The 72,089-nt window shown below is 38.6% G+C and overlaps 1 protein-coding gene across 4 annotated transcripts; it reads left to right on the top strand.

The window, feature by feature from the left end:
• The first annotated feature begins 19,049 nt into the window (after nt 1–19,049).
• On the top strand, nt 19,050–71,759 carry dyl (dusky-like). 4 transcript variants are annotated; one of them, XM_043414049.1, is made up of 6 exons: nt 19,050–19,150; nt 50,676–50,760; nt 64,179–64,960; nt 65,368–65,685; nt 66,932–67,253; nt 69,390–71,759. In XM_043414049.1, exons 2-6 carry the CDS (start codon nt 50,692–50,694, stop codon nt 69,798–69,800), a joined length of 1,902 nt encoding a protein of 633 aa, XP_043269984.1. In that variant the 5' UTR covers nt 19,050–19,150; nt 50,676–50,691; the 3' UTR covers nt 69,801–71,759. The 4 variants fall into 4 exon arrangements, with proteins under 4 accessions (XP_043269984.1, XP_043269985.1, XP_043269983.1 ...); XM_043414050.1 differs by lacking the exon at nt 19,050–19,150 and adding an exon at nt 27,871–27,881; XM_043414048.1 differs by lacking the exon at nt 19,050–19,150 and adding an exon at nt 35,092–35,301.
• Nucleotides 71,760–72,089: the final 330 nt, after the last annotated feature.

Below are 72,089 nucleotides of genomic sequence, written 5' to 3'. Positions count from 1 at the left end.
AAAGAGATAAACAAAATTATAAATATCTCGCGCAAAAACCCACCTCGGACTGTGAAAATTTGTATGAGTTTCTTTTATATTATAATCGAACATTCTGCCAAGTTTGGTATTTGTCTGTCCATCAATTCTATTTCCTGCGTCACTTCCTCAAACTAATGTGGATTTTTTCTCGAAAAATTACATCAAATACGACGATAATTTGATGATAAACAGTTGGGAATAATTCATTGGTTCCGTGCATAAGTGTATGGTGCCCCTCCACGTTTTCCCCTCGACGGCTAGATCCCACACAACCTTAAGAAGATGGATCAATCGGTATACCGCAACCACGAGTGCGAGTGAGATAGCTGCAAATTTCGAAATCGAAATTCTTTGACACAGTTTGACCGATTAAAAAAAGGCTCTGTCAGTCGATTTTTGCCATCGTTCTGCGTAGGCTAACAGAGCCTTTTTTTAATCGGTCAAACGGTGTCGAAGAATTTTGATTTCGAAAATTCCAAGTGAGGTTAGTCCATACTCTTAAGGTCGATGGGTGACGGCTACGTGATTTTTGCAGCAACTATATTTTTCGAAAATTTCATAAGACGAAACTTGCTTGAAAACAATAATTTTATTATTTTAGAAACATAATTGGTAAAGAACCAACATTTTTATACAATTTTATTGTTAAAAAAACGTTTGAAGAGTTCATTTTGACTAGCGTGGTGCAGCAACTGCCGCTGCTGTTGATGTCACGCTGTCAATTTTGTTTACAAATTTTATAGGTTATGAAGTGAGTTTACTGTCCAAAGTAGTATTGCCGTGGAGGAAAATGATAAAATGAACGATCAAAAAGTTTACCGGGATAAAAATCGTCGTTTTGTAAAAATTTACAAAAAAACGTGGCGAAGCTAACGAACGACAAAATATGACCAAAAGGTCGAACTGACGTCACGGGTGGGGGTCAAAACAACGAACGACAAAATAGCGAACAGGGCATTCAGTATATCTATATATGCATATATAGATATACAGAAAGCCTGTTCGCTATTTTGATCGTTCGCTGTTTTGACCCCCACCCGACGTCACATGCGAACGTATATTGAATGCAGCGTTGTCAAACGTTACTGATCCATTTATCGTGTAATCCGAACGGTTTCTCATCAGATATTTTTTCATATTTCAGCCGATTTTCAATGGTAAGCTTTAAAAACTAAAATACTCGTGTATTCTTGAATATCCACGAAATACAACGATCGATTTTTTTTTTCGAAATCTTGGATGTAACTAACGAAAAAATTGAATAACTTTTGACGTGTGTACGGCTTTCATATGCCGGAGTGATAAGTGTCAGAGAACAGTCGATATTCAATAATTAATTTGCTGCTAAACCACACGGTAACTAGCGTCGAAATTTTGCAAATCTGTCCAGTACGCGTTCATTTTTGCCTACCAAAAATATCATCGAGTAATCACGGATAGCGAATATTCACCCATCTACCTTAACGAGCTCGAATAATCGATTGCTCGCATCTTGCTAATTGACGTGCGAGTTTTCACTAAGAAAAAATAACAACGAACAAAAAAGTTTAGTCATACAAATTCACGTTTAAATAGTACGCTTTTATTGCACGAATCCCCTCGCAAATACCGCAGAAATCTGTTTCCCTAGACGATTCATCCGGACACAAAAGATCGCTGTAAGCACAAACGTAAGTAGACAAGCAAAAAGGCTCAGCAGCAGAACGCTTATTAAGTGGTATCCATCATCCCGGGGCTCCAACTCTTTTTCTCTGCAGTTCGATACAAAAGTGAAGAGAGGAGAATGGCCAGAGAGAACGTTTATTATCCACCACTGTCTGGCTACTGTCTGACCAAGCGAGTCAGTAGTACCTCCTGCGATTCTCCCGACTAACTTGAGTCTGGGAGCTCGTTATTTCAACTCGGTAGGCGAGCACGTTAAAATCCCGCTAAACATAATCCATATAAACATGCAAACGATCCGGCGCTGCGCATTTATCTCTCGCGTACAATTCTCCTCAACACCTGTGGCTGCTTTATCACCAAACGATAAACCATCCGACCATTATAAACTATCTCGAATGTTGGCAACGATTAATCGAGCTCAGATGAAAAACTTTTTGTGAACAACAAAACGTAATAATAGTTTTCTATATGCAAACCTGTTATGAGCCTTTTCATTGTCAATATGAAGTCCTTATACATGAGCCAGTTATTCCAAGCGCTTTCCAACTTCTTTCTTGCCTTTGCTGCACAGCTTTACGACGTGTTATACTGCCGCTTATTTTTATGGTACATTTACTTCTCATCATTTTCTACACGGAATACAAAATTAACTCCTCTAATTCACAATTCAATGTAAATTATATTTGTTTAAAAAGATTTTGCATGATTTATCTTCGCATTGATGATAACCCCTGCGAAAAATCCATCAATTTTTTATATTTTCCTCCCAATTTTATTGTTGGGAACATCCGCAGAAAAAGAAACGACCGAACTAAGCCCCGGTCGATCGCGTTCGACTCTACAACTCTCATTATCTGTACTTTTTACCTCTGGATCGGGGTCGATTTCGGCCTCGTCAATATTTCTCTCTGAAATCATTCCCAAAGAGATGAAGAGACTCGTCTCAACTCTTCGTTAATTAATAACGAGAAGAACTATGATCATGCTAGTTAAATGATATTCCATTTTTATTTAAAGCTGAGTTAACGAAGGGTCACTTGAATACTTGAAAACTCCGAAATCGAGGAAAACATTTTTTTTCGATATTCATTTGTGGTCGACATTCGCGTGTCCTTTGAATCAAATGGTAGAATGTTCCGTGTCCGTTCTCCAATCCTCTGAATACTCGAGCACGTTTTTTTTGTCCAAATTTGAAATGATAAGAAAACGGTCGCACGGATTTCAATATTCGAATGGAGATTCAATTGTCTCTGACTTTCCATTTAATACTCTCGTACGTACTCACCTGCTCGCACTCGTATACTCACGGGCGTTTGCGTGATATCGTGTGTGGGCAAGGTGCCCGAACGGAGGAAACTCGTAGAGTGGTCGAACGCGATGCGAAGAGAAAGAGAAAAGGAGGGAGAGAAGCCGAAGAACGCAGATTGCTAGAGGCGCTGTTCCGGTGACCTACTCTACGATTATCACTCACTATAGTTAGTAGACGTGTACGAGGAAGCACCGCGACGTGGGTATCTCTGTATAGCGAAGACAGCTTGTTATCCTCTCTTCAATACACACCACGTACTATATCCAGATAGGAATATAAAAATATGTGGATAAACATACAAACACGGATGAATAAACACCGCGTTGAACGAGTGAAATTCTTCTTCCAGGCAAAGGGGCGTAACTTATTAACTCGAATTAACGTCGCTGGATTCACACGACCTTTTAATATGTGTAAAAATAAACATGGATGTGTGTGAATCGTCCAGGGAAATGGACGTAGTTTCAAACGTTTTCCAGACCGAAGTACCGAAGCTCATTTTTTAAAAAATTCTTTACCAAAGTTTCAAAAGAGGATTGGTGTCGACGGCGAAGCGTATGAGAATGTCGGGTAACTGCGCGACCAACTTGAGGAAGTTGCACAAAAATCATTTATATTATGCGTAACTACAAAATTCGCTGGTTTCCATTTTCTCATATTTTGTGGCTACGAGATCGGATGAGATTTATCTCGAGAGGGAAAATAATCGTTAAATACTCCAGAACAAAATATACTGAATGATGATTTATCGTGATCCTCTGCCACGATTCTGTACAGCCTTTGAGGTCCATAGGAAAAGTTTGGGACAGTTGCGGACTGTACAATTAAAAGCTGTGCCATGTATTCGATTTTTTTCCTCATTTATTGTCCCTACGCGTATGTTCCCAACGGTAACGCTGGGAAATTCGCTCGAATATAAACACCGACGTGCAGTTTTCCGGAGCGGAGGGAAATTTTCCAATATGCATTTTTCAGTGGCGGTGAAGATACGATATTATTTCACAAGCCGTTTTTTTACATAACCAGGGTCACTGCGCGCGCTTGTCTTTAATTGTTTTAACACTTTTTAAATAAAAATATTACTCAGGACTATCTTTTCGAATAGTTCATTGCAAAAATCACGGTACCTACGGTCGAATAGTAATTGCGTAAGATCACTCTTACTAAATTACTCCATCGCTTCACTCTTATGTCGCTAAATAAATTTATCTGACACGATCGCGATCGAGATCGCGATCGAATGTGTTGCAATTGTTTCCTCCTTTTTCCTACGATCTAAAATATGCACATGAACGAACTCCGAGCACAACATCGACAACCAATCAAAGTACGTCTATAGCAGCTTCAAAAATAACTCGCACTTCGAGATTTCGTGACAATTCTTCTTTTACGTAAGGATTCCATGTCGACCGAGGTCAATTTTTCGAATAAATGTTCTGGAATATTTCTCCGTGTTCATAAAACTTTACGGATTTTATGGGAGGCAAACCTATCTTACAAATGAATGAATTTAAGGAGGGTGGCTACGTTCGTCAAATTGATAAGAAATTCATCAAATTTGGTGATAATGTTCTTCAACATCAAGTGCGAAGACACGATTTTTTTCAAAATTCTCTTCTGCTTAGTTATCGAGTAATTACGCATTAAAGCAGATTTCTTATGCCCGGCATGTATACCTATATATATGGAAACGCTATGCTTATACACGTGAACTTTAGTGATCAATTACTCGATAACTGTACAGAAGAAAAATCTTAAAAAATTTGTATTGTTAAATTTAACTCTAAAGAATACGTTCACCAAATTTTATTAAATTCTTATCATTTTGAAATTTTTCATGTATTTAACATGGTTTAGCATGGCAACATTGTATCGTCCCTAGCCACCCTCCTTAAATATCTTCCGATTGCAATTATAATAACTGGCGATAAAAGGAGAGGCAATCGTTTCGTAGGAGTTTCCGTGCGTGCTCGAGGTGTGTACGGATTCAAAAATTGGACATTGACATCGAAGATATCTTCAGTGTCTCTGATTCATCGAAATATTTTCATAAAACGATATTAAGGTAGATCATGCCTGAAAGATCGTATTTTATGGGTGTTTAAATTCGATCGGTTTTTATTCCCTAATTAAAAATATAATTACTTTAAATTAATGTCAGAGTTATTAATTCGACATTTGTTGAAAAATTTTTTCAACTTATCTCATGGCGAATGAAATTACAAGCCATTAATTAACCGGAGACCCATCAGTGAGTGAACCCGAAATTTCATTCGTCCCCTCGAGAAATGGATCAAGAAAAAAGTATTAATAAAAAGACGGAAGGCTATGACAGGAACGGCCCAAGCCAAGAAAAAACAAAATGCTGAAATGAGCAAACGTGAGGTTACGAATGCTCATGTTACCAATTTCGTTCAATCTTTAACGTAATATATCCTTAATACTAGTAAGAAAATCGTCTCGAATTTTTTCCCAGACCTTCGTTATACACTTCATTGTTACTGTGTACTTTTTCATAAACTTCGTAAGAAGCGTTCATTCGGTATATGGAAAGATGAACGATTTTTTACGCATAGTCTATAACCCTGTGTATTTTTCTTCATATTTAAGCACGTTTATCTCAATAACGAATAAAACGAACCTTTTAAAATTTGATATGCGTGTCAGTCGATTACCCATTTAAACTCTGTGTAAATCTCAAAACTTTTTTAAGAAAATCGTTTCGTGCATGAACTACCTTAATCAATTAAAATTTGTGTGTTCGTTGCTTGGAATGAGCAAGAAAAAATATGACGAAAGTAACCCTGTCACGCGATAATTTGAAATTGAAAAAAATAAGAATTTCCATTTTTATGTGATTGGAAAGTTTCACGTTATTAATTAGCGAAATAACTCGAAATACAGCTATGAGAAAAACAAATATTCTATATATCTTTCACTCGAAGTTTGATTCCCCAATTTTTGTGCCTTTGAAGTTATGCGAAGAAAATGGACGGTTTTAGCATAGTGGAATAGGGTTAAATGGCTCTCATAGAAAGGAGAGCCATGCGCAAGCATACGAAAGGTGAGTGCCTGACTCCCAGGACAGCCTTGACCCAGTGAGCAAGATGGGGCCTCAACACACGTGCATCATTGCTTAGCAATGGGCCGAACATACGAAAGTGGGAGCCGATATATCGGAAGAGATTTTTTCAAGGTCTTAACTTGGATCCCAAAGAATCGTCGCTCATGAAAAGGCTCTGCATCTTAATTCCTATTTTCTCTTTTCATTCGTACGTACATTATCCACCTCTTGCCGGCTCCTCTTTAGTCTCTCTTTTCCACGTAATGGAGAAAGCGGAGTGACGCAATTGGTTCTATGACTCGTTCAACAACGCGTTGCGAACTGTAACGATTTTTTTGTCACTGACATCCACGAAGAAAGCATTTCGCAGGTCTGCCGTGACTTCTCCTCCGGTCTTATTTCTCTCAGAGATAATTAAATTTATGGAGTAAAGTATCGAGACGAGATGTGCTCGAAAAAAGTACGTCGGTAATACTAACTTAAAGATGCTCACGCGAATCTAATGGAAATCGAAAATTCAAACATTCAACAAGAGTTGAATTTGGAAATATGCTGAAAATGTACACCGTGCTTCTATTCCCGGAATTATTATACGATCTATACCGTCTAGTTGTCGAGAAAATAATTCACGAAAATCACATTTTTTGAAGGGTTATACACAGGTTCTCATGGCAGACACACTTCTTGTGCGACCATTTTAATTTAATGAAATAGGATCCTCCCAACTTTAAAGAGCCAAAAACGAGAATAAGAAAATACAACGTTGTTAGACATCAATGATGTCTTGAGAAAGTCTTGTTACCGGTGCAAATGATTTGGGAATGAAAAAAAAAAAAACACTTATTTGAGATTAGCGAGTAATAACGATATAAACGGTGGAAGGTTTGACAACGCCATGAGCCAGCTGGTTTAAAATACAGTAGTGGTTTATAATAAAATATGAATAGAAAATAATGGCTGTCACGTTTTGCTTGACGATTTAACTACGAAAGTATTTTAGAGGCTATCACTATATTAAAAATTTATTAATCTCAATAAATAAGTTACACATAATTTTAATGATTGTGAAAATAAATTTTAATCGTTTTTGTCATCACGAAAAGAGCAAAAAAGTTCAGTTGCTTTTTTTAATCACAAGTAACGCATAATCTTTCCCAAAATTCGAAAAAAGAACGTCAAGTAACTGCTGGTAATACTGTTCTTACGTAATCACTGTAATGATTGTTACGCTTAATAAAAAATTACTATTCTGCCAGTTTCAGTAGAATAGTTCCCGAAGAACAAATCTCTTTCCATTTGATTAAATATAATCAAAGCTGAACTTTTTAATTTTCATATAAATGCACACTTCTGATTAATGACACACGAATTACTGATATACATTAGGCACATGCAAGTTCGTTGGTCGAGGATAATGAAAGGGTTATACTTTTACTCGACGAGGCTGAGGGCGAATCGAATTAAGATGATTTCATTAGACACCCCATTCGTAAGAGATTACTTCCGTCGTGTGTGATCTCTTCACGAAACAGCTCAATAATGATTCTCGCCCACATTAGTTCAAGGGCGTGTAACAAAACGAGGAAACGTCTATTTCCATCTCTGAGCTCTTTCTTTCCTACATTTGAAATTAAATTTTTTCATTCTAATACACTTTCAGTAATAAATAAATTAGAGTGGCTGATTGAAAAAAAAAAAAAAAAACAATGAAAGAATTTTATGGAGTTACGAACGTGATTCTCATTTGTATTTTAATCGCGGAAGGGTTGGTGAAAATTTTGGGGCATTGTTTCAAAATCCTCGTTTTTCATGTTTCCAGTCCTGGGCCAATGTCATCGAAGTTTAACGTTTCAATTTTTTTCAATGATTAAAAGCGATGCTCGCGTTATTGCAAGTTTCTTTTACGAATAATCCCTGTAAATATCTTCCTTCTCGATGAACATACATAGGAAATTTCATAATTTATGTTGATAGAAAATGTTCCACGATCGTCATGCTCTCTGTACCGGAAGTCGCGGAGAATAGAGGTGAGAAATGCTCTCCGTAATTTTCTCAAGCATAAACAGGAGTGAACGGAAAAAGGCTGTTACTAAAAAAAGTACAGAAAAAATGAAAAAAAAAAATAAGACGTTCCGTCGATTTCGCGCACGAGAAATTCAAACACACGCGGTGTGTGGCTCCTGCAGCTTGCTTTTTTTAATCATCGTCTCTCATATCCTCGGAACCGCGACGATTCTTTCGAAGTCAGCAAACTCAATTAACCGGCTGTACTGACTTAACGGAACGTCGAGAGGTCTGGCACGATGACGATGACGGCGTCTGAAGGGGGAGAAAAAAACGGAGTCAACTGTAGCCTCGTGAAACTGACTGTGCACTCTGTCGAATACAACATTCGACATTATTTTTCATTGGCGGCCGGGTCCGGAGTGAGACCACTAAAATATGGGCCGATAGAGCGCGGTTTCGATCGGTTTCGATGCACCTGCAAAGCCTGTTTCAAGGAAAACTTTTTCCTCTGGTCGCCGGCTTTTTTCAAGAGCTTTAAAAACATCGAAAAAAATGGAGAGTTGTCTCGCGTACTGGCGCCGATGAGACCAAAAGCTCCTTTGATCGAACCATCGCTAATTGAGTGCAGCATTAATTATAAAAATAGCTAATTAATTGGATTAAACTCGAAAAAAAAGAAATTTTTTTCTCCTCTGCTCCAGCGCGCATATCGAAAAACTGCGAAGATTTATGACCTCGAGTCGCGTCTTATCTCGTCATTATCATCGTAATTATCCTCGCTACACTACCCGTCTTCACCATCGTCTTAGCCTCAACGATTTAACACTCATACACTCGATATTCGTCGGCTCTTATGATGTAGTACGTATTGTAGATTATTGTATATATCGCGACTAGGACGATTCGATCGTCGGGTAATATCGTGAGAGAGGCATTTCCTTTACGAGCAGAGGGAAACTTGTGGTGGCCAGAGGTATGGACCTTGCGAACGGTCAAAGTCGTGGCCTACTTCACTTCCTGCCTTCGAGAAACTTTCTCCTCGCGGCCGAGAGGCACACAAACATAAGCCACACATACAAGCCTCCCAAAGTCTCCGTTTTATCTCTCGTGCGATTCACGAGCCTCTCGTGGCTGTTCCAACAGAACGAATAGTCTCCACGTACAAAAAAACAAGTCTTATTATATGTGCACGTATTTGAATTGTGGGCAGTTCCCTAGCGCGGAACACGCGATTTTAACCGCCGCAGTTATTACGATTTTTCATTAGCGTTAAGAGCACAATACGGAAAAAACAAAATTATTGCTCTTTGCGCTCGTTGCAGTCGGGAAATTCCTCGAATTTGCGAAAAACGTTGAGTTTTCTATATACATTCTTGTATCGCAACAAGACTTTTATGCCTCAATCTTTTGATCCTTCTCGCAGCGACCCAGTTCCGGTGCGGATTAGAGTTTGTAAAAAATCGCAAAATATTTTATGACCGGGAGTATTAGCGTTGTGTATTCTGTATGGGATGCACGAATTTGAGAGTGTTCTTGTACACGATAAATCAGCCGAGCCGTTGTTCGGACCGTTCACCATTTTAGCGCAGTTTCGAAAACTTTCACCTGCGGGAACGAGAGAGTAGGATTTTTCAAAATTCCATTCGAGAGGACCTTTCGACGAAAGGAAAACAAATAACAACGAGAACAATTTGACACGTGAGGCACTGCAGTTATGGAAAAAAGAAATGAATTTGTTCAACTTTACTGTCCTACGGATGTTGGATATTGGGAACGGGTTGTGAAACGAGAAAAAATTGGTCGAGCCGAGCAATGGGCTCGAATTATTTGTTGCAATTTTCGAGGTGGCTCGTTTTTTTTGCACAGGTATTATTATCCGAGCTCGGAGTGCATCCGAGCCCAAGCCCGCCTAGAAATTTGTTAGGGTTCACCTGTTCATGATGAGGTCATGATCAGGTTTTGAAACGGGCAATCCTATTGTTAAAAGCCTGATGTGGCCGCTATAAGGTTTTCCACAATAATTTCCAAAACAGCCTAATCTAAAATGGCCCTGATCGGGTTCGCCTAGATAAGGCCTTTTTGACCGTTATCTCATTCAGGTCCTGCTCAGGCTCGACTTAATCACGCCATATGTGGAAATCCTTATGAGATTCCAGCTGGAATCTACCACAATACTGCCTTGACAGTACTTGTTCTATTAGGTCCTTCCAAGGCTTGCCTTATGATTGGCACACACGCGTATTCGAATAGATGGTGAATAAGTTATATTCCATTCGTGTTTTGTACGAGCTCCGAGTGACAAGTTTCCAAGTGATTTTCAAAGTGAGTTTCCATATATTTGATGAAGTTTTATTCTATTCGTATTTTATAAAAGATCCGAGTGACAAGTTTTCAACTGAAATCAAACAATAAAAAAATTGTATCTGAACATAAGTTGAAATGAATCGAGATGACCAACGTCGGTATAAGGCGCGTATGCGTATGCGAAGATATCGCTCTATGCGTAAATTTACAAAAGGTATGTACAATTTTAAAGTGATTTGCATTAATTATATGAACGAATTAGAATTGTTGACATTATACAAACGAGCAAAAATTGTGTTCAGAGAATTATTGATACAAATTTGTGATTTTTCTCTTAGAAATTCTAAAATTGTGCCAATCTTAGCACACCAATCATTTTATTTTATTGTTCAATATTTCACAGATTTACATAGCCCGAAAAAATTCGCCAGCAACGAGAAGAAATCCGTAAGCGTCAAAGATTTTGATCAAGCTGTTGGCAGAGTCATCAACAATGCCAAGGATTGGAACGGAAATCGGGCTATACGCTAAAAAAATGCCCAATAAACGCGTATTTTTAAGAATATAAAATTATACTCTTTATCCACACGTTCCTCAAATTTGACAGTTTATAAAACATAATTATTAAATTATAGGTTACACATGTCAGAATATTCAAAAAAAGACTTATAATTTACATGATTGATTTAATAAAGATTAATAAAATAACGATGTCTTCTAGAAGTCTATGTGCACGAGATTTTCATGTAGGACAACCTGACAGTAGCCTAGTCGAAAACCCTGATCACCGCCCGGTCAGATAACCTGATCAGGGTCTGTAAACGAACGTCAACCGACCCGGACCAGGGCGCCTTATTCGGGCCTGACCAAGCAACCTGGTCACGGCCATTTGTTTCAGGGCGTAACATTTTGGAACAGGGCGTCATCAGGTGGCCTTACAAGCGCCCTACCAAGGCAGCATGGCAGCCTGACAATACCCTGAGGAGGTACCTAGGAAACTTTCTAGGCGGGAGGATGAAGCAATGATGCTGAAAAATGTTTGTCGGTGAATGAGAGAGTTTTACTCACCCAGGCTGGCCAATCGGTCACATTTCGCGGTCAATTTTCATCGCCCAAAATGTTGTTCTGGTTTTCGAACGGGGAGTTTTATATCGGAGCGTATCATACAGTTTGTGTGTGTATATATATTCTTTTTTTTAAAAGTAACAATAATCGCGTATATCCGTGGCGAGAGGTCAGTGGAACAGCGACGAATGAAATTGACTCGTTGGAAGCTGCGCTCACGCGGGATGTGTGACTCTCTCGGCGATATGATACAGGAGGGAAGTTATCATCCGTGCGCCGAAGCGCGCACTTTTGCGTTTCTTTCTTCTTCCCCATACATTTCTCTCTCCCTCTCTCTCTCTTTGTTTCCTCTTTATCCTCTCATTATCCTTCGTACCTCTTCATATATCTTTCCACTTCGAATAATACGTGCGTACTATAAAAGAAGACTATAATATATCGCATATATATATTATCCCGATGGTTGACCGGTATAAGCTCGAGATAATACGACGTTTTTACGATCCGCGGCCCACATAAGAATTGCCATGTTGTATTATCACTCGGAGGATTCACTCGACAGGAAATGTGTGGAAGAAAAAAATGTATATAAAAGTTTGTGCGCGAGTGTGTTTTTATCTGTGTGGAAACGCCGAACCGTTGCTGTGATCGATGATGGAAAAGGTGGGAGAGAATGAGCGAGAAAGTTTTCAGTAACGGCACGAATTCGGTGACGACGCCAATGAGAATGGGTGATTTTTATTTGATAAAATAATTATTATTCCGAATAAGTACGATCGATAAGACGAGCTGATTTTTATTGTCGAGTTTTGTGATTCGAGATTTCATCTTTCGCATGGTCGTTGCATGCGTCCATCTGCGGTTACTTGACGCAGCACGATCGATCATTGATCTTCGTCGGTACAATTTCTGCGGATTTAGCATTGAGAAAGGGGACGAATGGGCAAAGGATCCAGGAAAAACTCGCCTTAGAATGCACGCTTTTTTATGACGCGTACTGCCAAATGGGTTAAGGAAGTTGAGGCATTAGAATGAAAATGATGTCACCGCTTTTAAACCGATTGCATCTTATAAAGTGAAGTGTAAAAAAAAATCAGTTAAATTTTCAGACAGTTTAGGAGCGTCGTTGCTGAGAAAAATCAATAACAATTTGGGCCAAATAACATGTAATCTTATGGAAGTCAAGACACATTCAGTGATATCTCCGTTAAAAATGATGCTAAAAATATGAAATTTTTTGGGCAACATGAGCAAGGCTTGCCGAATAATGTCAATTTTTTTTCAGATTTATTAGGAGATTTGCTGAGATTATATTAATAATAATCTGTTTTCCGTGCAGTTTTTTGAGGCTAGGATCGTTACTGTTCGTGTTTTCGACTGAGCTTTCACCAGTTTTTCGTCTTTTTTCCCCCAACTTTTCTTTAAAGTGTATGCAACATTGCCAAACTGTACACTGTAAATTAATCCAAGTGTGTTATTGCCAACACACGTAAAGTGTGTTCTGTACTTAATGCCGTAAGCAAATTGTAGATTTCTTGTGGTCACTTTTTACACGTTTTATGGTGTGTTAAAAATCTATAGTTTCCTTATGGCGCTAAGTACAGAACACACTTAATGTGTGTTAGCAATAACACACTTGGATTTAGAGTGTAAACTGGCCTAACTTTTGAAAGGTACAGGTCATCACTTTTGGGTAAAAAAAATGACTGTACAGCCTCAACTTCCTTAAACGATAGGATATTCGAGAAAAAATGCAGAGAGCGAGATGTGCATGCTGGGAAGCAGAAATTTCCGACCAAAAAGCCTTTGAAGCTACCTTCGAAGGCAGGTAAATTCTGAGAGCAGACACCAAGGAGATCCAATTCGAAAACGCTTGCTCTGGTGCACCTCTCGAAAAACAAATTTCTTTTGATCTGCTCTCCGGACCGAAGCGTTGTAAAGATCGAACATATAATCGAGTACGTTTTTGTGGAAAATTCCATGCCCTTCGACATTGCTTCCATGCACTTTTATCGTATTTTCAAAGATTTTGCCAAATGGCACAGCAATCGATAATCGACTTCAATGCGACGCAGAACTCATATGCACGCGCAGACCACTCGTCTAAAGCTTGCCCAAATTTAGGTGAACTATTTAAAGGCTCTGAAGAGATTAGAGAGCCCGGCGAAGAAGCCTGCCGACGCTTCTCTTGGATCCTGTAATTAAAATTGATGCACCCTCATGTTTCTGAGTGCTTTATGATGTGCGTAAATCCCGCGGTCTTCGCGTATATCTGTTAGGAGTATACCGAACGGTATTGCAAATATATACGAAGTTCCCCCGAACTCATTACTCGCGACGTGCAACGAGGAGTATTTGGAACGTTCCATTGGCCGAGTCTCGTGACTGGCGTATGGGCCGAGAAGAGCTCAAGAGAGCCATAAACCGTGTGGTCACAAGCAAAACTTTGCGATGGTTAACTGCCCGGCCGATACACGTCTGTATAAATCAACTATACCAACCAGCAAAATGGGCCGATAAAAAATACCAGGCGTATTAAAGTTGCGCCTTTTAGTTCGGACGTGCGATTCCTGGCTCGCGGTCTTTCCTTCGGTTCGATCATTTCGAAGGTATACTGTGCGAAAATGTACGATGGAAGAGTTTGCTTCGAAAATAAAACGATTTCGATGATTTACATGGAAGTATTCTCCGGAGAAGTTTTTCCATCTTCCTTTCTTCCTCGTTTCCTGCACGCGCAATTATGTATTTTCAATCCTTTCCACAATAAACTTTCCAAGAGAGTTCACGAACCAACATATTTCGGCTTCGTCAGAGGTTTCTTCCCGTTTACAAGGATGCTCGCCCATCTCGATTAATTCAACTTCGCAGTTTGGCAACCCAAATTGTTAAGGTTTCAAGAAGGCGCTTCATCAAGTTTACCCAACCAAACGCACTTCCACGTATTCATTAATTTGCATCTAAATGTGGGTTATCACTTATAGATGTCTGGTGATTAAATCGGCCCCGTCCGATATAATACAAAACTCTGGTATCGCTCTTTACGAGCGAAGAAGAAGCAGACGAGACGGACGAAGATGCGGAGGATAGTTTCCGGATGCAAACCAACCGGCGAAAGCGAGTTCTCGAGGACTGTAATCTCGTGAGCTCAACGAGCGAGTCACGCGGATAGGAAAAGAGCGAGGGCTACAAAAAACATTCTACGAAACGTCAGGGACATTTTAGAATTAATTCCGAGTCGTGAAAAGAGAAATATTTGTATACGGATGCATATATGCGAACGCGTAATAAAAAATGAAGTAGATACTGGTAGCCTTTGTTCATCGCGACTGTTAGAAAGTGGATGCTGTACAGTTTCATTTTAATGCACATTTTCTACTGAACTACAAAGATATTCCGAATAATGTATGCATCTGTATTCGCGTTCGTAGTCGGGCATCGGATGGTAAATTCCGCAGATTCAATGCTATTAGTTACACTGAACTCACGAGAGAAGGTACTTTAGGCCTTCGATTGGTATAGTTCATCGAAAAATAGAGAAAAACGTAGGTTTTTTTAAGGTATCCCTTTCGCAGGGCCGTATTTTTTGGTGACGCAAATTAGGGCACTCGAAATTTGGACTGATTCCTAACCTCTGAGAAGTAGCTGTTATATGGGAAAAGCTTCTGCTTCTGCCATTTTTCCAATTTATATATCGTTAATATTTCTTTTCAACATTCGATAACCCTTTTTTTTTTATTTTCGCTATGGATTCCTTACATTTTTTTTCTATCCGTGAGATAGTTTTTATCAGGAATTTAGAGATATTCAGTGTATAAATTATTGAATAGAAATGTGGTGATGACGGATTCTCCATAAGCTCCCGTAGAAATTTAACGATTTTTGACATTTTAATTCTTCATTAAATGGTCGATAACCTGACCCGAAATTTCAACAATCTATTCGGATGCATTTGTACTTTACTGTAAATTAAAATCAATTTTTTGTAGAGATTTCGGGTTCGTGAAAGGAATACCTTAATTGGCTCACAATTATTTTCAAGGGGTGAAATTAAGGTAGATGGGTGACGGCTACGTGATTTTTGCACCAACTATATTTTTCGAAATGTTCAAAAGACGAAACTTATTTTAAAATAATAATTTTATTTTATTATTTTAGAGCCAACATTTTTGTACAATTTTATTATAAAAAAAAACGTTTGAAGAGCTCATTTTGACTAGCGTGGTGCAACTGCTGCCGCTGCTGTTGATGTCACGCTGTCAGTTTTGTTACAAATTTTATGGGTGATGAAGCGAGTTTACTGTCCAAAGTAGTATTGCAGTGGAGGAAAATGAAAAAATTAACTATTAAAAAGTTTACCGGGATAAACATGATCGTTTTATAAAAACTGGAAAAAAAAACGTGGCGAAGCAAACGAACGACAAAATATGATCCAAAGGTCGAACTAATATCACATGTGAACATATATTGAGTGCAGCGTTGGCAAACGTTAGCAATCCATTTTTCGTGTAATCTGAATGATTTTTCATCAGATATTCTTATCAGGTTCAAAAACTAAAATACGTGTGTATTTTTTAATATCCACGAAATACAAGGATATAACTAATGAAAAAATTCAATAACTTTTCACGTGTGCACGACTTTCATATGCCGGAGTGATAAGTGTCTGAGAAAAGTCGATATTCAATAATTAATTTGCTTCTAATGTACATGGTAACTAGCGTCCAAATTTTCCAAATCTATTCAGTACATATTCATTTTTGCCTACAATAAATATCATCGCGTAATTTTGGAGAACGAATATTTACCCATTTACCTTAACCCCTGAAAATGGGCAAGTATAGCATTTGGTAAGTGTTTGGTATAGAGGAGAACTCAATCGAGCCAATTGCAAAATGTTTTTTGTGTCAGAAACCCGGTTGGACGCGATCAACTTTTTATGCACCCCTGCTTGAGGGAAATGAATGACCTTCGAAAATTCATAATTTTTTTGTTGAAAAAAAAATTTCTATTCGATTTTAATAAAAGAAATGTCATCTTTCAGAGCAAAATGTAAATAAAATTCATGTGCTATTGGTTTCTTTTTTTAGATAAAAAAAAATTAAGGGGTTGAGACAGGCACCTGAAATGCTAAATTTCATTTCAAGTACGGACATATTTTTTGAAAAGTTTAAATGCTTTTATTGTCATTACGTGACGACTTATAAGCTAGAAAATATTTATTCCGCATATTCCACAATTGCAATTATAAATTTATTGATCAATACATTTTTTTGATCTGAAGAATTAAAAAAAAACGTCAATCTTATTTTTTTTTGCTTTTCAAGATAGCATTTGTTTTATTGAAATCGGATGGAAAGTTTTTAAAATATTTTTTGACTAACTATATCATGTAAAAAATGATAAAAATCAAAGGCGAACACTAAAGTATTTTTCTTTGTCAGTACAATAAGAGACGACACTAAAAGTCCTCAAAATTCAAACTTCTGTTGCACCTTCTTCAGATTACCGAGATCGAAATTCTTTGACACAGTTTGACCGATTAAAAAAAGGCTCTGTCAGCCTACGCAGAACGATGGCAAAAATCGACTGACAGAGCCTTTTTTTAATCAGTTAAACTGTGTCAAAGAATTTCGATTTCGAAATTTGCAGCTATCTCTCTCGCACTCACGGTTGCGATATACCGACTGATCCATCCTCTTAACGTAGATCACGTGTGATTCAAAAAAGCAACTGAACTTTTTGCTCTTTTCATGATAAAAGAAATGATTAAAAATTATTCCCGCAATTATTAAAATTATGTGTAACTTATTTGTTGAGATTGATCAATTTTTAATACAATGATAGCGATTAAAATACTTTCGTAGTTAAATCGTCAAGCAAAATGTGACAACAGCTATTTTCTACTCATATTTTATTTTAAACCACTACTATATTTTAAACCAGCTGACTCATGATGTTGTCAAATCTTCCATCGTTTATCTCGTTATTACTCGTTAATCTCAAATAAGTGTTTTTCTTTTTCCATTCCCAAATCATTTACACCGGTAACGAGACTTTCTCAAGACATCATTGATGTCTAATAACGTTGTATTTTCCCGTTTTCGGCTTTTTAAAGTTGGCAGGATCCTATTTCATTAAGGAGGATGGTTACATTCGTCAAAATGATAAGAAATTTATCAAATTTGGTGATAATGTTCTTCAACATCAAGTCCGAAGACACAATTTTTTTCAAAATTTTCTTCTGCTTAGTTATCGAGTAATTACGCATTAAAGCAGATTTCTTATGCCCGGAATGTATACCTGGAAACGCTATGCTTATACACGTGAACTTTAGTGATCAATTACTCGATAACTGTACAGAAGAAAAATTTAAAAAAATTTGTATTGTCAAATTAGACACTAAAGAATATGTTCACCAAATTTTATTAAATTCTTATCATTTTGAAATTTACAATGTATTTAACATGGTTTAGCATGGCAACATTGTATCGTCGCTAGCCACCCTCCTTAAATCCAAATGGTCGCACAGGAACTGTATCTGCCATAAGAGCCTGTGTATAACCCTTAAAAAAATGTGATTTTCGTTAATTGTTTTCTCGACAACTAGACGGTAGATCCTATAATAATTCCGGGAATAAATGCACGATGTATAGATCTACAAAAAAGTTCTACCCGTTTTCCAAAGATGGCCTTGTCTAAAAGGCGGTTAAGTGTTAGCTACGAATTCTTGTACGAACGTGCACAGCAATTTGTATTTTGTAAACGAATCACGCTTGTAAGCTATTATTCGTATTTTTTAATTGAACTGAAAATGGAAGTAAATAGTTTGCATATCCGACATTGTCTTCTTTACGAATTTCACCAAGGTAAAAGTACCGCTGAAGCTCAAAGAACAATCTGTGCAACTTATGGTGACAGTGCTATTGATGACAGTACGTGTCGAAGATAGTTCCGGAAATTTAGAAATAGACATTTCGATTTAAGTGATAAACCTCGCTCTGGCAGGCCTCCAACAATCAGTGACACGGATTTGCAAGAATTGCTGGACCAAGATTCTGCGCAAACACAACAGCAACTTGCAGAAAAGTTAAATGTAACCCAACAAGCAGCTATTTCTGAAAGATTGCATGCTTTAGGTAAAATTCAGAAAAAAGGAAAATGGGTACCTCATGAATTAACTACCGAACAACGTGAAATACGAGTTGAGTCATGTCTCTCGTTGCTTTCAAGACAGAAAAGGAAAAGCTTTTTGTGGAAAATTGTAACAGGAGATGAAAAGTGGATTTATTATGAGAATCCTAAACGCCGAAAACATTGGGTAGACCCGGGACAACCAACCACATCAACGCCAAAACGTAATGTTTTTCGAAGAAAAATATTGCTTTGTATTTGGTGGGATGAATGGGGCGTGCTTTATTATGAGTTGCTTAAACCAGGAGAAACCGTTACTGGAGAACGCTACAGTTCTAAATTTAAAAAATGAGCAAAACAAATCCGAGAAAAAAGAGCATTTGCGGGATATAAGTGTCGACCAGTAATACTGCAGCATGACAATGCCAGGCCTCACAAAAGTTCAGTCGTCCATCAAACTATAAACGAATTATAATGGGAAGTTTTACCGCATCCGGCGTATTCACCAGACATTGCACTATGTGATTACCACTTATCTCGATCGTTACAAAACCAGTTAGCAGGACAACAATTACAAAGTGAAGGTGAAGTGCAAAAAATAGTAGATAATTTTATTTAATCGAAAGACCAAGCCTTTTATCGCCATGGAATTCATCAGTTGCCTGAGCGTTGGAAAAGGGTATAGTAGAAGCTAATGGCGATTATATTAAGGAGGGTGGCTAGGGACGATACAATGTTGCCATGCTAAACCATGTAAAATACATTAAAAATTTCAAAATTATAAGAATTTAATAAAATTTGGTGAACATATTCTTTAGAGTTAAATTTGACAATACAAATTTTTTAAGATTTTTCTTCTGTACAGTTATCGAGTAATTGATCACTAAAGTTCACGTGTATAAGCATAGCGTTTCCAGGTATACATTCCGGGCATAAGAAATCTGCTTTAATGCGTAATTACTCGATAACTAAGCAGAAGAAAATTTTGAAAAAAATCGTGTCTTCGCACTTGATGTTGAAGAACATTATCACCAAATTTGATCAATTTCTTATCAATTTGACGAACGTAGCCACCCTCCTTAATCGAAAGACCAAGCCTTTTATCGCCATGGAATTCATCAGTTGCCTGAGCGTTGGAAAAGGGTAGTAGAAGCTAATGGCGATTATATTAAGGAGTTTCGGTACAGGCGATACAATGTTGCCATGCTAAACCATGCTAGAAACATAAAAAATTTCAAAAAGTTCAGAATTTTATAAAATTTGGTGAACATATTATTTAGTGCCAAATTTGACAATACAAATTTTTAAAGATTTTTCTTCTACACAGTTATCGAGTTATTGATCACTAAAGTTCGCATAGCGTTTCCATATATATAGGTATACATTCCGGGCATAAGAAATCTGCTTTCATGCGTAATTACTCGATAACTAGGTAGAAGAAAATTTCGAAAAAATTTGTGTTTTCGGACTTGATGTTGAAGAACATTATCACCAAATTTGATCAATTTATTAATATTTAGACTTCTGTACCGAAAGTCCTTGATTGAAATTTGTATTTTCTTTGAGATGGTTTCATGTAAATTGTTTTAGTAAAAAACGAGTAGAACTTTTTTGTACACCTTCTAGCATATTTCCAAATTTCAACTCTCAAAGTTTGAATTCCCGATTTTCATTAGATTCGCGCGTCAACTTGCTTGAATCGTGTAGCGATCTCTCGGCAAATCCAGCTGCGTGTTTGGAGGATTAGCGTGACCGAGTTAAAAAAATCTTCGAATAAATGGTTTGGCGTAGGCATTCGAATTCGCTTCGCGCTAGCCCAGTTAGAGAGGCTAAAGGCGGCGGAGGCGATTCCGGATGTGGAGAATGCAGTGTGGCCGCTCCAGGTGAAAGTGAGTCTTTCACCAATCGACGAAGCTGGAGCAAGGCTAAAGAAGAGTGGGCCGCCCAGCCGCGGTCAACGCGGGAGGAAGCGAAGGAGAAAGAAACGCGGAGAATCGGTGCTCTCGAGAGCTGTGGGGCAAGGTGTGTTTCGATCAGGAAGCAACGAGCGATGAGTAATACAAAAAGAGCGAAAGACCGCGCGATAACCACCGCGGAGGAGATGAATAATAAACTTTCTCGTTTTATTCCGACAATGGACGTTGCCCGCAAGATCTCTCGGGGAATTTTCTTACCAACGTCACAGAACGATTCCCCTTTTTTTGGTACGTTTGACGTCACCAGAGAATAGAAAATATATTTATACCTGCGCGAGAGGTGAAAGTGTCAGAGTGACTTAACCAATCGCGTGTGTCCGGGAACGAATAATTCCTGATCACAGTTGCATTGTAGTATCAACGATTTCATCACCGTGTCATATCCAATCGGTACAATTGATTACTTAAAATTGTACGGAGAAAACTCGAACGCCAGAAATTATATCAACCGGATTCCACTAGCATGAAATAAGCGATCCCTGGAAACACGGAATGAAACCTTCATGCAGTCGGATGGAGCGATTAGGAATCATCCAAATCGGAGTAAAGCATGAAAAATTCTTTTCCGCTCGGCGTGACGTTGCGGAACTAAAAACAATTCTCAATTTTCAAGTTTCACAGGCGAGCGATTATGACAGCGAGGGTTAATTTGATATAGTAATATATCCGGGATAATTCTTCTCCATTGAGCTTGTTCGCTCGAACTTTGAAGATGCAATTTATTACGGACCCGCGTCAAGAGACCGCGCTCCCTGCTGTCCAGAAATCGATGAATCATCGACGGCTTCTTCAATTTCTATGGGGACGCATATACGATTATTTATTTTTAAACGGTTCACCGAAACAGTGAATGGCACGAATTACTTTCGAGAAGCTCGACCGATGAAAAATTGGATGTTAACTTCAACAATGAACGAGCCAAATCGCGATTCAATTCAATGGCCGTGACTGGTCAAGTAAAAGCCAGATAAATATACGTCGATATCCAATTGCCAAGACGAGGCCAGGTGACCGTCGAGGCTTCATAACAGTAGCGCGTCTTCCGCTTGTAACCCAGTGTTTCATTTATTCGGTGAACTGTGCTCTTTACGCTCAGAGTAAATGCCGTGGATGTCAACGAGGATTGGCGAGTTCAATTGACCGTTCATTTAAATTGAGCGATTTTATTTCTGACGAATAAAAATGAAGGCGCACTCAACGATTTTCTTGTTGTTAAATCAAGTGTCCTGAATCCGCAATCGCATTATTTTTCCCCACGTAAAAAAGGAATTTCTACAATTTATCCACGAGCAATCCACGTGCATCATTTAGCACGGTCCAATAATCGTGTAATTGTAGCACACTGTTGTAAATAACAATTAACCTGGAGTACGCGATTCCGCACTGTGTTGCGATTTTGCCACGTGTGTATATCGACGTCTGGATTGTCTGTAAAAAAAAATTTCAACGATGGTGAAAATATAGAAATTTCATTAAAAAATCAATCATTGAATTTTAAGTGATCCCAAACTTTCGAGCGGCCTTATACTCAGCTCTGCATCAATCATTCGGACCATCGGATATTATTTGTCATATTTTGTCTACCTATTTATCATCGAGATTCCCATTTGAAGAACCGGTTTTCTCTTCGCAAATTTATCGGACACGAAATCATACCGTGAGCAGATCTCTTGTTTGCTCTTCCTCTGCCTCGTTCTGTCTCTCGCACGAGTTGATCGGTTACACACTCTGTCAAAACTCGAGGAAGGAGATCGAGTCGGCCATCTCGCGTTTTTGACGATCCTTGCTCATAGCAACGCAATTTTTAATTGTAATTATTATTGTTTTAATTAATTAATTTAATTAGTTTTTTTTAATTCAATTTAATTTTTTTACCTTAATTTAAATTAATAAATTTAAATTAAATTAAAAATTAAAAATTAAATATTTTTAAGCACTAAGCAACTTGCAATGCGAAACAAATTAGCGATTGGCCAGTCGAAAAGAGCAGCAGTTCTATAAAAAAAGGGCGAGCACTACAATGATCACCTTCTCCGCTCGTTTACTCTACAAGAATTTTCTTATAACGCATTTCCACGAAAACTAAAAAAAAAAATGGATTAAACAGTAATTTTTTTGACGCTTTTTTTGGGAACATAACTTTCCACGCGCGGGAGTATTAAATGGTAAAACTCTAGACCGGGGTGGAAAATTATATCGCGAAAACATTTGTCGTGGAGTAAATTTTGCATTTTTTTAAAACTCGTTTCCATTTACAGAGATTTTCATTAACGAGTGTTTACACTCGCTCTTCGGTATTAAAAATGTTATATAATCGAACTCTGTCATTGCATGCGAAGAACGGTTTCATAACAAAGAAATTAATGCGGCAATCGCTTGAGCCAGACGGGGTTTTGAGCGCGTAATGTAAATAGATCGTAAGCTCTATGTTTGTAGGGAAATATTTATTAAGGGTGAATGATACAAAAGTCGAAATAATTAGAAATTGATCAAATTTGGTGATAATGTTCTTCAACATCAAGTGCGAAAAAACAAATTTTTTCAAAATTTTCTTCTGTTTAGTTATCGAGTAATTACGAATTAAAGCAGATTTCTTATGCCCGGAATGTATACCTATATATATGGAAACGCTATGCTTATACACGTGAACTTTAGTGATCAATTACTCGATAACTGTACAGAAGAAAAATCTTAAAAAATTTGTATTGTCAAATTTGGCACTAAAGAATATGTTCATCAAATTTTATAAAATTCTGATCATTTTGAATTTTTTTATGTTTTTAGCATGGTTTAGCATGGCAAAATTGTATCGCCTGTGCAATATATCCTTAAAAGGATGTCATGGTAGAAACATTATTTTAAAGTCGAACTATGAGAAAGAGTGTTTTTTGACAGGGGACAAGAGTGATGTTTGGTGACCAATGAGAACTGACGTTTGGGCATATAAGCTTTATCAATAAAATGTAAAATTCTCTAATCGAAACGAAAAACACGGTCAGGTGGCCCGCCGACGAAGAGCTCGGAAGCTACGGTTCATGAGCTCTTGTAATTCCTTACTTTCTAAATAAACACATGCAAGAGACCTCGAGCCATCTGTTCCTTTGTTGCGGTGGGTTCTTCACGTGCCCGCCATATTTTTCTACTTTTCTGAACGTATCTCATATCCTCATGAAATAATAAAATTTCATAAATATGTGGACTATGAATAATCCTGTTTCGTTTGCTTCTCGTAACTTACGAATCAGTTTCCTCGCTGCATGGAAACGCGGAAAATAAATGCATATGGTCGAGGGCTTTCAAAGAGAAGAAATAAAAACTGGACAGTAGTCTCAGGATGATTTATAAGAAGTAGTTTGATTCATTCTCTCGAATCAAACTACTTGCCTCAAATGAGCAATTCATTACTAAAGGTTATAAAAAACCATTTCAAACGTAATGAAAAAAAAAGAATCTGCTAAATCATGGTAACGTATGAAAAACGTTTGGTTCAAAGGAACAGAACCTTGTCAAATAAATCGAGGGCTTTCAAAGAGAAGAAATGAAAATGACATTTTCGTTTTTAATACGGTTGAGCAGCTTGCAGGAATGAACTGAACGATTCCTTCTCTCGCGGTGAATCGAAGAAGATTATCAGTATCGAAATAGCCATAAATCTATTGATTATATTTGTCAAGGACGCGAGGAATACCGCGAGCATACACGTGTATGTGCGATTGGCGCGTGTCACCTTCGAATCTAAAACGATCGAATGCACGTAACCACGATTGAACCGAAATATCAAACTACTTTCTACAGCACGTGAGTTTCACGAGTACCGTTAATCGCCGGTGCAAAGTAGTGCCCAAGAACGATCGCAGACTATCATTTTTACACACAATTTGTTTGTGTGTATATAGAAAATCGATGCAGTGTAAATATGCATTAAAACACACGGTCCGAACGAATATCCACGCGTTACCGTGTATTTGTGCGTATGCGTGCAAGGGACCGATATGCCGATTCGCGAAATATAAACCGCTTGTCCTCGTAGCTTCATTGTGAGATTATATGCTTTTTATTCTGTTGGAAGCTGCTGCTGGCATTGGAGACGATTAGCATATAGGCACACTGACATACTAAGATCTCATATCTATTTTGCTCGTGTAATTTCTTCAGATTCCCGGACTCTCATTGTCGCGGTTATCAGTTCGTAAGTATCCAACGAGATAAGGAATCTTTTGAAATAAATCGTCAACGATCAGCAGAAATATTAACGATTGAAAAAACACACTTGAAATGCGGGATTCTGACAATTTTTTTTCGCAAGACATTGAGTTTTTATTTTTTTATTTTTATGGAACTAAAGAATTTTCTGTTGAATCAAAAGAGCTAGAGTTCATAAACAGCCAAATTCTACTGATATTTTTTTACATGCGACGAGTAAATGATGCAGCCACTCATGCGGGTTTTGATGCGTTCTGCATACTCAAATAGATAAAGCGCGATCATATACAAGTTACTTTAATTCCAGGCTGTATACACGAGACGCACACTTGACTCGCGGGTTTTCCTCAAGTTTTCATGTTCCGCAGCGCATAAAAAAAACGTTACGATGACATTAAAAAGTGAAAGATCGTCGACGCCAGGGAAAAGTGGAGCAGCGTCGTATTATGAATATTTCTCAAAAAGCCTACTGATTCTCGACAATTCACTGGACGATGCATGAACTGTTTCACTAACTTTCTCTTTTTCAGAAGCATTTCAGGAGGCCTTGATGAAACAAATTCACAACGATTTCATCTTACGGACGTCATATTAAATTGACATGAAACGTAAAAAATGAAGACTCAATAAAATGCAAGTACGTTCGAGCATAAAAATTATCAAATTATAAATTTGACTGCAAAATAATATATTCGAGATCAAATACATAGGAGAGAGTGAGGAAAAACTGATCGAGCCCACGAGAAAGTGGAATTTTCTTTATTGATGGAAAACTGCGGAGGGAATTTCATATCATTCAGCTCAGGACATTTGTTCGAAGCTTTATTAAAAAAGAGATTTTTTTCGGAAATTTAAACAAAGTTCTCTGTTATCGTTCACTTCCCCGTGGTGAGAACTGTGGACAATGCTGTTTTATTTGTGTCAGAGTGACTTTTTGTCCGTCGCATAACGAATAGGTTCATCATTTTTTTCTCAAAAAGTCTCAACTTTATGAAAATATTTTATAGAATAAAAAGTATTTAGAAAAATCCAAAGAATACGTGTAATTTTTTTCAGAATTTGTGAAATTTTTCAATAAAATTTCAGAATTGAAAAATTCACAAATAGCTAGAAAATCTTTGGAAAAATCACGCGTATTCTTGGGATGATTCTAAACACCTTTTGTTCTATTACATTTTTTTGTTAAGTTGATACTTTTGGAGAAAAAAAATCATGAAAATTTACATCATGCTGTGTTTTGCAAAAACTGCCATCCTGGAAAAAATAAGAGGGAAAAAAGAGTTTACAATCAGTGTTCTGGAAAGGTTAGATATATTAAGGACACCTTTGATAGTGATAATATGGTTATTTAGTGCAGAAACAATAACGAAAATCAATTTGAAGGAAAAAAAACGTTAAAAATGCAAAAATAATAAATATTTTGATTCAATTTTACAAAATAAATGCCAGATTCTAAAAGAGCGCTCTCGAAAATCTCTCATATGAGATTTCGAAGAATTTTCCTTTTGTTTCTCAGTTAAAACTGTGTATTTGAAATTGTAAATTGAAATTGAAAAACACCTAGAAGCACTATAAAGTTATCTCGAACGAAATGACATTGTACTACAATGATTACATAAATATCCATGTTTTCAATAATAGTAGCTATTTTACCGCTTATCTTCAGTCAAATAAGCTGATTTTATTCATGGAAAAAATGTTGTATTTTCAAAAAAAAAAAAAAAATCGTTTCTTTTATCGGTTATTAAGTTTTTAAAGCACGTTCTCAGTCGAATGACGAAACTTTACAATTTTTCAACGAGCAATAAAACATTATATATTTTGTGAAGGTCTTCCGCTTTGCCCAGCTGTTTCGCTTTGTCCCACTCTCCCCTGAATAAAAGTGAAAAAAAAAAACACAATTCCATCGGCTGTTTACGAACTGCAAAAATGCGATTGAACGAGAAATTCTATAATATAATTTTCACCTCGAAAAAATATTCGGTTCCTAGGGCAGGAGATAAAAGGAGATGAAGACGGAGCAGTAAAAATACAGAGATGCGCCATAAGTTGATATTCTTCCGGGTGCGAGTAATATCAGCGAGTCGCGAATGTGGCATTCAGTGACCCAAAAATATCGGCATCTCATTCTGTAATCTCCGGGGAATCAACGAATGGTACACGTGCGTGTGAATGTAAAACTCGTAATATTAAACACCCACGCGCCTCATTGTTTTGTGCGGATGTGCCGCGAGCTGGCACGGGCAAAATGACGATCCCGAAAGAGGAAAAGAGATAAAGTAAGGAGGAGAAAAAGAGAAAACGAATTTAAGGAGCGCAAGCATCGATCATCGCGTCGCTCGCTTCAAGTACACGTGTATACTCCCGCGAGCAAGACAAGTACTCGTGTATATTTACATACACCTTGATATGCTATATGTACATTACGGAAACATCTTTAAATGCACGTTCGGAACCTGCATAAAAAGTCTCATACACAGTAGACATTCTTGCAGAGAAGAAAAAAATCGAAATGGATCGAAACGGACGAAGCGAGTTGTTCAAGTGCGTGCATGTGGTCAAGGAAACAGTTAACATTCTTGGAGAGCTACTAATATCCTAATTTGTCAGTTTAAATACCGGTTTATTTATGATCACTGATTAGTTGATAATTTGAAAAAATGGGAATACATATACGGCGATTCAAGACAGCATTTCCCGTGATTTTTTCGAACTCCAATCAATAGCAGCCATTGACTGTGTATTTTTTTCAACAAAAAATTTTTCAATACTTTATGAAAGGTTGTAGTTTTATTCAACTTTTGTTGTTTTTGAAAATCCCTTTCCGGCGAGGCCGCGCAGCGTTTTGTGTTTTTTGGAACTAGAGTTCCAGCGACGTCCCTGCGTTTATGGCACTCGTCGTTTCCCAACGAGCTAGCCAATACTCACACCGATGAATGGAAGATTGATCTTCGAAAGCGAAATATTGAGGGATGCGTTACCCGTAAAAGTGCGAGATTTCTAAAAAATGTATTTTTTCCACGATTCTTTTCATCCTTCGACGAAAAATGTCTGAGCGTCGCTGGCGCTACGAGCGAAGCCCTTTTGACTTCTACAAAATGATGTGTTTGCAAGGCGTACTTTTATTCGTTGAAATGTGAGTACACTTATGAATCTCAATTTTGGGGGTTTCAAAATTTCTTTCAGGCAATAAAACATTGTCAAACTTTTCTCTCACTCGGTCTACTCCCCGAAGTCGAATTTAAGTTTCAAAAATTTCAATTGCGAACTGGATCAACTTTTCCGCACAGCATGAAACAAAACCCGGATTAAAATTCAAAATAATCATCGAAAATGCTGTCGCGAGGGCGTAAGAATAATATCATTTTTCAAATAAAATAATAAAAGCACAGGCGTTGTGCTACGGTAATGGAAATCTTGCAGTACCAATGTTGCAGCTGCATCCCCGTCCAGAAGAACACACAAAATATATACCAATATGACATATATCAGCTGTTATTCGAGTTGCTGAATGAAACATCTGAAGAATTTGTCTTGCTTATCCCGTGCCAAACGACTGGGGCGGAGGACCTCGTCGCATAATTTGTAATGTTAATTCTCCAGGTACTTCTGACCGAGCCAAAGAAATCGTCGATTTTGGGTCCCGCCGAAATATACAAGCACGAAAAATCAGAGAGGGAATGAGAGAGGGCACCTAAAAAAATCGGAAGTGTGTCATCTTACGTTCGACTTAGTCGTTCGACCGGTCGACAACGCGACCGAGAGCCGTTCGTAATCCAAGTCTCGAAATACGGTGGTCCTTATGTGCATTAAATACGATGGATGAATAATTGAATGATGCATGGAGAAAACGGATTCGTTTTGTATAGTGAGGAATATATTATTTTTCAAGAATTTTAAATTATTTACGAAACGATTACAAACAGCATAGTATTTTTTGAGCTTTGCCATTTTCCGTCCTTTTAATTCTAAACAGTTTTATACGGATAGCAATAAGTGATGCACGTGAGAACTATATTTCGTTTTGTTTTCGAGTCTTATTCATCATGTCAGACTAGCACTTACTGATAAGTGAAAATGTACTGTGAATTACAAATTTTGATTGTTGGCGTAGTAAATTTTATGATAAATAGACGAATATACGTCGAATACGTGTGACATTTTAACATAGAGGAGAGCGGGGCAAAACGGGATACCCGAAAAATTTGGGAAGTGTTTTTGACTTTTTTTCCTCAACTTTTATATTTGTCCGAAAATGAAAAAAAAATATATTTTTTCCAAAATATTATATATTTTTTTAAATTTTCGTTACTATCTACAAAAGTAGTACGACAGATGTAGGGGAACGTGAGGCAAAATGGATACCATAAGCAATTAAGGTATCCACTTTTTGGTCGAGGATAGCTCGACCAAAAATTATATCTGATTGGAATTTCCGTACTTCGTGATGCAATAAAAATCTAAAAAAACTCAACAACATTTGGAAAGCTATGAATAACAATTATCAATAATAATATTGCCCAAAAGTTGATAACAAATTATTTAAACAATTAATTATTCAATAATTTTGCGGTGACGTATTGTTTTTTTTTACGAATCAAATGTGTGTATTTTTCCGATGCTCATGAATTTTTTCGGAATTTTCGTGGATCTTTGAAATTTCTTGAAAAAATTTGGAAAAAAATTTTAAAAAATTTGAATTTTGGATATGTTTTAGAAGACATATTTGCCATCAGTTTTGAAAGGTCTCAAGGTTACTGGATCAAAAATGTACAAATAGAGCCACTTAAAAAATTTAAGAAAGGGAATTTCGAAAATCCACGAAAATTCTGAAAAAAATCATGAGCATTTAGAAAAATGCGCACATTCGATTCGTAAAATAAAAACAAGGGTTTACTATAAAATTGTTAAAAAATTATTTATTTAAACAATTTATTTATAACTTTTGGGCAATATTATTATTGATAATCGTAGTTCATAACTTTCCAAATGTTGCTGAATTTTTTCAGATTTTTATTGCATCACGAAGTACGGAAATTCCGATCAGGTACAATTTATCGGCTGGGCTATCTACCCAGTAATATCTTAAGCTAGATGTCTCAGTTTACATATATGTGTGCTGTCAAAACTACTGCTGTCTTCAAAAATTGATTTTTCACAGTCATTTTTCATATTCAGTCAAAAAAATTATGGGGCAAAGTGGACTTCCCCTCGAAAAAAAATGCCCTACTGACGATTCTGACTTGATGTCTCGAATATATGGTGAAATCAAATGAAATTTGAAATTATTTTAAAAAATGGGGCAAAGTGAACTTTTTGAAAAAAAAATTTTGTGTCGACATTTCCCAATTTTTTTCATAAAATTCAGATTTTATTCGATTTCACTGTACATATGCATGAAACAAACATCTCAGTTCATCCTGAGTTCGAAAAAAAGTTTTTGAAAACTTATATTCTTTTACTTTTGGCGAATCTCCTTTGCCCCAAATTCAAAATTTCAGAAAAATCCACTTTGCCCCAGTTCCCTTAAGGAGTTTCGGTACAGGCGATACAATGTTGCCATGCTAAACCATGCTAAAAACATAAAAAATTTCAAAAAGTTTAGAATTTTATAAAATTTGGTGAACATATTCTTTAGTGCCAAATTTGACAATACAAATTTTTTAAGATTTTTCTTCTACACAGTTATCGAGTAATTGATCACTAAAGTTTACGTGTATAAGCATAGCGTTTCCATATATATAGGTATACATTCCGGGCATAAGAAATCTGCTTTAATGCGTAATTACTCGATAACTAAGTAGAAGAAAATTTTGAAAAAATTTGTGTTTTTGCACTTGATGTTGAAGAACATTATCACCAAATTTGATCAATTTCTTAATATTTTGACTTTTGTACCGAAACTCCTTAATATAATAAAAAAAAATTTTACAAATTTTTGAGGGAAATTGTCACGGAAAAGTTTTGCTTTTTTTTTTTGAAAATCGAAAAACATTTTAGTGCATTTCTTGGTTTTTGGGAGTAAAAAATAGACAGAGCTTTTTAAATTATTGAAAAATTCAATATTTCCTTAGGTATCCCGTTTTGCCCCGCTCTCCCCTACATATAGTTTTTTTTTCAGGGTTGCCCGAGCATATTTTACAATATAAACATCTGAAGTGTCTAAAAACATTCTTTACTGTGCTTATAGAGAAAAACACTCTTGAGTAATTTGAATAAAAGTTATGGGTATTGGTCTTTTTACTATGGTGGATAGAACAATTCCAATTACTGCTCTTCGAATTAATGCTACAATCCAGTACGTATAATATACTGTCCCTGAGATTCTATATTCCCAATACTTTCCTCAAGTATTTCCGGCCTCGTTTTCTCCGTGTGTTTATAGGAATTCGCGATGAATCCCAAGAAAAAATAAGTGGCTTGAAAATGTACTTTTAATTAATTATTCAAAGCGTTTTTCTCATAGAATAAATTGTCGTTAACGAAAAAACACGTTAAGAAAAATTAGTTTTTGGCTTTGATCACTCCATTAAGGCTTCAATGTGAATCGAATTTCCATAATATAGTCGAAGTGAAAACTCGTGGACACTTGGAAGCAAATGGACGGGCGCGTAAGTTAAACGATCGAAAATCATAAACTATCTGGAAACACGTCTTCCTTATTTCGAGCCAAGTTAACGGCACAGTGCATGTGTTAAAGATTGTGGAATTAAAATGAGTCGAATAACGTACGAAGAGACTCGGAGGAATTCGGATTTTCGAGCGGCCTTGCTTCAGGTCCTTACCGGAAGTTTTTTCAGTACGGAATTCTGTAATAAACGGTAGATGCTGCAGGGGAATTTCGGGTATCTTCCAATCTAGTATTTCATCTTTTCATAAACCCTCATATCATCATTAAAATTCGATCGCGACAGCCTCAGTTTCCAAGGCACATGCGAGATTGCTGTGTTGAAAAAGCACACCGAAGAAATTCGATTAATAAAAATCGGTCATTCGAAACGCACCGTCAAATAAATTTCGTGTGCGCGCGGAGCGACATTTTTGGGTCCTTTTACAGTTACTTCATTTGCTGGTCAATGAAAATTTGGGTGGAGCAGTCTAAAAGGAAGAGAGATTTTCCGATTCTCTGCACGCGTAAAGTTGAGTTCGGTGCGAAGCGAAGCTCCGCTTCATCTTTCGCGGCGTCTGACTGAGTTCCGAACACAATGCTGCTCGATAAATATTAGCTAGAATCGAAAAACGGGTTATCCAAATTAACACTAGATACGAATTCGTAAGGGTTGATACCGATATTGTCTCAGCTACTCGCGATAAGATAATGAAACGCCTGAAAAAAAGGAATTGAACATTGAAATGTTCGCAATGAAAGACCTGCGCGGTTAGAGCTCCGAATCGGAGAAATCGCGCTCTCCCATTGCTCGAAATCGCGGCAAGAATTTGCCCGAATTCCTTCAGCAACGTGCACGCGCATGCACGCGAGTACGATACGAAATAACGAGAGAAATATTTGATCGCGAGACAATCGGAGAACACAAGAACGCCGCGAAGCAGTCGAAAGTACGGCGATAGCTCTTCGACGAAAAAGGCGAAAAAATGTTTAATCTTCGACTCATCCTCAATTCCGGTTTTAAAACCCGAGCAACGACGACGTTACGATATTATTCTTAATAACGAAGCAAGATCCGTGTGAAAGCTGAGGAATGGCAGCGCGCGAAGTACTCATGCAAAGAAAGAAGCAGGGAAAGAGGCGAGACGCTCCATAGAAACGGAAGTTCTATCACGCTCGTCATACACATCATGAATGGCTGCTGACGTCAATGAGAGCTCACCTGGGGCTTTCGGAAAAATTGCGCAATTTCACCACGCCGCTTATTCCCTCTCCGGTTCTGTATATAAATTAATGTATATATCTATGGAGCAAGTGCGCAGTGCGTCGGACGGCCTCGAGCGAAATCAGCACGCTCGTAATAAATTCAGCTTTCCTTTGAAAAATACTCGGGGAAAAAGGAAAATAAGAGATTTGATGACGCGCGCGCGAGCGCGCGCGAACGATTGTCCATTTTACCTCCGCCTATTTATCCTTTCTTCAAATTCGTCCAAACGGATCTTGTGCTCGAAAACGTCGTTTCACTCTCGCACTCGTTTGGGACGACGAAAAATCTTACATATTCTTTTATCGTCATCGTACGAGCATTTCTCATGACGTAAGGCCACGAGAACTTTTAGGATTAACGGTGAGGCGCGTTGTCCTCAATTTTATTTTCAACGATATCGGTTCATCGTCGTACAATTGTGTATTAAAGTTTATAACTCTTAACGCATTCTCATGGACTCCGGATATTCCGGACAAAGTTATAGTCTTGATTCGGTGATCTTTTGAAAATCGAGAGTTTTTTTTTTTTATAAACGGAAACTTTTTTTTCATAAATGCTTCCGTCTTTATAAGAGCTTTTTTATTTAATTATTTTTGCTTCCTCATAGAGAAAGCTAAGTGATGATGAAATTTTTTTTTTTCCAGCTTTCAATGTTAATGTGCTCAAAATGCTCAAAATGTACCAAAACATTGAAAAATCATATCTAGAAAAAATGTCCGGATGTGTGTGTGTGTGTGTGTGTGTGTGTGTGTGTGTGTGTGTGTGTGTGTGTGTGTGTGTGTGTGTGTGTGTGTGTGTGTGTGTGTGTGTGTGTGTGTGTGTGTGTGTGTGTGTGTGTGTGTGTGTGTGTGTGTGTGTGTGTGTGTGTGTGTGTGTGTGTGTGTGTGTGTGTGTGTGTGTTATATGGCACTGTAAAATTAAAACGCTTATAACTCGGAAACGGTTTGAGATACAGGGCTACCCTTTTGCACAGATGTTAATCTATACAAGCTCTTCATTCTCTGACAATTTTGTCAGAATTTGTAAAAAATTACGAATCCTACGACGTTTTAAAATTTTCATAAAAAGGGTGTCGACGCTCTAACTTTCGAAAATTTTAAGATTTATTAATAATTTTTTTTTTTAATAAATAGACTATCATAATAGGAAGGTTGGTATTGAATTTGGGGAATATCGGTTGAGAGGTTTAAATTTTATGATTTTTTGAATTTTACGAAAATATGAGTTTTTTAAAAGATCGTCTAACCGCTTTAATTTTAGGAAATTTTGTAAGATATTGTGTATATAAGTCTGTACATCCTCTATACTTTTCAGCAAATTTGTCGGAATTATTTAATTTCAGAGTAAATAGAAAAACGATGAAAATTGAAAGTTGCAATCTGTTTTTTCTGATGGCTCGTCATTTAGTTTTTTTTTTTTTTATGAATTTAAACAAAGAGATAAAGTTCGTAAAAGAAGGCAGAGAAAATACATTATTTTCTTGTATACAAAAAAATGCTAGAAATTGAAATTTGCAAATTGCTTCCTCAAGATGATCAAGATGCACGATGCTCAAAGCTTCCTCTATGAGGAAGCCAAAATGAAAAATATATAGCACCTCATAGAGTAAGCTTTGAGCATCGTGCATCTTGACCATCTTGAGGAAGCAATCTGCAAATTTTAATTTGCAGCATTTTATTTAATTTATAATAAATAATAAACATTTCATTATAAATATATAATTAATTAATGAATATGAATTAAAAATAAAATATGAATAATTAAAAAAATTTAATAAAAAAATAATAATTAATTCCATTCAATAAATTGAGCGTATGCGTTTGTTAAAATTTGAGTTCTTGCATTTTGAACTTGCAGCAGAAAAACCGCAGTTGGCGGGCTAACTGCGGAGGAATCGTTCCCAAACAATCTCCAAAAAATACAGGATCACGCTCGATATCGATGTGATTCAGCCTTCGTATTTTTTGCATGGTCCCAAGAGAAAAAAGAAAGTTGACTGTCTAAATCGACGGACGAGAAATAAGCTCTCGAGATCCAGCCGCCCGTGCAATTATTTCGGGCCAAAGTCTTCGGACTCCCCGTCATAGGTTTTTCTGTAACTTCTAAATTCAGTGATTGCATCGAACGAGACTCGATGGAATAAAATTCACGGATCGTTGTCGCTATCGATAACATTTTTTTTCCCCGAAAACTATTTCGGATCCCTCCTGCGTTGATAGCGTTGAGCAGATCTCTCGGCTAACTTGACAATAGTTTTTCCGCAAGGCCGCGGGCTCGGGGAGCCGGCGAACCATCAGGAACTTTTCGGTGAAAGCCACAATGACGAAAGGCAATGTATCCGTGAAAGAGGGAGTGTATGCCTCGCGATATGAGAGACGAGGGAGAGAGAGTGAGACACCGAGAGAGAGAGAGAGAGGGGGAGAGTATATAGCGGACGTTTCGAGTCCGAAAGGCTCACAACGAACACACTCTTCGACAAAGCCGCGAGACTCGTATAAAAACAAGATAAATTTGAAAAAAAACGTTCTCCGTCGTCTAATTTACTGCTAAATTAGACGAAGGTTTCCATCGCTAAATTACAGAATCCTAAATTCTCCTGTAGCTCGAGACTAAGTTGAGGAAATAACAAGAACAGTGCCAAAGTGTGTGTGCCATAGGATTATATCAGTATCAACGAAAAAGGTTTGTGTTAAAGAGCAACAGCAAAATTAATCGATCGTAAGCAACCGCAATTGATTGTGTATCGAGTGCCAGTCAAGTGTATCGAGAGTCTCGAAAGTGAACGACGCTACCTCCGTCCATCCGATTCTCCATCAGTGTTTTACCTTTTTTTCTAGAACTAATTGCCATGTATTTTTCCAAAGAGGATTCAACCCCAGAATTTGCTCCGCATCGTTTTGTGCAAAGAAGAATTTATCTAACGAAATGTTCTTCTCTCGCCGCGATTATGCTTGTGTCGATAGGCTCACATGTACACACGCATGTGCGCGCGTTTCTCGCGGTCTCGCTTGCATACGTATCGGAAAGGTAAAAGGGTATGTGGGGTAGCGAGTCAGTGTGTCAACGTTCTCGCTTCTCTTTCTCGCTCTCTCGCACTCGCTGCTGCTCGTCGCGTCCTTCCTCCTCCGGTAGTTCGAGCTCAGGAATAAGGCCGTGGGCTCAGCGACGTGAGAGAGCGAGAGAGAGAGAGTCGAAGACAGAGAAAAAAGAGGGGGAGCAAGAAAGATCATTGAGGCGCGATTCTCGAGGAGAGACGAGAAGCAAAATACTTCTCGCTCGACTTCTCCGTCTCTGTTATCTCAAATCTACTCTACACGAGACAACAGCATTTTAATTCAACTCCCCCAACTTCTGTTCGACCTCGAAAACAAACGGAGTCTGGTTCCTAATCTTCCTGGTTTCATTTGTTTTTATATTAAGGTAGTTCATGCACGAAACGTTTTTCTTAAGAAAGTCTTGGAATTTACACAGTGTTTAAATGGGCAATCGACTGACACGCGTATCAAATTTCAAAGGATTCGTCTTATCGGTTATTGAGATAAACGTGTTTAAGGAGGGTGGCAACACTCGTCAAAATGATAAAAAATTTATCAAATTTGGTGATAATGTTCTTCAACATCAAGCCCGAAGACACAATTTTTTTCAAAATTTTCTTCTGCTTAGTTATCGAGTAATTACGCATTAAAGGCAGATCTCTTTTGCCCGGAATGTATACCTGGAAACGCTATGCTTATATACACGTGAACTTTAGTGATCAATTACTCGATAACTGTACAGAAGAAAAATTTAAAAAAATTTGTATTGTCAAATTTGGCACTAAAGAATATGTTCACCAAATTTTATTAAATTCTTATCATTTTGAAATTTTTCATGCATTTAACATGGTTTAGCATGGCAACATTGTATCGTCGCTAGCCACCCTCCTTAAATATGAAGAAAAATTCACAGGGACTATGTGTGTAAAAAATCGTCTATCTTCCCATATAACGAATGAATGCCTCTTACGAAGTTTATCAAAAACGTAAACAATAACAATGAAGTATATAATGAAGGCTTGAAAAAAAATTCGAGACGATTGTCTTACCAGTAATAAAGATATGTTACGTTAAAGATTGAATGAAATTGGTAACGAGCACTCTTGTAACCTCACATTTGCTTATTTTGGCATTTTGTTTCTTCTTGACCTGGGCCATTCCTGTCATAGCCTTCTATCTTTTTATTAATACTTTTTTCTCGATCCATTTCCGGTTGTGTTTTCCTTTTGCGTTCTCTAATGCGATTTTTTACATAAAAAACTACAGTATTTTCGCTAGGTAGTGTTGGATGCCTGATCAATTAATGGCTTGTAATTTCATTAATCGTGAGATGAGTTGAAAACGTTTTTTTAACAGTTTCGAATTAACAATTGTCATTAATTTAAAGTGATTATATCTTTAATTAGGGAGTAAGAATCGATCTGATTTAGACACCCGTAAAATACGACCCTTCGGGCATGGTCTAACTCAAACAATGGGCACGCGATCATGAGAGTTTTCATTTTTATTATTTCGGTTAAAAACGCAGTCGTCCAGCGATAAATCAGCTCGCTCTTCCACATTGTTTTCTGCCTTTTTCGAGTTTTATTTCCTGAAAGTGAAAACTTTACAGTATTTTGAAATAATCGATTTTGATATTATGATATATAAACAGCTTTTGGTTCGTTCAGATATCTGTTTTTTCGTTAGTAATTCAGGGGGTTCTCAAGGTGCGAGCAAAATGGAGCGATATCCTTTCGGGGCGAAATTCATCGAAGTCTCGTTAAATAAAAGCTCTATAATCAGTCTCAAAAACGGCTCGGAGATCATCCTCCGAAATCGAAAAAAGGAGGACAAATTGCTATCTAGCTGACGCGTCATTAGAAATGAGAAAAAAATACGAAAATGATAAATACTCAGAAAAGTATAATAATTTTTCAAAAGCAAAGATCCCAACGATTTTTGTCCGGTCAAAAAATAGCTGATTAATAAATTATCCTGGCTGGCTATTCCGGAATAATGATATTCAAGAAGAAATTCTAGATTTTTGTGAAACCAAGAAAAACCATATATTTACTGATATTCAATGAAATAATTGAATAATTGAACTGAAGGAGATTTAGTAATTGAAAAAAAAATGATTCTCGTATTTTTGGAGGCTTCTCACTCAAATGAATGAAAGAAAAAGACTTTTTCCTAGTTTCATGTTCGTGCAAATTCATCTTATCGACGAGACTCCCGGTCACGAAACTTTCGCGCGAATTCGCAACGTTATGTGCCAAAGAAAAAATGACAGATGAATAATCCGGAAGGTACAGAAATGAAAGAGATGGAGAACCTCAATTTCGCGCTTTCTGCTCGTCGTTAGAGAACTACGCATATTCTTTAGGCTTGTCACTGAATATTGTCACCACACAATCCTCATATTTTCTACAATGACGAGCAAATCATTATTTACATTGTACGTACTCTATTTCGTGTCTAGTTTCATGAAAGTTCTTCATAATTGCATGCGTGTCATTTATTTTCGAAACAAAACGAACGATAATTAACTTCGAATTCTGAAAATTGGACGTTACAAAAATTGAAAAAATTGTATGGGGTTTAAAACGAGAAGAAAAAATCAGTGTGCTTCGGTTTCGAAATTATAATATCGCATTATTGGTAGAATTGCAAATCGCAAAAGTTCCCATAAAGTTGAAGGAAACCTGGGTTAAGTAAGGTTGAATTTTCGCAGAATTAACGTTATTTCGGGTTTCCGTTGTCAAATTTTTCAAGTACGTTATTGTACGATATTCCCATGCGAATTTGACTCGAGCTCAAAATCTCACAACAATAAAAGTCGGCCTGGAGGGCCTTCGTAAACGTTTAAACGAATAAAAACGGTGAAACCACCTTGATACACGGACAGACTTTTATAGCAAAAATTACTATGTTTTTATAGTAACGTCGGACCACATCGATGTTATAATAATAATCGCTACAGAGTGTGTCAAATAATGCAAAAGTTTGGGCAACCATTACCACACTTCATCGTAAATAACGCGCTGTATTACATAAAAAATGAACACCGAGCGAATTTTGATCAAAAACAGTAAATAATGAAATGATTTTATGAAAATTTAGGAGATAACGTAGCAGTCGTTTCTCTGTGCTATACCAAAAATTGCGTAGTTTCGTATTTTCCCTTTTACCGCACTGAATTTTGCTCCATAACATAGCAAAATTCATGCGCCCACCAATTATACGGGGCGTTGCGAGTATAAACATGAAAATTAACCAGTGGCACATAGTAAAATTTCAAGCAATTTGTCCAGTCCAATTCACCAATTTTTAACATTTCGCCAAAGACACGAGCGACATTCGGATATCGATGCATCGTTCGATGTAAGAATGTCGCAGATCTAAATTTTGCCTGTCGTACATAGTTAAATTTGAGAGAACTGCTTTCGGCATCAAAATTACTATGCACTTTGGTGAAATGTAATAGAATGGCGATATAGAACAACGCTGCTACAAAACATAGTAAAAATATTCGTATAAAAGTCTCTCCGTGTAGAGAAATCAGGTTGATGGATACGAATTTGTGAGAAGGAAAGGAAGGAACGGAGGTTCGGTGTAGCGGCGATTTTGTGGGTCAAGCTTAGATCTGAAAAAGGTAAAAAACCGTAAAGCGTTTTGGCCGGTGTCCGATCACTTTCTCGCGTACGGTAAATCGGAGGCCTCCGGAGCGTGGCTTCTCACGTGTGCTAAGCAACACAAGCGTACGTGTCTGTATCGAAAGATACTCGCGCACGAGGGAGTTGCATTTTTAAGGGGTTCCACGAGGATCCCTTCGCGCAGGCGATCCGGATGTTCCGCGGCAGTGTTACGAATAACGGTAAACTCGTGCATGTTTACGTCACACAGCGCACCTGTCACGCTTCGAGTGAGGACAAAGGGCTGCTATAAAAAATAGTAATAAAAGTAAAGAGCACCAGGCGGACCGGCCTTGTGCTAGAGGGAGAGTAAGAAACAGCGGAAGAGTGCAAGCGAGCCGAAATTCTGTATCAACTTCTGAAAATCGAAAGGCTTCGAACCGTGCTAATTCGAGGAGTTATTTCTCAGAGTTGAGTCCTTCCTTCGCCAAGCGAACGGAGTAAAAACGTCATAGAACTGCGCCCTTGCGGTAGCACGAGTAGCCACCTGATATCCGATTTCCGCAGCGTAGAAACCGGACTATGTCGATCCCTTGGACACTTCCTGGTTCCATATTACGCCGTGCAACGGTAACTTAGGGCAATTGAGACACAGCGTAATCGGAGAATCGAAAAAGCCTGAATATCAGCACGCGTTTGCGGACGAGAAACTTTACGGTTGCCGTTTGATTGTGCGAAACTTCCTGATTTCAATGTCTCCGAAATGGGCTTCGAGCACGACGATCTCAAAAGTTTTTCGGACTCGACTGGCTACCGGACAGAAATGCCAAATCATTTTTTTTGGGACTGTCGATATTGCGATGCGGTTCCGTAAAGTATCGTGCGGCAACGACTAAAATTTTGGCTTCAATGACATATGCAAAGAAGAAAAGGTGAAAGGTCTGAACTGATCGGAATGTGCGCGATCGATTTCAACTTGCTCGTAGATAAACATCGTTGATGTTTATCTCTTGTTAGTGTAGTAAATTTTTGTAGAACGGTGTCACAAACTTCGTGTTTATCAGAGTGATCGAAAGTTGCTCAATTGATTGATCGACGAGGGAGCATTGACGTGAGACTTTTTCAGTCAGACTTTTAAGGAAGTTCATCTGGTAATCGAATTAAGCGAGGGATTTGTATTTTGAAATTTCAACACAGTAATGAACAATAAAAAATGTCTTGTCAAAATTTTAAGGTCCGAGGATACTTTGTTCGTGAGAAAAAAATAAAAACGGATTCTCCAAATTAACACGGTCTTTTTTTATTTTTTTTTATTACGGGTTTCTTTTTTTTTTTACTTATTATAAATTACGGGTTTCAGCGGTTTTCCCATCTTCGAATACGGCATTTGCAGGCATTGACAAACAGTTCTTCCATAAGTTACTTTCGTAAGAAACTTCCATAAGTGACGGAAAAATATCTGAAGAATATGTTTACGGCTTCGTAAAATCCATTCGATATTTATAAAGCTCGCAGTGAATGATTTTCTTCTCGAAAATCGGTGACGTTGTGGCAATGTTGCCATTATGAAAGTATTACATCAAAAATATTGATCTAATTAATAAAAATTTGATTTTTTTTAGAGATCTCTGCCAAGTTTTATGCCAGACGTTTGAACACTGTTTTTGGTATGCGAACGCGCGTGAAAAATTCTGTCAACTCACTGGACCTACGACGCTGGTCGCCATAATTTTTCTTTCGACTAACTCGGTACCAGATGAACTTCCTTAAAATTCACGGGGAAAGCGAATCTTTTCAAAATGTTTGCTCTCCTGTGCACGAGAATCTCGTTTATGTATTTTATTAACATCGAATGTAGTATCAACTTGTTTTTTTTTTTTGATACGTTGCTTCGAATTAATTGAGGACGAGAAAAGTTGTTTCTGCGGCAATTTCCTGTCGAGCGAGCTCTACATTTTAATCCGGTGTTTTCCTCCTTTTTTTTTTATTTTTTCTTCATTCGCATTCCGTAGGCGCGTACACACTGCGCGATATTAATTCTCATCTTTCTCCCGCTCGTCTGTCGTCTCGTATACGTGGGACGAGCAAGAGATGTTTTCAACTTGCACGCGATCTCGCGTACTTTCACATTCAGTCATTACGCCAAGGATGTGATTTTGTCAAGCGCATTGCATCCGATCTCTCTTTCCTTCTGCGCCGGTCGCTTCTCCTCAATGACAACGTATTTTCTTCCTCGAATCGCTTTGTGTATTCTCTCGCTGCACGAAAAATCGCGTATTCGCACGGCGACGAATTATTCTCCCACAATTAATTCGAGGCGTTTTGTTCGGCTGTTTGCTCTCTCGACCTTAATTACTCCGTTAGGCGCGTTGAAACGTTCGAGATTCGAACAAATACTGGTTTATCATTGATCCCACGGCGATATCGCGCTCCCATTTTATATTTCAGAGGAGAAACACGATCCTTCAATTATTCTCTATTCCTCTGAGCCACATTCGTCACACGGAGCTCGGTTTACTCGGAGTCAATATTTCGTCAGCCTCCCCAGAATGTCTCAATTCCCTTCGAGATTTTTCACTTGTTTTATCTTTTTACATCGGTCAAATTGCTCGATGTTTACATTAGCGTCCGACCATTATAATTAATTGATGGATTCTCAGTCACAGTCGAACCGGCTTCGTCGTCGCGTTCCGAGAGAGCCGAGACAAAGCCGAGTCCCCGGCACTGGCTAGAATTCACGTTGCCATCATCACCGAAAAAAACAAAGTCTAGAAACTAGGTGAGCAAGAACGCCGAGCGAGGGGGCCACGATTTTCGAAAGTGTTCTCCTCTCTCACCGCCACAAATTTGGGTCCCGCATCTGAGCGGTTCGTCGAAATCAAGGCCGTTGGCCACACTTGACACACAAAATACGAGAATCTGACCGGTACCCGAGAAATCACTTGGGCGAAGAGAGAACGAGAGATAAAAAGACGAAGCGACGAACGCGAGATTGAAACTAATGATGAAAAAATTCGAGATTTAAAAAAAAACAGAACCAATCGAAATAATTATACAGCATGACAACAATGTCATTCATTAGATCGCATACAAAATCTCTCGCACGATCATTACTTATCCACCCTCTGTATCGTTTAACTAAACGTCAAACTTCTCTTCTTCTCTATCCACAACCCGTTCACACAATATTTTCAATCCCATTCAACCCTTCGAGTCACGGTTTTTGATCACAGAAAAATGGAGAAAAATAAACACAAATATGCGTTAATATATTTCTCTTCTCGTGGTAAAGATCTTGCGACTCGATGTCATAGTCTCCAACGTGGCGTTCGTTCTTTCAATGGCGCGTCGTTCATTCAGACGCAGCATCGCTTCGGCTCCGGTGTAACAACGATTTTCTCTGATTTTCCGAGTTCGACTTCGTCGTTCGTTATTTGTTACTCATTCACTGGAATTACAATAATTACACTGCATGAGCTAGTGCGATGATTATTTTCGTAGTAACCGAACGTTTCAGCGCTCCCTGAAACCTAATAATTTGGGGCGACGCGTTCGTTTTTAGAGCCGTGTTTGCATGCGCACGTGTCCAAACTTCGTGGTTGCCGATACATCCGCGTTTTTCATTCCACTTATTCCGCCTCAACGAATTTCAATTCTTGAACCAAGACACGGAGCATTACAGAAGATTTTCATTCCTGTTTGAACGACGTGGAAACTGGAGTCGATTAAATTCCTGGCGGAGTGAAACGCCCCGTACAACAGCGGGCCGAGGTACTGGAGCATGCATGCCCTCGTGTTCACAGCCGAGTGTTACTACCGCAGCGCTAAGCCGCTCACCGTACTTCCGCAATCCTCGTTCTTTCATTTTTATTCGCCTAAGATCATTTCGGAGCGCTTTCTTCCAAAAGGAAGCGTCGAACCTTTCTACCGAGGCATCAGTGTCGATGTGCGCCACGGCCTCGGCTCGCTCCTACGTATGAAAGAAAAATTCGTGACACACGTCTAAATAACTTGTTCAAAATAAACTTGAAAAAAATAATTTTATTCAAAAATAACTTTTGTACATAAATAACTTCCGCAACAATAACTTTTGCAATTATATTTTTCGTAATAATAACTTGAATATAATAGAACTTTTCTGAATTATTAGAATATACTATAAGATATTCTGAACTGTTATAATGCTATGGCTATTCACACTTGTGTGTGTGTGTATGTGTAATGTGTCAATGTGTTGTATACGACAGATATAATAGTTGTTTGAGAGAATTTATTCAGTACGGCAGTGGTCATTATGCGATGAACTTGGATTATAAAAGTGACCCTGGCAAGACTATTGCTGGAAACATTGTGTTGTGGATATTGCAGTTCGAAAAGAAAATGTTTCAGTTCTGTGGGCAAAAAATAAAAGTTATTATATTCAAGTATTATTACGAAAGATGTTATTGCAAAAGTTATTGTTGCGGAAGTTATTTATGTATAAGTTATTTTTGAATAAAGTTATTATTTTTTTTAAGTTATTTTTGACAAGTTATTTTGAACAAGTTATTTTTGAATAAAGTTATTTTTGACAAGTTATTTCGAACAAGTTATTTAGACATGGAGCCAAAAAATTAAGTAGGGGGAGCATACACAGCTATAAAGTTCGTACTGCTCCGGCTGATCTCTGGTGGCGACTTGCTTTTCCTTCGCGTCAGGCACGCGGACCGTTTTAATTAGGCGCTATCAGCATAAGATAAATCACTCGTGCTCACGGCAACGAGTTGAGGAGCAACGAGGCGACGGGGGGCGGCGGCGTATCATGCAAATTGACGTTTTACGGTTTCGTGTCTGTCAGTCGTCTCACACGAGCCTCGCTGCTTGCTGCAACCGAGACGAATAACTTTAACAGTTAAATTTGATCGGAAACGAGTCAAAAAATTGCTGATGACTTTATGCCCGTGAGATTGGGAATGATCGACGAGCGAGTAATCACGAATTTGGCCTGTTCCAATTTTAAGCTGCGATTATTATTTTTTCACTCGAGAGAAAAGCCAGCTTGGCCCTCATTAACTTGAGGCAAACAACTTTTCGATAACAACACGTAATAATTTCTCATTATCTAATTATCGAGGTATCGGCTCCTTCCGAACGATCCTGGGTAATACAGCTCAGAAAAAATCTTCCCATCCCTACAATTAGTTGAATTTCGAGTGAATGTTTTCCTTACGAATAGAAAATTGCACAGGAATTCGAGGATTCGACCGATTCAAACCGCTCTCCAGTGTTTTTTTTTTTTTTTTTTTTTTATTATTCCCATTGTTCAGGAGTCAAAATTGTTGCTCCGTTTGAAATATTGGTTCGACGAGGCTAGATATATGGATGACGAAAAAAAGGAACCGAACACACCGTTGCCAGACAACAAATTCATTGAATGCTTGTTTTTTTAACGTCGTGTTTTGTTTTATTACGAGGACCAGCCGGATCGAGACAGTTGAGGCACTCCGACGATAGCGTACAATGTACGAGAGCGTGGTGATGACGACAATCGGAAAATCTTCTACGATTCGTATATTGAAAAATCAACGAGCGTGTGTCCTCGCATCCGTGTGTGTGGATGGTGCGACGGTTAAAGGTGTGGTTGGCTAGTTTCGAGGTGTCTGGAGCGAGATATTCGCCCCGATCAAAATGGTAACGTGTAATTGAATTTGTACGAGTGTATAGGCGCGTCATCTCGCGAAGGGTGGGGGGGGGGAGGGAGGGGGAGATGTATCGAGAGCTCGCGCCCTGAAATAGGGGGAGGGAGGAAGCGATTGCCAGCCAAAGTATTGTCGGTATTATGAAACGTATAGACCTGTCGACGCAGACTCGACGTTATCGCGGGTCTTCGAATTTGTTTTTTTCTCCACTTTCCCATCTCGACGATCGTCGGCCTCTCTCGCGCGTTCCTTGAGTCTGCTGGTAAAAGAAATAGATTCTGATACACACGCGTCTCAGTGGTTCAGCACGCAGTGGCGGTGGATAAACTCGGCTTCGTGAGAAAAAAAAGGCGAAAAGTGATATTTCATCGTGACTGTTGAAAAAATGAGAGAGCCGCGGAGAGAAAGATCTCAGGTGTTGCTCGGCATTTATTCTTTCTTCGTTTCAATCTACGCAGAGTTTCGTCCGCTTTTTTCCTCTTTCTTGCGAGACATTCAGGGAGGTTTCACACCAGCGATACATTTGTGGAGGGAATTTTACGCGAGGGACCTTTTTTCTCGGCAAATTTGCACCGAGTATTCGCGCCGCAAATAAAATCATAACGAGCCTCCGGTCTCTCGTACCAAGGCTCTCACGTCCGCGTAAACGACAGTGAAAAACCGACCCGCGCTGCTCCGATCCAACCGGAACTTCCCGTACATTTTTTATTTCACTGACTCTCAATGCTGCCCGTCGCCAGGGTGCGATTCTCGACGATGAAGCGAGAGAAAATAAATATTACGGGGCGCGAGAAGCCGGTGAAATGAGAGGGATGAAAAAGGAAAAACGCGCCTCGCTATTACCGAGCATTTATATGTTATTATATGTGGGCCGAGGCTACAGGTAAAAAACAGATTGAGATCCTGTTTCGTGCCCCCGGGAATTCTTTAGTAACAATGCAAACCCCATCCCGAAACACTTTCCGGGAGTTTTCATTCGGCTTGACACGCCCGCGGTCGACATATTAAAAATACATTTGGACCGATCATGATTATTGCCTTGAGATCGATACTCTCGATTTTTTTCTCATTCTATTGTAAGAATTTTATTTTATTCTGGGAAATTAAAGATAATAGTTTTGAAGATCGAACAAAATTTATTCATTCATTTACTTATTTTTATATCATTCACAGCCTGATAAAAAAAAAAAAATTATTTTCGTTTCTAATAGTCGCTTTCAAGTTGTGCGTTCGTTTCGTCGAAGCTATTCGTTCGATCACTGACGATACAAATTTCAAAGATCTGCCTCGGCTCGAGAACACTTGGAGCGAGGGGGAATCGAGCCGAGGAGAAATATTTGGCTCGAATTATACTGTGGACTTTTGAGACACAATTCCTGTCTCAATTTCTCATTACACTATACACATTATAGGCTTCGAAAATTAGACAAGTTTTGATTTTTCCGTAATCCACGAATCCTCGGATATTCATCTTCCAACGATGCCTACGGAAGGCCATTTTTATTTTTATTTTGCACGATCGTTGCGCTACGAAGGTGAAAGTAATTTGTTTTTTTTTGTTTTTTTTTTTTTTTTTTGAGAACGTGTGAAAGTGGTAGTCGAGGCAAACAATAAAGAGCGAGGGGCCCAGTTTATGATAATTGTGCTGCAACGAGAAAAAGGGAAAGATAAGAACACGCTTCGAAATATAAAGGCATTGCGTTGTCTGTATGCAGATAAACCGAACGAACAAAAAAGACATGAGAAAGAGACGACGAAGAAGAGCAAAAGGCGTTTACTTTCACGTTTTATCTACCGGGCCATGTCCCCTCGCTCGTCGTTCAACACATTCCCGTATTTTGCTACTGCGACACGTTCTCCACGCCGTATGCTCGTCAAATAAAACCGAATATTTATGTATCTGGTTAAAACGAAGTCGATGTTCTCTATGCGGGTGTTGAAGAAATTTGGGTCAGTCTGCTATACAAACTCCCTCCTATTGCAATTCTTTTTTTATATTCCAAACGACGAATCAGAGTCCTGCTGCATCTATATCGATCACTGGATATTTGTTTGCGAATCGCGAGTCTCCCTCCGCGTGTCTACAAGTTCAGCTCCTGAGACTCCGCAAATATCATACTACCCTAAATACCTAAAGAGTACGTTCGTAGACTTTCAATTATTTATACGATTCACGCAGTCGCTCCGTTGTGCACACGCTGCTCGAATCGATCCTTGTTCCAATCATTATGCATTTGGCTTGAGTCAACGACTCTTCGTTTCCCACTTTTCTCGCATCATAATCATGCGCAGAAGCTCGTTATCCAGTTGCTTTAAATGGTATAGAAAAAGTTATTTGCTACTATTGACGCTTTGATGTTTGTCAAAGCGAAAGTAAAAAAAATCGATTGTTTTCGGGAATGTTTTTAGGACGGAAATAACTCGCCATAGTGAACTCTTCGGTATAGTTTCAAGGATATTTCAAGAGTACAAAACATTTTTATAATGTGAGAAATACCAATTTGTACATGGTTTATGCGCATTGTCTGATTGTCGAAGTTTCTCAGCTGCGTACAATGTGGAGATCGTAGGTATTGTTTGCAACTAAAATTCCACATTTCTTTTTTCATTTTCATATTTTTTTTTTTCCATGCGAACCTATGAAATACCGAAAAAATTGCGAAATTCTATAGTTACAGCAAGTTGAAGTCATATTCTTTTTCTTTAAAAGCGTTTTTTTTTCAAACTCGCTAAAAATATAGAATTTCGCAATTTTTTCGGGTTTCTATTGGTTCATATGGAAGCGAAAAAAAAATTGGAATTTTCGTTGCAGACAATAATTACGATCTCCAGGTTGTACACAGCTGAGAAATTTCGACAATCAGAAGTTTGCTATGGTGAGTTATCTTCGTCTCTTGAAAAACATTTCCGAAAACAATCGATTTTTTTGACGCTCTAAAGCAGGGCCCTCCTCCAATGATTTTCCTATAAAGATTCTTATTATTTACGAATTTTTAAAAATTTGAATAATTTGTAAAATAATTTTAATTATTATCAAAATAATGATGAAAATGATGGCAATTAAATTGTTTTCTACAAAGATTACTACGGTTCCTGTTCCAATATATAAGAAACGTGTAATGTAAGAATTGAAAACTGTTGAAAAAAATGTTTCATCAGGTATGAATATGAATTTATTTGGCCAGATATACGAAAATAAGTTAAAAAGAAAGATTTCGAACGAGAAATAGATCCCAATAAAAACATTTCATTAGTCGTAAATAATTGTCGAAGGATAATTGATTGGTATTTGGTGAATGTATAAATTGATTTGTCGGGAGTGCGGGGAAAAAAAGTCGTAATTGATTTTTCATTCGAAAGGGGATTCTCGTTACCACACACGCTCTTTCTCCCGTGTCTCGCGCATAGTGTTCGTCACTCTGTCGAGGAAAACGAGGCGTGAACGCGCGTCGTGGGGCACCGACGAGAGTCTCTTTCACCTGTGCCCGTGGGACACACGCGAGCTGGTGAACGTGTACTCCACGCACAAAGCGAGACGTACGGAAAAAGAAGGAGTTCCCCCTCTCATCGGGGAGGAGGGAGTCCAATGGGCCCAGAGGCGGAAAGAACCAAAAGAGCAGAGGGAAAAAATTTCATCGTAAACCGTCTTTACACATAAACATAAAGTGAATAATTTTGGAGTCAATATTTTTTTACTCTCCAAATTTTCTTGCCTCGTTAATAATCGTAAAAATGAACAAAACATTAATATTATTCAGGCCCTCCTCAGGCTTTTTTCATTTTTGCTTCTTTGCAGAAAAATTATTCCTGTTTTTAGGATTAAAAACGAAGGATCGATCGAGCAATAATATTCAATCGATTTTTTCATCTCGTTTACAATCATTTGGAGGACTTTTTCGAAGGAATCTTGGGTTAGGGAGACGAGAAAACGTTAGTTCAAATTTGCACAAATTTTTGGAAGCACACATTAGCCATGCAGTAAGAGCTGGTTGCCTACTGCTGAATGGTATGCATGTGTACGCGCGGTGGGGCCTCACACGAACTATCGGAGGTACATATGCCGGAGTAGGTCACTGGGACGCGGCTCGTTGCCGCGACGAGTGGTTCTCGCAGGTTCAGTCAGTCCCCGCCGGCCACGACAGCCACTCTCTTGGGCCTTCAAGTCCCAATACGAGACTCGCTGGGCCACGACCCCACGAGGCGAACGATCGATAAAACAAACACGCTCGCAGTTGTGTCGTGGCGATTGCCAAGTCGATATTCATTCGTACAAACATAAACAAGCTTAATTACATGTAATCAAAGGCAAAGTAACTTTCAACTCGCAACTTGCCCTCGCGGGTGTCGATTCCTCCGCGAAATTACACTTTCCGGAAGTTCATCGGGACGACAGACTCGTTCGAAATTTAATTAGTGGCGGAGATCGCGAGACGGAAGTAAGGTGAACCAAAAGTGTGTTACTCGTACGAGTTTGTATCCCGTAATTGTAGTGCTCTGTGCGAAGCTCAATGGAACGCTGATTTTCATTTTGTTTTTAATTAATCGAAAGAGCCGCGATTCTGTTTTGTTTTTTCCTTCCCCCGAATGGAAAGAAAGTTGCTGCACTTGTTTCTATTGTTCACTTTTTTCCGTGCATATATACAAGTGAAGTCCTACGAAGTTGTACCTCTTTATCGGGCATCGCAGTGTTTTTAAATACAATTTCATCATTAACGTATCTTGGATTCGATCAATTTTTTTTCTCAACTCATCCGATTATGAATTTTAATCGAATCGAACGAAATGAAACGTGTTGGAAGTAACGAGATAAAAGAAACTGGTGTGAAAGGGACCCACCGAGAGGCGTGAATTAAAACGATTTCTCGAAATTGTTCCTCTTCTCCATTCTCTTCCTCGCTTCCTTCACGCATTCTCCTCCCCCCCCGACTTACTCGCCGATCATAAAGTGAAGCCCGCCGCATTTCATTCAGAAATCGCCGCGGTAACCTGCTCTCCTGAGATACGAGATACTGTGACCGGTGTCATGCGTCTTTGCCCTTGATGAATGATCGTCTTTGTGCTCCACGCGTTTCAACAGTCGTATACTCCGAATTGAGAACTTTTTGAAATATTAATCCGTCAGTGCGCCTTAAATTAATGAGTACGACTGTTGAATCTTCAGATTCTTCTCTATACGCGGCTAATAACGTTTTTTTTCGATCTTTCTTCATCATCCCTTTCATTCTCATCCCTGAATACACTTTTTCAAAGGTCTTCCAAGCCTAAGATATCGCTATACAAATCATCGTGCAGTTGAATGTAAATAGTGACAAATGTTATGACGACCCTGGACCACGAAAACGAAAATATTGCTCACAAGTTCGAATCCGCTTGAGGCAGATCAAAACTTTTCCGCCTCTCCAGTAAAATCCGTACGAACCGTTAGTACTTTTGTCCGCGTTCGTGCCCTCGCGAAAGAAAACCTTCGTCGCGTTGGCCCTTCGAATAATTGATTTACGAAGATCAATCGTTTGCAATAAAGAGAAAATAAATCGTCGAAAATATCGACTCCTCTCGCATACTGGAATTTAGGAAATTATCAATAAAAAACCAGTACGCAGATAACATTCTGCTGACAAATATCGTTGGAGGACTCGAGCGAATGTCAAACTGATGAAAATGTATTTAAACATCGTCCAATTCGGTCCGATTCGTGAATAAATTTGAACCTGTTTGTTTCATTGCAGAAAACAAACGCACACAATGGAGAGAACGCGGAGGAGTATACGAAGGACCATTCTCAGCTTATTATTGCCCCTGCTGCTAGCCTTAGTGAGTAAAAAATATGTAAAATTGAAAATAATTCACTAACATTTGCGTCTTGCGAGGCACATCGCGGTGTTAGAGTTAAGAACGCGGGGGTGGGGATCAAATGTTGGAATTACTCAAATTTCGAACAGCTGAATTCTCGAGTTTATAAACTTCGAATGATAATATGGAGACGGATAGATTCGACTGGAGCTTTGAATGCCGAAAGTAAATAAAACAGAAACTGCGAGGTTCGAAGCACGTTTACATCGAAAATAGAATGTAACAATCGCCCATAGGACGATGACTAAAATATCGATTTTTCGAAAATTCGACTATCAATCTTTCGATTCATAAATTACTACAGTCAGCGGTACTGTGAAAATTCACAATTTTGAAAATGTAATAACGAAATTCCAGATATTACTGAGGTTGAAATACTGAAATACCAAAAAGTCGAACAGTCAAAATAGCGAAACGTTAGAAAGTCGATCGATCAAAATAAAGAAATGCAGTGTAGCTCCAAATACACTCGTCTCACTCACTCACTTACTCGGACAGGTAATCTCCAATTATCGCCATTTTGACTTTCGCCTTTTCGAGCTATCGCTATTCCGCATATCTAAGTTTTATACACTCGAAAAATTCACTTTTTTGATCTTTTGCTACTCTATATTCTGGTCTGTCTGTAAAACAATTACTCTCCATTTTGAATTCGAAAATATGAACAATCGACTGTTCTACGATTCAGTTATTCGACATATTGAACCCCCTCCAAGAACGGTGCGAACGGGGTGACCATTTTCCAGTGTGAATTCAAAACGATCTCGGAAAAAAAAACGAATTGGCATTACATTATTGAATTAATGACGGATCCTCGTCCCTCGTGTTCGCATCCGTTGTCGAGGGCGTCGAGAGTCATCGCAGCCCCTAACGCAGTCCTCGAAGCTTCCACCAACTTAGATATCGAAGCAAAAAATTTATCGAAAAAGGATCCAGTCGAGAAAAAAGCTTCCGTTGAATTAGAACCGAGGAAGGACGAGTCATTCGACCGGAAGGGTTTATCGAAGCGTGCGATCGTGACCGCTCGATCCCCGAAAAATCCACCTGTAAAGGTAACTCCGGGGGAAAGAAAAAAACAAGTAAATTACGAGTTTGTCTAATGATCCTGACTTGGAATATCTCATGAGACAAATTCTTCACAAAGGGCGTACCGGCAAAACTTGCAACGCTGTTTTTTCCGGCATTAGATTCCGGGTCAACGAAAATTCTCGTGTGCAAATGGCAGCAGGTGTAAGTTAGGCCTTCTCTTCTGCAGCTCGTTTTATTTGCAATCGGGCACGTACCGCTCATTAACCATTGTAAATCGCGGAATGAAAAATGCATGTGTACATAAATACACTCACACAGGCACGCGCGCAGGCACGCACATTCGTAGCGGTGTTCGAATATACGACGGCGACGTTGCGTTGGGTTATCGCATACACACAGCTGGAGACACAAACGTATGATACACGAATCGAAATAGGTGGAAAGCAAAAAGGCGTAAATCTCGGAACTCGACGACTCTAAGAGCGCGACTTTGGCTCTTTTGTTTGTTAAAAGTTGAAGATACAGTACGTACACAGTACAAGAGAGCCGCCGAACCGAAGATAGTAGGTCACCGCGCCGGACGCAGTGCCTTCCTCCTCCTTTTCGAGAAAGAGTGGGGCCTCCTGCGTCTCCTTTTTCTCCTTCCTCCAGGGGACTCCCTTCGATGTGTGCACTTTCGTGGGACACACTTCTGCGAGAGAAAAAGAAAGAGGGAGAGCCACGAGCGTGCACTTTTCTTAAGGTGAGAGAGAAAGAGAGAATGTGCGTTTGAAGCGAGTACATCTGATACGAGCGAGTACCCGATGCAGTAATTCCACACGAGAATCAACTTTTTTAAAACTTCTTTCAACGACTCTCAGAGCAGCTTTCTTTCCTGAGAAACGTCTCTCGTCTCCCATATTACCCGTCACCCCGGCCTGACTTTATCCAGAGGCAATTGCACCTATGCTCCCGTCCTCTCTTTCTCTCTCGGGCTCTCCGCGCCTTCTTTTCTTTTCTCTCTCTCTCTCTCTCTCCGAGATCTTTCATCTGTCTCTCGACTCGCCGTCCACGACATCTCCAAGAGACATGCTCACGCAACTTCAACATCCTCCTCTTTTTCTCGTTCAACCCAGTGCTCGAAACACACACCCGTTTAATCCACTTCGTACTCCAGTTAACTAGTACAATCGGTTCTTTCGTGCTCGATAGCTGCAACATTTATTTCGAGAAATCGGCACCGTTTGTGTTATCTGCGGAGCTAGATTTTTCTGGATTTATCTTTCTCTGTTGCGGAATCGAATCTGCAACATGTTTTCAGCAATAAAATCTATCCGATTTCAGCCCCTTCGTTTCTATCGGTGTGACTTATTGGTTTTGTTAAGTTACTCGAAGAGAGAATACACGCCGGCTCGATTTCATGGTTGCTCTATCACGATCGTGATCGGAAGAATTTTCTCTACGTTCACGACTCCAAATATCTGAGATCCCCTCACTTTTCCCTTCAACGCTAATCGCTTTTTTGTATTTCACACCGGCTAATTTGCTCTCTACGTGACCTCTCAAGAATCGTTTAGGGCAAATGTCGAAGCACAGGCGCCTGCTTAACGGACGAATTTCATCGATCTTCCGTAGCGAAGATTTTGGTGCTCTCGATGCATGCGGGAAGGGAAAAGGGCTTTTGTAATTACGAGAGTCGGCGCATCCGCCGTCTCTTTCATCGTCGTTTATTCTTCTCGAAAATCCAAGAAAATCGTAGACTCTTCAGCTTACGCGATGGAGACGATGTTTGCTACTTTAAAAAAGTGGCAGGAATGAATCACCTGGGCGGAACAATATCGTTTGTGTCGGAATTCCCGCCAATGTTAATTTTTCAAAAAATATCTTCATACTTTTGTCCGAATGGTTCAGCATGAACGCAGAGGTTTGAACAATCGTATGCTTTTCAATGATATGGCACGCCCAATCCTTTATCAATTTCCTAAAATACCTAAAGTAGTTCGGCTAAAGTAGTTTTTTTTGCGGTAAATGATAGTTTAAGGTTCCCTGATAACGATGAGCACAGTTCCGGGACCTCTTACGTGGAAAAATTTTGAATTATTTCATTTATAATTTTGAGTTTTTAACATGGTACTCTATGGGAGAACTCACAATAATATTAATTGTGAAAAAATTGTACGGTGTGTTCGAGCTTCGGAAAAGTTTCTATCGTCAAAAAAATTTATCACAGATTCCATTTCTTTTAAAAAAAACATTACCTTACGGGGCTTTTAAGAAAGAAAACATGAGAAAACTTGAGTTTTTGACGCGTCGAAACCGGATGCCAGTCATTACGTTGGACTGCTGGTAACAGCTGATTGAACATCGAGCAAATTCGGGAATCGCGCGGGAATTTCATCAAATTTATTTTTGAGACTGACTCACGTGCTTTTATTCGTCCAGTAGCTTCGCTTTTTTTTTCATAAATTGACCATTCCTTTTTCTCGGTGCCGTAACACCGATATGAACTTTCTTTCGCACAATAAAAATGTTCTCTAGGTTATGTGTATTTCAAGTGTCACCGGTATCGACTCGATCACTAATTGGTCAAGTTGGAGTATAAATTTTATCTTTTATGATATTTTTAAAGCATTTTATTACATTTTTATGATAAAAATATTCTCAATGTAAGTATTTATCAATTTGATTAGTAATTTAGACTTAAAATTAATCAACACGAAGTGGTTGCAAACTCGACTAGTCATAGAACGGCCGAACTACTTTAATTATTTATCGGAATTAAGGAAACTCTCCGTTTTTGTTATTTCATATTTTTATGATTTACATAACAATATATCGGAATCTTATTTTCATTATGTACTCACATTCAACATGGATTATTTATTGACGAAGATTTGAAAAACGTATAAATTAGAGGGTGAGAAATGCTTCCCATTTGTTTCGGAAGGACAAAGATGAATGGGCGGCAGACCTAAAGAAATGTGTCTCGAGTTTATGACAGGTGCGTTAATGCGTATATCGACTGGAAAGACTCGGTCCGTCCAGAAGTAGCTGCAAAAAACGCGGAAGGGGCGGTTTTTTTGACGCGAGATGCGCGACGACGATTTCTTCTTGATATACGTTAGACGTTATAGTTGGAATAAGAGTGTTCTGTGCGCAACGGCGGGAAAAGGAAGACACAGAGGAGAGGTAGCGAGGAATAATGGAAGGGGGAGGCAGCAGAAAAAAATGGAGTTACCCTCGATTAGCCCAAATTACCTCAGCGGTTCCGACTCTTCTCATCTTACGCCTAAAGTCAAAGAAACTTTTCCACAGCCTAGAGAAGCATTTTCCCCGTTCCATTATCTCTCCTCTTCTTTCTTTTGGCTTCGGCGCCTCATTTTCCGTGAGCAGTGTTTATATATTTTGGTGAAAAATCCGCACAACGCACCTGCTCATCTGTCATAATTTTCACATCGTAACGTACACAAGTGTCAAGAATGCCAATTATAATCAATAACGACGAATGAAATAAGCGTTCGTCGTGTATGTCGCGACCAATTATGCCGAAATTGTGTATTTATTCGAAAAGTCTTCCCACTCTTCACAAAGATTTATTTCGAGTCATGAAAATAGTCTTAAATTGAGAAAATTAGTCCTCCCCATTTTAAATGACGGTAGTGTATTAACTCTCGATGAGAGAGGTCAAGTGAACTTGTTGATAATGATATGCATCGCATGAAAACATTAAGAAAATTAATTAATTAGATAGATCCGAGCCCCGAAAGGCTTTTCTCTTAATGTTTCGTCATAATGGAAGTGAAATCCTGATCGTTTACCGTCATCCATTGACAATTTTAAGGAGAAAAAGAGATAAGTCGAAAGAGGGAGATCGGCGAGAGGGGCAAAGAATAGAATGAAGCATAGTGACGCGTCATTCATCAAGTTGTAAGGCGCCTCTGTCTTCTCTGTGGTCCATCTACCGACCTTGCTCAGCTCTCCTGCGGTCGATCGCGGCTGCGCTCCTCCTACTCACGATTTCTCCCTTTTCTCTGTCGCTTCCAGTCCTTTTTTCAAACACCTACCACTTAGCTTGATGGCAGTGGCTTTTATAAGATTCGACTACCCTCTCCTGGGCTATTTCTCGGCTAGACCGCAGCCAGTGGCAGTACCATTCGATTCATTAGAAGCTGATGTCTCTTGGAGCACGATAGAATGTCCTGCAGCAGGGGTTACGAGTAATTCGTTGAGAAACGAACTTCACATTTATTTTCTTGCTTTATTAGGTCGAGTATAATCGTGTACGTCAAATGGAAAAATAGTTTGAAGTGGCTAAAAAAATGTCATTGATGTTTCGAATTTTTGAAACCATTCACGAAGAACACGCTCACGAAGAAAAATTTCCGGGCAATTTTCACTGCGAATTATACGCTAAAAGTTTGTGAGGATCTTCGTGATGGGCGTTTGCGAAATTTTCTAGTACTTAGAGCCGATGAAAAGTTGAGAAAATGTACGGCGAGGAGCACGTGAAAACCGGAAGTTTAGAGAAATCGAAAAAAAAGGAGAAATATTCGCGCTTAATTATCGTAACTTCTATAATAAGAGTTCAGAGTCCTCGTGGTTGTCATTTTATTCCTGGCAAAGTTTCCTAATACGTAGCTCGATTAGCTGTTCTCACCGGAGAATCCTCGTGGCGCACGAGAGTCTTTGGCGTCGCGGTCTTTTTCAATTATGAACCTTTTTCAATTAAAATCTCAGCGAGTTTTATTCACGCGCGCACTCACCGTTTCACTGGATATAGCGCAAATTCTATTATACGTTGCTCATTTACTTTTTTATCAGAAATGTCAGTGCAGCGTTAACCCAATTCTCATGGCTCTCGCTCCGTCACTCGCGTCACATTTTTTTTCCTTTGGTTGCTAATTTTATTTCTTTTTTCCAAGATTCTTTATCTTTCTCTTCATCGCGGTATTCGCGTGGTCGTACGCGGAGATGAGATCGCGCGAATATCATTACCGGAATATCCATGTAGACGTGCCAAAGTACTGGAAAACGCAATCATTCAACTTTCCAGTTCCTCATGAAATCTCTCGACGCAATAAGAAAATGCTTCAGAGCCTTTTTTCTTGCACTCACAGGACGCAATCCCTGTGAATAATTGAGTCGTTGATTGAAGCTCGAAAAACAATTTAGAGCATGATCATGTTGTTTAATTACACGGAGAAAACGAGGCCGAAAATTCTAGAGGAAAGTACTAGAAGTGTAGTGCCTCAGGATTGGAGCATCAATTCGGGGACAATAAGTAATAATAATTGTTTTGTCCACCATAGTAAAAAGACTAATACACATACCTTTTATTCGAAGGATTCAAGATTTTTTTCTGTACACGGAGAGACTTTTATAGCAAAAATTACTATGTTTTTATAGTAACGTCGGACCACATCGATATTATAATAATAATCGCTACAGAGTGTGTCAAATACTGCAAAAGTTTGGGGAACCATTACCACACTTCATAGTAAATAACGCGCTGTATTACATAAAAAATGAACACCGAGCGAATTTTTATCAAAAACATAGTAAATAATGAAATGATTTTATGAAAATTTAGGAGATAACATAGCGGTCGTTTCTCTGTGCTATACGAAAAATTGCATAGTTTCGTATTTTCCCTTTTACCGCACTGAATTTTGCTCAATAACATAGCAAAATTCATGCGCCCACAAATTATACGAGGCGTTGCGAGTATAAACATGAAAATTAACCAGTGACACATAGTAAAATCTCAAGCAATTTGTCCAGTCCAATTCACCAATTTTTAACATTTCGCCAAAGACATTCGGATATCGATACACATCGTTCGATGTAAGAATGTCGTACATAGTAAAATTTGAGATACCTGCTTTCGGCATTAAAATTACTATGCACTTTGGAGAAATGTAATAAAATGATAATATAGAACAGCACTGCTATAAAACATAGCAGATTTTTCTATGTATTCATCCGAAAATTCGTATAAAAGTCTCTCCGTGTACGAGTAAAAAATGTTTTCAGTCACTTCAAATGTTTATATTGTTAAGTATGCTTGAGCAACCCTGAAAAAAAACTATATGAATGGTAAAATGTCGTGTTTTATCATTCGTGTATTTATCATAGATTTTACTATGCTGAGAGTGGAAATTTGTGATTTACAATATATTTCCACTCATTAAGTGCTAGTCTGATACGATGAATGACACTCGAAAGCAAAACGAAATATAGTTCTCACGTCCATCATTTTTTGCTATTCACTGTTTAGAATTAAGGAGGGTGGATCGCGATGATACAATGTTGCCATGCTAAACCAAGTTTAAAAAATTAAGAATTTCAAAATGATAAGAATTTCATAAAATTTGGTAAATGTATTCTTTAAAAATCTATAACACAATATAAATTTTTTTAGATTTTTCTACCACATAGCTCGCGAGTAATTGAACACTAAAGTTCACTAAACTTCGACTTAAGGCTCAATTATTCGATAACCATTTGGTGAAAAAATTTGAAAAAAATTGTATTTGTATGCTTGATGTCAAAGAATGTTGTCACCAAATTTCATCAAATTCTGATTATTTTGATTTCGCGATCCACCCTCCTTAAAGGGACGAAAAATGGCTAAATTTAAAAAATACTATGCTGTTTGTAATCGGTGCGTAAATAATTTTAAAATTCTTGAAAAATAATGTATTACTCACAATACAAAACGAATCTGTTTTCTCCGTGTAGCACGTCGGAATTTGTACAAACGAACCCATGAATTTGTGGATAAATTTTGTTTATTTGATTATTCAAGCTCACACGAAGTGTATTTTCTATCTTATGTTATTTTGAGTTTTCGCAAATAATGCTACGGGTCGGGAATCCAAGAAGAGAGCGAGGGAAAGGAGGGCGAAGTAGGGATGAGGGCATGCGAGTAAGAGAGGAGAAACGGAACGCGGATATAGCTGGAGGACCCGCACGCGCGTTCTCGCGAAAGAGTTCGCTTTCTAAACACGAAACGGGTCACGTCCGATCAATTGTCTTTCCCTGTGTCTACCGTTGGGGGACATTAGCGGAGATGATTTTCCACTTCCTTACCGCCAGGGCACCCCTATTTTTGGGGGCAGCGCGGGGAGACGCGCAGACATGAATTTTCTGTCTTCCTCTTCCAATATTTTCCAGTTCCTTATAATCTGAGAAGCCGTTTGATAAAATACGAAAATAGAGATACTGAAATTCACCAGAGTAATCTCAGGATTTGACTTCTTCATCCTTTTTCTCGCCATAAAAATAAAAAAAACATATTTCGAAAGTCGAATTTGGTAGACTTTTGGTCGACAAGAAACCTGAGACGTCAATGTACTTTTTTATCTTCAAGTTAAATAAAGATAATTGAATTAGAGGCCGCAAAAGGGCAAAGCGATGACCTACTTTTCTCGTGTAAATTTGAAAAGTTACTCTCGCGTTTACAGTTACTCGAGAATTTCTAATTTCTCGACGTGTATACTCGGTTCGGGAATTTGTGAGTTGGGAGACGAAAATTTATCTGGAAATTCAGGGACTGAAGCAATTCAAGCACGTCAACTGTTTGCTACTGGTTCGTAGGTATTTGGTCACGAGTGAACGGGAAATATCCGAGATAAGTTTTACGGCGAGGAAATATAAAATACCTCGATCTTATCGGATCTCGTGCCAGCGACTCGATCAAGCTTGTCACGTTCTTCCGATGCTGCTCAGGGGATAAATTGTACCAGTACTGTGCGGCACAGCTCTTTAAATCCATGATGCTTCACTTCTGTAAAAAGAACGATAACAGAGAAAGAGAGAAATCTTTTTATTGCTCCTCCGAATCTCCAACGAGCCCTCGATTATTTCAGTTCGATTCTACTTGCACCAAAAAATATTTCCAGTTCGTTAAAGTTCTCGTGCCCGCCGCGAGAGGCTTCGAAACAAAGAAAATATAAATCGTAGTATTTTGTCAAGGTCGAGATTTCGAGCTTCTCCGTTCCGGCAACTCGGCTTGGCCGAAACGAAAGTTGTCAATTAACTAAATTCTGGGTTAAACGGCGAGCTCACATTTTTTGTCGGTGCATCAAGGATCTATCGTGCTGGCAGTCGATCCATAAACCTTAATATGGCTTTGAAACATGTGTGAGAAGTCGATGTGTTGATGGGACACCGAGAAACGCACGAGAAATCAGGTTTCTATTCCAAAACACAGGAGACAAGGAGATCGTCGATCGACCTGTCCTAATCCGCAGATACATGGACGCAAACTTGTTGTATACGTATATAGTAACGTTGGAAAGACGAGGTTAACCCAGAATGCGAGAGAAGTCGCCCAGGGCGTTGTTCCCTCGTCACGTATACGCTTTGTCCATGTTCCATACATCTTCGATGTATCCACATTCTATATATTCGTTTCTGAGTGTGCTATAATATCCTAACAAATTCTCCTCTAGAACCGGCGAATCAAGAAAAATTGAGAACGCAAGCAGAGAGCGAGGACTTCCTGAGATTGACCGGGCCAACCCAAATTTTTCTTATTTATGTATTCATATATTATATTTTCTCTCGTTTTTTTTCTTGTATGTGCGCGCTGTCAGATGGCAGATGCGTCGATTTTTTTTCAACCAACTTCTTTAAATATTCACGGCCTCGATCGATTCGGATTAAAGTTAAAATTTTTCTCTCACGAATTATTGACCCAGTTTTCATTGAGCCTCCGGAGCGACGTCACCGCGGTCTTTGACACACTTTTTACTTTCCTCAATTCCGTTATCAGATCACTAATTAATACGGATGTGAGATTCTCCATTTGATTTATTCGAGATCGTGTCGAGAGATGCTGCAACAACGTTCGTAAACGTTTCTCCATTGATTGGGGTTTCGTTGTTTTTTAGTTCGCGGAGTACAACGAAAATCGATTTTTGGTTGGCTGAGTTTCGAGGTACGATAGACTTGACCTACATGAATTATTTTTTGGGTGCAGTGCCCTCTGTCAAATATCGTTTAATTTTTGTCGTCGCAAAGAAAACTCGATTTGTTGGCATCACGCTCAATTGCCGTATCTATATATAGCGGTGTCGGGTCCAAAACGTTTGAGGAATTCGAAATGCGACGCGAGTGGCCTGCATTCTCTTGAGCGTTTCTTCTTCTTCTTCCTCTCCTCGTCCTGTGTGCTTCTCATTTTTCTGTTCTGGTTTTTTACATGTTCGCAATATTCGCAACGTACCGCGGATACTCGGAAAAACCGCAAAATAATAAATTTCACTGTTATTCCTGAACCTTTCGTTCTCTCTTTTTTCATTCCATTATAAATAATAAAAAAAGGGAATTGTACAGAAGCGGGGCTCCACCTGCAAGAGGGCTGTTCTTTTTACGTTCTTGATGAGTAAGAGACTTGATAAAAAACAATATTATAGTGGCGCGTTATTAGCCCGAAAAAAAATAAAAAATTTTTTCTTGTAATTATTTATGATCGTGGCACCAGTTGTAATCAGCTTGTAATTTTTTTTACGACTTCTTCGTCCACTGAAAAAACATAACTAGTCATGTTACATTGGCGCATGACCTTTTCATTGATGAAAAAATTAAAATTTCTTTTTTTCAACTTTTTTGACCACGATAAATTTTAGTGAGGGGAAAAGGAAAAAAAAGACGAAGAGGAGGTAAAAAAATTAAAATACGAAATAAGGAAGGTACTTCAAACCCATCCAACAATTCCACACACACACATCGAAGGCGCTCCAAACCCACCCAACGATTGCCAACTTCCGCCACTAAAAAATACATGCCACAGTATAGTCCTGAATTCGTAAAAAAATATTTGAAGCCGAAAAAAATATACAAATGAAAAAAAACATGAGAAAGATCGTTGAGAAATGCATTTCATTATCGATTAGTAAAAAACTTTTGACAAAATATCGATTTCGCGGTTGAAATACCAGAAAGAGACTGAAACGAATTGAAGCGGTACGATTCCATGAGTGATCGCGCAATCGACGCAATCCCTTTATCCTCATGACTCATTTAATTTGAATAAATTTGATTTCGAATGGAAACAGTGTCACGCAGTCTTTGTTTGGAGAGTGGACGTTAATTTCAGTCGAAATTCTACGAGAGCTTGATCCATATCACAATTGTTTCCGTTATACTGGCTTATTTTTGTTTCTAAGACTTTCGAAATGAATTCGGCTCAGGATTTTCTCTTGGATTTCAAAGCGCGCTCACGTGCGTATGACATAAAGCGTTAATTCATGTCGTATCTACGTGTGTACACTCTCACATACAGAGACCCTCTTTATTGCCTGTACTATATGTGAATATATGAAAGTTTCACAATTTACCTGTAACAAGCTTTGGAAAGCCAAAACAGAGTAATTGCTTTAACAGCTACGTGCGTGGAGTACATCACTTCTGTCCTTGTTAACAGAGTGTCTGCTTGACAGCGCAACTTATAATTAAGCTGTCTTGATTCTTTTTCACTTCTATGGTTAATTAAGGTATTAATTTCGAAAGAAAGTGGTTCACGTTACAACTGAGGTGACTAAACAATTTATCGAGGCCAATTTATACGCGTCAGGAAATAATGTTATTCGAATACCTTAAGTCTGGGTCTGAGTTTTTCATGACGCTGAAGTTTGCAACGTTGAAGTCTAACGAAATGATATAAAAAATTACTCCAATAATTCTCCAATTCTTTTACCTACACCAATGATTCGTGAAGTAAAAAATTGATGAATTATTAATGTTATTTTCGTTAAGGAAGTTGAGGCATTGGAATGAAAATGATGTCATCGCTTTCACACCGATTGCATCTTATAAAGTGAAGTGTAAAAAAAAATCAGTTACATTTTCAGACAGTTTAGGAGCGTCATTGCTGAGAAAAATCAGTAACAATTTGGGACAAATAACATGTAACCTTATGAAGTCAAGACAAATTCATCCGTTAAAAATGATGCTAAAAATATGAAGCTTTTTGGGCAACATGAGCAAGGCTTGCCGAATAATGTCAATTTTTTCAGATTTATTCGGAGATTTGCTGAGATTATACTAATAATAATAATCTGTTTCCCGTGCAGTTTTTTGAGGCTAGGATCGTCACCGTCCGTGTTTTCGACCGAGCTTTCACCAGTTTTTCGTCTTTTTTTGTCCCAACTTTTCTTAAAAAAAAGGAGGCTCGGTCGCGAATGTCTGCGCAACAGAAAAAAATAATTTTTTAATATCTTATAGTTAGATTATCAATAATGACATGTGCGAAATTTCAGATGGGGTCATCGACCATTTAAGAACGAAAAAAATAGTGAAAGTTAGGATTTTTAACACGGGTCTTATGGAAGAGTCACTCTCAAAACGCGTGTTCTAAGGGATATATATGCACTTACGCAACAGAAATAAACGAAAAAATAGAGTATTGTTCTCCAAATCGTAAGGATTCAGAATATATCAAAAAAGTTTGGAGTTATCGACCTAACTAAAAAGATATTGACTGTTAAAATGTCTACAAACTCGATGTTCTGGGACGTTTCGTGACGGTGAGACGATTCCGCAACGTCATAGAAATCAGATGTTCAGCACAGCGCTGAAGCGCATGCGCGATATTTGAAGCATCGACTGTCTAACCTGGAATTTGTAAAAAAATACACGCACGTCCGGGCGTGTGTATACGCGTACATAGAGGTTAAAAAAACGAATTAATTGTATAAAAACGACAAGTTTTAACGATTAACACAATTTATATACTTATTTTCCAACAATGATAAATAATGTTATATATCACAGGTAATGAGACCGAAAAAAAATCGTAATAGATCGTTGAGTATTTCTGTATGAAATCAAGTCATTTTTAGCTGTTGAATTATTTTCTCTATATTTCGACGTTGCCACTTTTTTGTGAGCAGGATCGTAACGTCAAACTGTACCTTTTTTCTGATCTTTTTTTATTGATGTGTGACTGATTATTTTTGTTTTAAATGATTAATAATCGTTTTATAATGCATTCTGGTAATGCAAATATGCGCTTTAAAAAAAAAAAACGGGGTGCCCCGTTCATGCACCCACAGAACCCGGCCCTACGCGACCGAGCTTCCTTTTAGTGTATGCAACGTTGCCAAACTGTAAACTAGCCTAACTTTTGAAAGGTACAGGTCATAACTTTTGGGTAAAAAAAATGATTGTACGGCCTCAACTTCCTTAATTTCGTTGGACTCCAACGTTGCAAACTTCAGCATCGTAGTTTTTGACAGTTTAATTTCCACGTTAAAGATCCTATCGGTTCGCTAACATAGATTGAAACAAAAATAAAAATTGTTTACCCAGAATATGACGAATGAACTATTAAGTGCTGATGAAAAATGAATTTGTTTTTGTTGCAGAGCGTACATTGCGAGTCACCGTTAGTTGACAGTAGCGCGTTGCCTCTCGAGCACAGATCGGTATACGGGCCACCAGCTCAATATGGCCCACCACAGTCTCACGGCGCGGAAGAGAATTGGCCCTTGGCATCACCGGACACGCCACAAATAAAGCATCTTCAAGTGCAGTGTGAAAAGACGCACATGCGAGTGAACGTGGAATTCGATCGTCCGTTTTACGGGATGATATTCAGTAAAGGTTTTTACTCGGATCCTCATTGCGTTCATTTGAAGCCAGGAACCGGTCATTTGAGCGCAACGTTCGAGATATTTTTGAATTCCTGCGGTATGAGCAGCTCGGCGAATCACAATGCTGCCGCTTACGGAGCACCGACGCCGTCCGGAAGTTACGTCGAGAACACGATAATTGTACAGTACGATCCTTACGTCCAGGAGGTTTGGGATCAGGCTAGAAAATTGCGCTGCACGTGGTACGATTTTTACGAGAAAGCTGTCACATTCCGACCTTTCCAAGTCGACATGCTTCACGCCGTTACCGCTAACTTCCTCGGCGACAATTTACAATGCTGGATGCAAATTCAAGTCGGGAAAGGACCCTGGGCGTCGGAGGTTTCCGGTATCGTTAAAATCGGACAGACCATGACGATGGTGCTCGCCATCAAGGATGACGAAAATAAGTTTGATATGTTGGTGAGAAATTGCGTTGCTCATGATGGCAAAAGAGCACCGATTCAACTCGTCGACCAATATGGATGCGTCGTCAGGCCCAAGATCATGTCCAGGTACTTAACGCCTTCCACGATCAGTTAACCCCTAGTGTGCATCTGGGGTCAGGTTGACCCCAACATTTTTTTAACCGAAAAAGTGCTTTTTACGCGCACTATCAACTTTGAGCACGTTTTTGAACAGTGAAAAAAGATTTTTTTGGAAATCCGACTTTGCAGCCTCAAAGTTGGATCAATTCACTGCAAAAAGTGACTAAACCTTTTATTCCGAAAAGCGCATAGTTACCGAGATATTCGGTGTCAAAAATGACTTGGGGTCAGAGTGACCCCATGTGCACGAAATGCCTCGCTGCGAAGGTGTGCACACTAAGGGTTAATCTAACAATAAAATGAGATAATACTCGGTTACAAAACGAAGAAATTTCTTCTAATTCTCGGTCCTTTTCCCCATCGTTTTTCCGCAGATTCCAAAAGATCAAGAACTTCGGACCCAGCGCATCCGTCGTCAGTTTCGCGTACTTCCAGGCTTTCAAATTCCCCGACAGTATGAACGTCCACTTCCAGTGCGTTATCCAAGTGTGCCGCTACAACTGTCCCGAGCCGAAGTGCGGACATCCGGGTCTCGAGTACGGTGCCCCTTCGGCGTCGATACCTCAGGAATACGGCGCACCGGTTCATCAGGGTCTCTCCGGGGATTACGGAGCACCGCCTGTTCCTGAATACGGAATTCCTCCGGCATATCCTGATCCGCGTCATCCAAGTGGGCCAGCTGGAGCTTACAGGTAGAAAATTCGAGTTATTTCCGGCGGAAATTTCACGCAATGAAATATCATTTCTTATAATTACTTCGAAGTAGTTTACAAGTTTTTCCAATGAGTTGTCAAATTAGTTCCGAAAATCATAGTGCTCGCGGTGCAGGAAATGAGAATCGTTCGAATCATTGACGCAGGTGCCACGACAAAACTTGGCTCGAGCCCGGCCCGACGACTCAAAAAAATGTACATTTTCAAACACGAATTCTCAGGATTCGAAGTACGATGAAAGATGCAAATTTTTCAAAAATTATTGCCCAGAGAATCGAGTAGCGGATACCGGGGCAAAACGGGATGCCTAAGAAAATATTGAACTTTTTAGAAGTTTGGGAAGCTCTGCCTATTTTTTATTCCCAAAAACTAAGAAATGTATTCTTTTCAATTAAAAAAAAAAAAAAAATTCCGAGGCAAAAAGGGGTACCTCTCGAAAACTCACGAAATTTTTTTTTACTATGATTTTAATTCAATGTACATTGGGTGCATTTTGCACCCGTAACCGAGTGCTCCCGACTTACCGCTGTAAGCGTTGAAAGTGATCTCAGCGCTTACGGCGCTCAAACGTAAGTCGAGAGCACCCTCTGTAATTCAATTAAAAATTAATGATACGAATAATAACGGAGATTGCCAATGTTTATTTTGTAAAAAATTGTATTCTTTATCCACTGAATCATGGATTCAGTGCCAAAATTGTGCGGAGTGGGCGCATGATTCGTGTGCAGCAGGTGTAACCACACATGATGGTCCGCAAACATATATCTGCGATAACTGTCGTAGACAGTAATCTGCGAAGCAGTAATTGCAGATATACAAATACTTTTTGTATATCTGTGCAAAAACGTTTTCACTTTGGAAGTGATGTAAAAAAAGAGAATTTGAAAAAAACGAATTTTTTGAAAAAAAAAAAATCAAAATCCAAAAAACAAAACAAGGTAGTTTGGAAAAAATATGTTTCATGTTCTTTTCGGACGAGTATAAAAATTGAAAAAAAAAAGACAAAAAAAAAATTTCTCTCATTTTTCGGGTATCCCGTTTTGCCCCGGTCTCCCCTACTTCGATTTTTCATACAATTCCGTAAATTCATGTTTCAATGGCGCGGAAATTGAATTATTGAAATTTTTATTTTTTTATCAGATTGAAAAGAAAAATCTAAAGGTACTGATTTGTAAAGGATTAAAAAATGAGAAAAGCGTCAAGTTTTTATTCTTCCGATGTGCAGTGAGCCGAATCCTGACGTAGTGCCAGCACCCCAGGCACAGACTTCGTCTTCGTCCCCAAGTTCGACTCCGGGCGACTCGACGGCAGCCGCGAGTTCACCACAGAGCCAAAGCAAGGACAGCATACATTTGCCTCCGCCTCCACTCCCGGGTCATCCTGCTGGCGCTTATCAAACCGTGAAACGAAAGGGCACAGTGGGCTCCGACGAACTCGAAGGTAATCTCGCTACCCTCGGTGGACGACCGAGATCCGTTGAGGGTTTACCCGCTGAGTTACGAGGTGCCAGGAGACGAAGACACACCGAGCTGGCTGACAATGACCCTGTAAGCAATGCATTTATATTTCATTATTTAAATTAGTGAAAACTCAGTCATCGGTCCCTTCAAAATAGATCGTGGGATTGACAGACGGATCGAATACTTTGCAAAAAGATATAAAAACCGAAATGCAGTAGTCAATTGCTACTGATCGTGTTTATTGGAAAATTATCAAAAGAAATTCATGAATTTGTGCCAAGTACAATTGAGGCCTTGTAGACACTTGGAGAGGGCGTAAAAACGTGATTTTCTTGACTTTTTTTCGACAAGAATAAAAATGTTTATTGAAACACTGTGAGTGATATTCATTGGTACATATATTCGTGTACTTGTGCAATTTTTTTAATGAAAAAATTTTTCAAAATGGCGGAACTCCAGCAGTATTCCAGTAGCACGTTTTTTTAAGCATCGCAGTTGCGGTGGAGATGACGATTAAAAAACTATTAATCCGATCCATACCAAATTTATACCACTCAACAGTTTGACAAAAAATTCATTTTTTGAGGTGCTGAATTTTCCGTTTTTTTGTTAAAATTTTTTTTTTTCAACAAAATATGAAATTCTTCATCCACCGTGTCCACCGCAAAGGTATTTTTCAAAAAACACGATTCTGAGATAATCGCGTTTAAAGATTCAAGTATTAGACGACGTGCGCACCGGGCGGTCGGTTGAAATACACGTAGCGACGAATCTGATGCTCCGATCTTTATGAAATTTCGTGAGAATATTCTTCAATCATTGTACTTGAAGAATATCTGAAATAAAATTTCTATTTGCCCGCCCATCACAAGTGTACATAAGCCCTTAATGTAATTGGCGAATCCGGACGTTAAATTGGTCAAAAATAAAGGAAAAATGAAAACATTGTCGAATTGACAATTAAGGAGTTTCGGTACAGAAGTCAAAATATTAAGAAATTGATCAAATTTGGTGATAATGTTCTTCAACATCAAGTGCGAAAACACAAATTTTTTCAAAATTTTCTTCTGTTTAGTTATCGAGTAATTACGCATTAAAGCAGATTTCTTATGCCTGGAATGTATACCTATATATATGGAAGCGCTATGCTTATACACGTGAACTTTAGTGATCAATTACTCGATAACTGTGTAGAAAAAAAATCTTAAAAAATTTGCATTGTCAAATTTGGCACTAAAGAATGTGTTCACCAAATTTTATAAAATTCTAAACTTTTTGAAATTTTTTATGTTTTTAGCATGGTTTAGCATGGCAACATTGTATCGCCTGTACCGAAACTCCTTAAGGGTGAATGATACAAAAGTCGAAATAATTAGAAATTGATCAAATTTGGTGATAATGTTCTTCAACATTAAGTGCGAAAACACAAATTTTTTCAAAATTTTCTTCTGTTTAGTTATCGAGTAATTACGCATTAAAGCAGATTTCTTATGCCTGGAATGTATACCTATATATATGGAAACGCTATGCTTATACACGTGAACTTTAGTGATCAATTACTCGATAACTGTACAGAAGAAAAATCTTAAAAAATTTGCATTGTCAAATTTGGCACTAAAGAATATGTTCACCAAATTTTATAAAATTCTGATCATTTTGAATATTTTTATGTTTTTAGCATGGTTTAGCATGGCAACATTGTATCGCCTGTGCAATATATCCTTAAGGAAGTTGAAGCGATATATATAGGACATCATACGAAAAATACATTAGATTTTATTATTCCAAAATAATGAATTGAAAATTTACGTGAATCTTCTTGAATAGCGCTTAATTATGAGTGAAAAATTCGAGGAGGTTTCACCGCCTGGTAATCGAGATATTCATTGTCGAAAATGACAAGGTTAAACATGGGCTCTTATGGAAGCTTTCAAAAAATTGCAAACTTCAACAATAAATATCTCAATTTCACGACGGTGAACCATCGGCATATCCCGCCAGAAGTTTAATACTGTCTTAAGCTTTCTGTTTAAAAAATTTTAATGTGCAAAGTTGGAAAATAGTTTTAACATGAGATACGCTTCAACCTCCTTAACTAAATCGAAGCGATATTTCCATCGTTATTTCGTTATTCCGATGCTATTGCCGGGAAACTCGAATTTCTTATTCGAAGCAACTTTGTCGCATCGACTCCATTAACGCCACCTCCTTTTCGTTTTTCAGAGCCTATTCCACACGGTGACTCTCGTATCGTCACACGTATACAAACGCGCCGCCCAAGAGATGACGGACGTAAATACATCGAGAATAATTCAAGTGGTGGCGCCAGGAGACGTGAATTTTGCGCTCGGTACGACAAACACGAGTAACGACACAACGGTAGTCATACAAAACGCGAGTGCATCGACCGATCCCGAAACGATTTGTATGTCATTGCCCGGTTTCGTCGGGGGTCTCGTAATGTTGTTGTTGGTTATAGTGGTGGCGTCGCTCGTCGCAGCATTTTTATTTGTTCGAGTTCGTGCCGTTGATCGAAAGAACGCCGGTATGACGAATACCGGTTTCGCGCATCCGGTTTATGCGCCGGAAAATTGCGGTATGCCGAATCCCGAATTCGTCAAGGTCGCCAATTGATTTGTGAAGTTTCACGAAAAGACTGCGAGAAGTGTGGATCGAATGAGAGGGAGGAAGAGAGAGAGAGAGAGAGATGAAGAGAGTAAAATTAAGAGAATTTCGGATGATCGCAAACGAGAGCGATGGATCGGTGAAAATAACAAAGAGTTCAATAGTTCGCTGACGAACCGTCGAGTTCGCTGCTCTCCGAAAGGATTCTTCCTAACTCGAGAGATTTCTGTTCGAATTTTCTCGCAGAATGTTTCGTATTTTTCTGTCGAACGGACAGTGAGACGAGAGAACGAAGTTTGTCGAGTCTTCGACGTTGATATTTGGGAAAATTGATGTAAATATGAGACGAAAGAATGAAGAAAATTTAACGCGACGTGAGTGAGTAGGAGAGACAGGGGCGAATGAAAAAATCTCGTTGAAATGAGTGATCGAGAAGGCGAAGAAAATAAAAAGGAGCGATTCGTCAAACGCGAGGAGGGGAGAGAGCCGCGAATTATTCGCGTCCAGCTTCACCAATGAGTGTCCGCCCTCGTTAATGCCTTTTTACTCAAAGCTTCTCAGTTGAGAATGGTTTTTTTTCGTATTTTCTTTGGCCGTACGTGACAGGAACGCGGTATTGATAAATGTTTTCAAGGCTTCGACTTTTAGCATTATTTTTCTTTATCTCGATGGCGACGAGACTCGGAATGAAGCCTCCGGTGGAGCTGGATCGATTATCGTGGCTCTGGATAATGATGTACATAAAAAAAAAAAAAAAAAAAAAAAACAAACGATGAAATGAACAGAGAATCTCTCGCGGGGATCGAACAGAGATAACTTTGCCCAATACTCGCCAGTTTATTCCTGCGACCCAATTGTATTTCCCTTCCTTCGATTTTCTTTTCCATCCTTCGCACCATCACCATTCTATTATTATTATTATTATTATCATTATTATTATTAATATTATTATTATTGTTATTTATGCTCGCTAATGACTTTAACGACTTTTCTCATCGTCATTATTCTCACTCTTGATCTCGTGAATCTTTCGATTTTTCACTCTCGTCTACTCAACATGTTTTATTTATTATAATTTATGTTAGTTAAAAATATTGTCCCCCGGAAAGGAAATTCGTGGACGCGGACGTGGATTTCGAACTCGCATGGAAAAGAATTTGGGCTTAATCGAGTGTCTGGTTCATATGATAGGAAAAGCTCCAAAGACGAGAAAAGCGAAAGACTCGCGAAATCCCTCGGTTTTCTCACATTCGCAGTCATTTTTTCTTCTTTATCTTCCTCCCTCTCTTCGCCCCAATCTCGTCATCTTTTTTCCTCTCTCGCGACCAAAAAAGCCCCCGAACGAACGAAAAACGGAGCCTTTCGCCTCTTTTTATTCAACGCGAACTCGTCTCGTTTGAACTCTTTTTCTTGCTGTACGACTAACGCGACAACGCCGCGAATATTCGAAGCGACGCGGCGCACGGTCGTTCCTAACCTAACTTATTGCTCGAAATCGCCAAGTCAACCCCCCGAAAGAGAGAAGGAGAGAACGAGCCATTTTCTCAGTTCGAGCTTTTCTCTTTCTCTCTTTCGCTCCATCCCCACTTTTCCTTAACCCCACACCCTTTCCCACTTTCCCTAGTTGACCCTAATCATTATATTCCCCGGCTATAGAGGGAATATGTTTTACGTACGTGTCTTAAGCACACATTCACACAAATACGCGCGGATAACTATACCCAAAAACAAAGAAAGAACGTAGGGAAATGTAGAACACACCGGCTCGAATTTATGAGCGAACGAAGAGATTCGGGAGGAAAAAAAACGTATACGCTGACACATACACTCACACGACGTTACCTACACATAGGAGACAAACGCAGATCGCCCGTTGGACGATCTTCATCCGCCTACGCGCAACATCATTCGTATAATTATATTTTTTGATAAATATCTTGAGTAAACGATAAATTTTATTTATAAAAAAAAATATTTGCAGTTTCATCATTGGAACCAGCTTCGAAATCCTTAATCCTCCGATTTTTATAATCGAAAATACTTTGCATTGGCCATGTGAATTTCACGATCGTCTATTATCTTTTCTATTTTTTTGTATTCCTCGGCCACGTCGTAAAGACTGTTGTCCGGAGTTAACGCTCCGCCTAAACTCTCGAATTCGAAACGACTTCTCAGCATACCAGGAAGACCCTCCGAGGACTTGACCGAGTAGGAGGAAAATGGTTTTTCGAAATTGACTATCGTTCCCAACTCGATGCTGGAATTTTCAGGGAATTTATTGTTCGGTTATGGCTGCCA

Source organism: Venturia canescens, chromosome 3 (assembly GCF_019457755.1).
Source record: "Venturia canescens isolate UGA chromosome 3, ASM1945775v1, whole genome shotgun sequence".
NCBI lineage: Eukaryota > Metazoa > Arthropoda > Insecta > Hymenoptera > Ichneumonidae > Venturia > Venturia canescens.
The sequence above is the reverse complement of the archived record's forward strand: the minus strand, read 5'-3'. Positions and strand labels throughout refer to the sequence as shown.

Bases quoted from the DNA above. Each gene is read 5' to 3' on its own strand.
- dyl (XM_043414049.1), top strand. From the start codon at position 50,692: ATGGAGAGAACGCGGAGGAGTATACGAAGGACCATTCTCAGCTTATTA. The intron at 64,961-65,367 runs GTACTTAACGCC...GTTTTTCCGCAG, and splicing joins AGGCCCAAGATCATGTCCAG to ATTCCAAAAGATCAAGAACT. The intron at 67,254-69,389 runs GTAAGCAATGCA...TTCGTTTTTCAG, and splicing joins AGCTGGCTGACAATGACCCT to AGCCTATTCCACACGGTGAC.